The sequence below is a fragment of the Sphaeramia orbicularis genome, chromosome 7, assembly GCF_902148855.1.
Source record: "Sphaeramia orbicularis chromosome 7, fSphaOr1.1, whole genome shotgun sequence".
Lineage (NCBI taxonomy): Eukaryota > Metazoa > Chordata > Actinopteri > Kurtiformes > Apogonidae > Sphaeramia > Sphaeramia orbicularis.
In genome coordinates, this window is record NC_043963.1 from 42,138,678 (window position 1) to 42,210,766 (window position 72,089).

The 72,089-nt window shown below is 40.1% G+C and overlaps 1 protein-coding gene across 1 annotated transcript; it reads right to left on the reverse strand.

The window, feature by feature from the left end:
* Positions 1 to 2,761: 2,761 nt before the first annotated feature.
* Positions 2,762 to 30,316, reverse strand: LOC115423200 (carbohydrate sulfotransferase 11-like). Its single transcript, XM_030139952.1, has 4 exons — positions 29,803 to 30,316; positions 6,578 to 6,654; positions 3,893 to 4,054; positions 2,762 to 3,717 (listed from the first exon to the last, which is right to left on the reverse strand). Exons 1-4 carry the CDS (start codon positions 29,894 to 29,896, stop codon positions 3,031 to 3,033), a joined length of 1,020 nt encoding a protein of 339 aa, XP_029995812.1. The 5' UTR covers positions 29,897 to 30,316; the 3' UTR covers positions 2,762 to 3,030.
* Between the last annotated feature and the right edge of the window lie 41,773 nt (positions 30,317 to 72,089).

Consider the following 72,089-nt stretch of genomic DNA (forward strand, 5'->3'; position numbering starts at 1 on the left):
CATTTTTGTTGATTATATTTTTGGCTGTATCACCCAGAACTAGACAAACCATTAATGGCTTTAGTCTTTTTCTGGACTTTGCTGATAATAAAAAAAAACACACTTCTAAAATGCCGTACAGCACTAACTGTAAATCACTGCAGTGTTGAGGGTTTGGAAATATGACATCTAAAGCTGTGAGAAGACACATGTTGCGAATGTTGTCTCCAGTGGAGATTCTAATTATTAACCATAAATTATCAACATACATTCCCTTCCTTCTGCTGAACAAGGCTCTGCAGTGGTGGCGACTTTAGCTGAATTGACCGTTGATGTGACTGTGTTCACCCTAACAAGGGCAGCTCTGACCGGGGTTCGTCCTGAGCTGGATCCAGTCTTGACCACAGCTATGTGGTTGTTTGTTCAGCCTACCTGCCCAGAGCTAAATGCAGACAGTGATAGAGCAGAGATGGCAAAGTTTTACTGGAATTACAAGTAGCTGCATGTACTGAAAGATGTGATTTGCAGGTATACGTGTAAGAAAATGTGTGTGGGTGTTGTCGCATGTTGGAAAACAACAGCCAAGGGAAAGAACACAGAAACTGTTATTGTCCTGAATATTTCTTTTTGGCATCAGTTCATGTGCAAAACCCAAGAAGAAGACAGCAAATACATGTAAGTTTCTGTGTGGGTTAATATACACTTTATAAAAGAGACACACCTCATTCTTTCATCAAATTCACTTTCCTCTCTACCATGCATTTCCATAAAAATAAATACTTTGCCACAAGACGACATACATAAATAAAAGGTTTTCCAGAGATATTACAGGTGCTTTGAAAAATTGTCTGTATTCATTTTCACAGTCAGCACATTCATCTGTACGACTACACAAGAGAAGAACCTGCTCCTCTGAAGGGTCAACACTTTGATTTAAGGCATTCAAGTTCTCTAAAAAAAAACAGAACCTGCTCAGGAGTGAAGTTTTTACTGTGGGGGGAGTAGAACGGGAACGCTGGTGAGCCCTATTTAACTAAGTCAGGCACATTAAAAAGACAACAATGTAGAAAACCAACAGAAAGGAGTGAACTGGAGAGAAATGGGATCAGATCCATCAAAAATAAATACCAAAGTCTAACTGAACCACAAACGATCAAAGGAATGATGTGGTTGTAAAGATACTTAATCCCTTTTCACACACGATGATGCAACCACACTCAGCCTCCTGTCATATTAAAGGTTCAATATGTGAGATCTGTTCATGCTCGTGTGCTCATGTTTTCTACTGTGAACTGAACTATTCATTTGTTGGCGATAACAGGCCTCATTTCTAAGTTAATGGTAACTAATATTGCACTGCAAAAACCAAAATCTTACCAAGTGTATTTTTCTCATTTCTAGTCAAAATATCTCATCACACTTTCAGTGGCTTGCAAAAAAGCAATTACAAGGAACTGAGGAACGACAGAACCACCAACAAAGGACAAATGGATCCCAATTATTGATGGAATATATACAATTAAAAAAATAACTCAGAAATTGTGACTACAAGAAGCACAAATGGACAAAAAAGGGAATAAATAGACTGAATACAGAACTTGGAATGGTGGAAGGACTGAATAAATCGGAATGTAATGTCATGTAAAGTACCCAAGCAAGGTTTGTTCGTTCGGGTTTTCTGTTGTTTTTTTGCTGATTATGTGTTTGTTAAATTTCCATAAAAACTTAAGTGGGGGAAAAAAAAAAAAAAAAAGAAATATATATATATATATATATATATATATATATATATATATATATATATATATACATATACATATACATATATATATATATATGTGTGTGTGTGTGTATGTGTGTATATATATATATATATACACACACACATACATATACATATATATATACACACACACACATACACATATATATATATATGTATATATATATATATATATATATATATATATATATATATATATATATTTATATATATATTTATAGACAGATTTTTAGGCAGGTTTTTTTTGCTTGAATTAAGTAAAAAAAAAAAAAAATCTTGAATTTAGTAAAAAAAAAATCTGCCAATGGAACAAGTGAAAATTATCTTGGTAAGATTTCTTGAAATAAGATTTTAAAAATCTGTTGTCTATAAATAAGTTCTTATATCTCACTGAAAAGTTACTCTTTAGGTGATTATGTCTTATTTTAAGTGTGATGAGATATTATAATTAGAAATGAGAAAAATACACTTGATAAGATTTACATTTTTTTCCAGTGTACACACTGCAGAGGTTGAGAGACTTTTGGAGTGAACATAAGACTTTTGGTGGAATAAAAACAAGAAGATATCTGCAGACAAATCATATAAATATTCTAAATCTCCTTTGAGGAAAATCCACTGGATGTGAACTTTTCCACTGATTAACATGGAGGGAGAGATGAAGATGTTTGGGCTTCACTTTTGGGCAGCCATCACTATGTTCATCGTTCTATACAGATTCCAAAAGGAATTAAGTTTACATTCTGTAGCTAACCATTAGCTTAGAAATAGAGTTTGCTAATATTAACAAATGCCGTCCCAGTTGGCCTTCCTATGTGAAGTCTCCATGTTCTCTACCTGCTGTGCAGGTTTCATCCCAGTCCCTTTTTTTGCATTGCTATCAAAAATATGTATGCTAGGTTAATTCTCCTGTGCTGTCATGGATCTGGAGCTGGTCCTGGAGTCCCCTCAGTTGCAGAGATGGGTTTAATGCAGGTGTTGGATTTTTCTACGGGGACAATAAAAGTGAACTAAGCACAAGAGCATGTAGAAATCTCACATGAACACTTTTTCCACCAACACTGTGATATAACATCCTTTCACCTCAGTTGACAGACTCTTGATAAATTCTCGCACATCTTCTCAGAAAATGTGGTTTCATTTGTTCAGGTCCCACTGACTGAACCAGAAACTCACATCATCCTCGCACAACCAAATAGTGCAAAATTATTCCTAACAGTCTTGAGAGGATGTGTTCAAAACCCCTGATAAATTTCAATGGCTTTTTGTCAACCTCGAGTCCTGAGGTATTCAGGCGTTGAGTAATTGAAGAGCAGGAAGTCCATGCGGTAGAGGTTGAACAGTTTTTTCTGGTAGAAGGGGCTGACATGTTTGAAGAAGCGTGCTGCCATGTTGCCGTCAGTCCGGGTGCTTTTACCAGACGTTGGGAATTGCAGCATCTCCTCCACTCCAGCAAGTCTGAGCACAGCCTGAGCATCGGGCTCCAGAGTCTCGTACTTTCCCACCACGTCATAGTGAATCAGACAGGGATGGCAGAGGGAGTGGACCCGCTCCCAGTGCTCATTGAAAGGTTCATCCCGCTGAGTACGCGGGTCCACAAGATACTGGACAAATTCCAGAAAAGACACATCATTCCCTTTTTCCAGAGCTTCGGGTTGTGGGTTGGGCCGGTGCCGACGGATGATCTTGGTTCCGTAACGCTTGTGGAAGGCGGTGTTGTAGCTACGGGTGAACTTGTTGCGATATGCTGACACAAGGCGCTCAAAGGGCTCTCGAACAAAAATGAATTTGAGGTAGCTGCGAAGGCGCCGGTTGATCTCGGAGACGGAAAACTCCGAAAGTGTGCGGAGGTTTCCTGCCACATGGGCCTCGTTGGCAGGGATGGCGAGGGGGTCAGTGTAGTGGCCTTCACTTTTAAGGACCATAAGGACACGCTTCCAATTGGTGCAGGCTACCTGGAAGTCATGAAGAAACAACAATACACACTTAAAAGTACAGATAAGTACAGCTCACACTGACAATATAGTTTTTCTATATTTTTTACATTTTCTTCCCCACATAAATCAGAGTATGAACTAGTTGTGGCTGAATTTTTATGTAGGTAAAAACCTTAACATCATGTTCACTGACCTTGGGTACATAGCAGTAAATGAGGCTGTGTTTATCGTCCACTATGAGGTGTTTGAGATCCTCAGGTGAAAGCACTCGGCGTTTCTTGGTGTGGCTGAGACAGGCCTGTTCCAACAGCTCCCTCCGGCCCTGGAGGGACCGCTGAGCCACCGACAGATCCAGCTGCATGGACCAGGACGGACAGAGGATGGGACCAGGATGGACAGAGAATAGACACAGGATGGACAGAGGACAGACAGAGGATGGAACCAGGATGGACAGAGGACAGACAGATGATGGACAAAGGACGGACAGATGACAGACAGAGGATGGACAGAGGCCCAGGGAAGGAAAACAAAAAAGACAAACTTCAATCAGAAACAGTCACTGTTACAGATGAAGACTGATGACTGTTCTGTGTTTCCTCCTAATTCTATAAACTGCAGCTGCCACAGTTTAATGTGATCTACCAGTTTCATAACAAAACACAACTATTGTGATTCTGCGACAAAGTTTGTGAATCCAACATTGAAGTAAAACAGAACATGTTAAAGGAGCTAAATGTGGACTTTGTACTTTAAAATATTTTTAAAATTATTGAAAAATTATGAGTATTTAGAATAACAGTGTCAGTGTATTGTACTGAACACATATTAAATAGATAAACTGATTTTATTCAGTCGTGGGCCAACGCGTCACTGTGAATCAACCACTAGAAGGTGTAGACTGAACCAAAGCAGCAGGATGTGAGGAGTTAAAGATGAAAACTAGTAAGACATTCAGAGAACTAAATAAAGTGATTCAGCGATTAAAAAAAGAGACATTGGACACAGATCTAAAATTTGTTCTCCATTGGTGAGTTTCAATATGAAATTTATGAACACACAAAGTTATTATGGGATGTTCTTGTCTTTGCTACTTTGGTATTTGTTGATCCATGGTTCAGACTTAACTGTGACAGTTCTGATCTTATTTATTCGACGCCAAATAAATCTTTAGTCCAGTTACTGACAACACAAACCTACAGAAAATGGAGGAGATTTGTGGTTTTAGTGTAGCTGTATTCTGTCTAAAAACAGAACTAAGCTAACAGAGCTACAATGTAAACTATCAACCGATACAGCAGGTGAACATTATGAGATACTTTTATTATTATTTGAAGACTTGATGCGATCATAATACACCCCTGACTGTGAGCTATGAATACATTCTTGTATATGACTTCCTCCTGCTATTGATACTTTGGAAAATATGCTACATATGCTTTGGAACGAGAACTGTAACCTACTTTAGAATTTTGAGTCAGATTTAACTGTTTAATAAAAATGTTTGACTATTTGTTCTTTTTTCTATGGTCATTTATTCATCTTTTTACAAATGCAGTGATAAAACCAACAGGATTCTTTTCACATGCACAGTTGAGGTTGACTTTTTGTTGACTTTATGTAAATTGATGCCAAAATTTTGGAAAAGGACTAAAATTCTGTTTATTGATTGTTGTGTGGAAACATCCCTATGGTTGGCATCTGCAAAGAACTTTAATGAGTCACAGGATTGAGTAAAACCACTCAGCGAATCTCACACACAGAGAAAATACTCATCAGGCCAAAAGAAACAAGGCATCCATCCATACAGGCATGGAAGGCAAAATGAAGAAAAAGATGGCACCGAGGGTCTGATTTTACTGAATTATATGACAAAAGTTTTCATTTTTATCAAGAGTTCAGGATAAAACAGGTTTCAATCCAAGTGTAATGGAATGTAATATTCATACCAAGTAATGCTAGGCACAACAAACTCCGCCCCTCGCAGGTATTGTAGCTAATTTTGACATCGATCCAGCTGATGTCATCATGTCTATGCATGTGCTGATGTCAGCATATCAATTGCCTCTATTATATGTGTCAAGTTTCAAGTAAATTGAAACAAAATTGATGTTTTCATAGACATTTGAAATATCTCCCATTATAAGTAAATAGGAGAAGAAAAATGATTTTAAAAATTCATAAAAAATTTGAACTTGGACCTACTTTTCCTAAAAAGTAAGTACATCTACACTGGTTCACTGGCAATCTATGAAATCAATTTGGTATGAATTCAACAAATAGTCTGGCTGCTACAGACATGTGCAGTTTCGCCCATTATAAGTAAGTGGGGGGAAAAAAAAAGATTTTAAAAATTCATAAGAAATTTGAACTTTGACCTACTTTTCCCAAAATGTAATCAGATCTATTCTGGGTCACTGGCAATCTATAAACTCAGTTTGGTATGAATTCAACCAATTGTTTTGCTGCTAGAGTGTTAACAAACAAACAAACAAACTGAACCAAAAACAATACCCCTTGCTTCCCCTTCAGGGGGCAAGAGGTAATTATGTTTCCATTAGTGCTCCTGAAAATAATAACCAAGTTTACCTTAGAATAATCTTAGAATGCTGACAGGAATAGATATATACTGCACCATGTTAGTGTCACCTACTGTATCTGAGTGTGGACCAGAGCTGATTTTACACAACATATGACACAAACCCGAGCTTGAACAACAGATTTTCACAGTTTTAGTGGCCACTACAGGGATGGGGGGTGGGGGGTGGGTATTTAATTGGTCATAATCTCCAACTGCACCAGTAGTTACCTCAATTACACACAGAACTGTGGACCATCAGGCAGGTTTGAGCTGTTCTATGTTCTAAGTTTCTGTTCTAACCTGGTCTCCGTTGTAGAGCGTCTGCAGTGGACTCCTCCGGCTTTTCCCTCGTGTGCTCTGGGTTTTTGCACCAGGTTCTACAGTGAAAAAACACAAATCTAAATCAGTCATGATGTGACAGCCTGTGAAGTGCGGAAAAGACCATTTTAAGTATATAGAGCATTCATGTCTTTAAAACCTCATGTTCTGGTCAATTTCTCACAGGGTTTAAGAACAGTAGATATGGCACATTTAGTGTTTTAAATATAAACAGTATGTAAATGTATGTCTGATCTATTCCATGTGGGTTCTTTGTGGACGATGTCACTCAGTTTAAACTTCACCACATTATTGTACTTTTTTCATAAACATATAGGCTACAAAGGTCAGAAATGAAAAACACGTTTTACAATGTGTCTGTATTTGCACACAGGGTTAAATTACACTGTAAAGATGACCATACAGAGTTATGGGGATGTTCGGTCAGAGCCAACTTTCCATGTGTCCTGCCTCTGTGGTGACGTGAGCCCTGTTTCAGCCTCCCTCCTCTCATTACTGATTCCATAGGAACAGTGTGTTCCTTCTTAACGCCCTCTATAACTCCTCAGAAATGTTCCCCTTTCCCCTCTCTGTTGAACCGTCTTCTGCTTTGTGCTTTAAGATCTAACTTGTAGACTAAGTTTTTATTAAATAATTTCTTTGTCAACAGTAAATTAATCAGCGCACAAAAGGAGGAAAGAACATCCACTCTTTCCATCATTACACAACCGATATGCATCAGTGATTGGCTGTGGGTTTCAGCAATGCTTGGCTGATGTCTAATGCAATGGAGGATGTTTTTTTTGTTTTTTGTTTTTTTTTTTGTGTGTGTGTGTGGGGGGGGGGGGTAGCTAGGTTGGAAGAGTTAAGAGTATCTGGACTTTGTTGTTGTCTCCTCCCTCCTCATGCCTCTGTAAACACATCTGTCTTCTCCATCCACCCCCCACCTTAAAATCCCCTTCTTCTCTTCAGTTCCCATTCAGGCTTGATTGCAGTCAAGTGAAGAGGTTTGCAACTAATGGTCAAACGGAGGAAGGTTTGGTTGGCCTCTTTATGTCTAACAGAGCAAAGGATGTGGAGGGAGATGAAAGGAAGTCTAGAGAACGATGAGAACACACACAGCATCATATGGAAAGCATATAAGTAAGCTGGCAATAGAAAAAATAGGGGAAAGGGTATAGGATGTAAAAATGCAATCCAGAAGGAGATATTTTTTCCCTTTTTTGGTGCAAAGAATCTAGACGTGTCATGGTTTTGGATTAGCTGCAAAGTGGACAAATCTCATGTTGGCTTCTCAATACAGAGTATATAAACAACTATTGTCTACAAGGTCTAGGTCAACCTTTAAATCAAGCTCTAAATCATGACTGTTTCCTGTAATTTTGAGGAAGCTGAACGGTTACAGCGGTGGTGACTAAGCACTTTGAACACTAGTATTTGACACAGTAAGAGGCCAGTGAATCACAGAGACTGATGAAGCTCCTCCTCCTTCTCCCTCCTTGCTGCGTGAGCTCACATGAATCATCAAAATCCTCAGCTTCCTCAGGGTGAAGCTGTGCCACATCATCTGAACACACTTAGATACATATCATATTCATTTTGGATCATGCTCAAAGCTTTGGTAGATCTGTATCAAAGTCACATCTTAGGCCTGAGGATGTCGGGATAGAGGATGTCATATCGTATGTCTAACAGACTGGTGGAAAGTAATAATACAGTACATGTCATGCTTTTTATACGTACACTACAATGTACACAGGGTGAGAAAAAGTTAGGGAAAGTGCAATGGACAGCAAAAAAAGTACAAACATCTCCCATTAATAACAAATCAACAGACTTTGAAAGTGCAATGGATTGTGTTTAATGGGGAATCGAAGCCCTCAGTAAACAGTGGTGTCATTAATGTGTCGAGTAGCGAAGCATCGTACAAACTCTGGGAACTTCCTTAAGATGATGGAAAGTAGGTCATGAGACGCCGGTGGGGGCTCGGCCCATATTAATGGGTTATTGTATGTTTTCAAGTACAACAACTGGAAGAATGAAGGGAAACATTTAGTGCTTTATTCAGACTGATGAGGGGAGGAGGCAGAAAACAGAAAATATAGGTTCCTTCCGTTCGAACAGGTAGCAAAGGCTGCAGCTCTGATGTAAAGTCACTGTTGAAGCGATATTGGCTCCAAACAGGCCTCGTTCTCTTGGACTTGTATTGAACTTCTTTCTGAAGCTACTAAGTCAGTAATTGCTGTGGTGTAATTTGCTTTATGTAGACCCTCTAATGTAGCATACAGGTTATCTATGTTTAAGTGATTCCTCTGTTGGTAAAGTTTTTGGACTAAAGGAAGGCTTTTATGTCAGGTTGTGACTGGTTGGACTTTCAGAACTTCTGGTTATTGAATAAAGTGTCAAATGACTTAAAGAAAATGTCTGATGTACTTATATACCAGTCAGTAAGGTAGTGTTAACCATTACCTCACCCATTACTCCTCACACTTTCCACCTACCCAACCTTTGGCCCCATGGCAGATTCCAAACTTATGTATTCAAACAAATGTAATCAATCCTGACATTAAGGCTATGTCTACACGAAACAGCATCTTTTCCTATCCAATCTTTTTCTTTGTCATTTTCAAAAAAGTGCTCCGTACATAGCCATTTCAGGAAATATCTGCATCCACACAAAACCACTGAAAATGACTGAAAACGATGTAGTACTGATGCCAGGCCTGTATGTGGCGGTGTAATGCTCTCGCAAAAAATGGAGAAGACGTGGACCATGCACATAAAGGTTGCTTGGGTCTACCAGGTCTGATCCAATATTTCCTCCTGGCTGACCCTCTCTGCGGTAGATCCAAGAGTATGTAGTGAATATTGTTAGCTATGGTTGTTTGTTGCTCATTGTAATGAAAGAGTAGCCGAAGATTTTGATTCAATATTTCCAATAAGCTCAATAGCTGTTGTAGCACGAGAACTACTCTGTAGTCCGCCATTATTGTTGTTGTTGTTGTTGTTGTTGTTGTTGTTGTTGTGAAGTGACATCTTGCTTCCGGGGTGAAAGGTTAGAGAGGTGGGGCTATGGCATCATCATTTTAGAAAAGTTGCAGTTTGGTCTTATAGATGAAGACATGTTTTCAAATTCATCCACTCTGGGACCTGGTTTCAAAAAGTTGCGGTTTCAGTGACTGAAAACGCCGCTTTTGTGTGGACAAAAGGCCTATCCGATACAAAACTTTTGCAGATATGACCAAAACTGTCTTCGTACGGACAGGGCCTAAAATTCCAGATGGCTGCCCAAGCATTCACAGTTGGTGCTGTTGTAAAACATGGGTGATTAGCAGTTTAGTCTTACTCATGTCTCATTACATCAAGTGTACATGTAGTACTGTCTACCTTCAGCCATGTACTATCTGTAAAACACTAAGTATAGTAGTATTATCCAGAGGTATTCTTGACAGTGTCTTATAGTAGCTGTTAATTTCCAGATAGCTGTACTGAAAAAACTTTTGACTATGGATGTAAATAGAAAAAAACATACATGTCCAATCCATAAATAAACTGTACTACTAACATCAGGGACTTTGCTCCCATTTTGAGTTCTGACTGAAGTGTGCGGGCTAAAGTCTGCACTAAACAAAAGCTGATAAATGCAGCCACATTTATTGTAGTTTGTGTTCTGTCTGCTTTGCTGGTAGACTCATTTGGAACGTGACTTCCCAAATGTATAACAGTAATGATTGATGAGGTTAGTGTGAAACAGACTCACATCTCTAAATGGAAGCCAAGCCTGACCGTCCTTCCCTCTAGTCTGTATATTTTTCTGAAGAAAAATGAAGTCACAAAAGGTGGACGTTCCAGCAGTTTCACAGAATTCCCATCACCTCATGACCCGAGTCAAGTATGACCAGTGGCTTCAAAATTCCAAAATAAACAAGACCAGTAGGCTCTGGTGTGGAAAATCTGCACACAGTTACAGCATAGTTGTGATAACAATGGTATGTAACATGTATATACAGTACAACAGTGGGCAACAAGCACTGGTTAAGTGTCTGAGAAAGTGTAAAACCACCGATGGCCATTCATTTATTCATTCTAGTATCATCTGGTTTTATTTTTACATTCTAATAAGTGTATTAGTGGTCCATCTTTAAATTACTGCTGATTATGTAGTGAAGGTTTTACACTGAACAGAAGGCTCTGATGTTTGTGGTTCCTGGCTTTCACTTAGCTGATGAGTCAGATCAATAAACTTCTGTTTGTTTAACCCATAAAGATCCAAATATCCACCGTGGACCAAAACCATCTACTAACGTAAAACTTTTAATACCTGTTGAACCACTAATCCTATCAAAACATGTCAATAATTGTTGTAAAATGCAGTTTCTCATCTTTTCATGTTCATCAGATATGACCCATTTGGACGTTCAGAGGCTCCGTAGTGAACGTGGAAACACCGTCATCTTCTACAACATTGATTCACCAGTAAAACTCATGGAGTTGGATCAATGAGAGTGGATGGAGACACTTGTTCTTATGTTCAGTTAATGATAGATTTTGCTGTCTTTCTTGTGTTTCTGATATAATAAACTTTAAAATTACTGTACCCTTTTATGAGTATCTACATGATCAGTTAATTAAATACAAGAAAATACATGATTTACACTGAAAAATGCAAAATACAGAAGATAATATCATTAAAAATGGTGAGAACAGCACTTAAAAAAGATTAAATATAGAAAAAAAAAATTGGGGAAATGGCATAAAAGTAGCAATGAGTCTTTTTGGGTTAATAAAAGATAGAGACCTCAATTATAGTTCAACTAAAATGACCATTAAATGACTTTGTAACATGTAGTCAAGGGAGCGATCATATACACAACCCCACACAACAGACATTAAACTCACTTTCTTATTTTTGGAGAGAAGTCAGTGATCTTACACTGTTGAATTTATTCAAATGTAACTGATATTTTTTAAAGTTAATTATTCTTATTAAAAAATGATTTGTTGGTGTTTAACTTAACATATTTTACTTCACAGTGTGGTATGTTTTTTCATTTTAGCAGAGGCATTAGCTGGGTGAGCTTCTCCTCTACCAAATATGGTCACATCTGCCAAAAAACAAAAAACAAAAAAAAGTTTTTGTGGCTGTGAGGGTAAAATACTCAAGACTTCAAAACTTCAGTTCATAAACCACTGATTGACACCATAGTGACTATATCCATTTCTCTGTTGCTGTTCATTATATACATAGTCAATTTTCTTTTTTTTTTGCAGTTCAACTATTTAAACCCACCTAGAGGCTGTAATACAGAAGACTGTAAGCACCTACACATGTAGAGTCAACACTCCATCAGTTGGATGTAAAGGTACTTTTCAGATGCTGCTAATACACCACAGCTTTGTGTTGGTCATGTGTTCCATCACACGTACCAGAAAACCACCAGTTCCGACCCAGGAAGTGACACAACTCAGACAGTTGTTGAAGCAGAGGAGGCCTGTTATTACTACACAGATAAACTGCCTTAACCAAGGGCCTCTGGGCAGTGGAAGGATCTGTTCATGTTGTACTCTCATCCAAACAAGAGTCCATTTAGCCTGGATCTTTATAAACACACAGCTAACTTATAATAACTAATCAGACTGAAGGCAGCTGAAGAAGTAACACTTTCACTTTGTGTGTTTGCCACAATGTGCTCTCATTTGTTCTCAAACACACTTCCCTTTTAACAACACTCTTCCCCTACATGAGGTGATTCTGTGCTCATCATTGTAAATACAGCCATAAAGAAGTGAAATTACACCGAAGTACATTTGAAGTGAATTTAAGTCATTATGAGACCCACATGACTGAAGTCTCTAACAGCAGATCAAGGTCTATAAAAGTCTGTATTACTAACAAATAGAAAATGACTGAAAGAGAAAGGAAGGTGACATGTAAACAGCTGAAGATGGGAAAGATAAAGGGGTCAAGGGTCAACAGACACATGATCATGTTGGGCATATACAAAGAGATGCAAATTAGAAACAAACTGAGGAAACTTTACAATCAGTGATGTCCTTTTAAACTTACACATGCTGAAGGGTTCCTAATATTTACACTTCATCCTCCTCAAGCTGCAAAATGTGACAAAAATACTGCAAAGCCAAACTATCTGGAAAACAATCCAGAGAGCCAAAACTTTAACAGAAACACCACAGACAATACACTAACTCAGGTTAAACACAATAATAAAGACACTTCCCCTAAAGGCATTTTTTAAATTTAATCTGATCAGATAAACTGGAAGGGATTTGATACCAACATATTAACACGCACCATAAAAACACCCTGATATTTGACTCCTGCAGAATACTCAGATGTGGGAAACAAACAGATGGTGAGGAAGTTGAATGGCAAATTAGTATGAATGTCATGCTTTTGTTACAAATACGTCATCGGAGAAACGAATACTGGCAATTTCAATATGTGTGGTTTTCAGAATACTTTTAACGCGTTTATCTGTGTAGTTAATAGACTGGTCTGGACTAGGGCTGGTTGGTTGATACTGATTTATTTATGGGGGGGATTGTCAGCTGCTGGTCTCAAGTCCTGGTTTAGTTTTGGAGAACCGTTATATATTACCCCCCCCCCCCCCCCCCCCCCCCCGAAGGGAAGCCAAGGGGTATTGTTTTTGGTTCGGTTTGATTGTTTGTTTGTTTGTTAACACTCTAGCAGCAAAACAATTGGTTAAATTAATACCAAATTGGGTTTTCTAGATTGCCAGTGATCAAGAATACATGTCATTTCATTATGGGAAAAGTAGGTCACAGTTAAAATTTTTTATGAATATTTTTAAATCTTTTTTTTTTTTCCCTTTTACTTATAATGGGTGAAAATTCACATGTCTGTAGCAGCAAAACTATTGGTTGAATTCATACCAAATTGGGTTTATAGATTGCCAGTGACCCAAAACAGATGTCATTACATTCTGGGAAAAGTTGGTCAAAATTAAAAAAAAATGTATGCATTTTTAAACTCTTTTTCTTCTCCCATTTACTTATAATGGGTGAAATTTTAAATGTCTATAAAAGCATCAATTTTGTTTCAAATTACTTCAAACTTGCCACATACATAGAGGCAACTGATAAGCTGACATCACCACACCACACATAGACATGATGACATCAGCTGGATCCATGCCAAAATAAGCTACAATATATGCGAGGGGCGGGCTTTGTTGTGCCTAACACCACTTGTTTACTTGTATTTGGAGGTTGGTCTTAAAATTTATTAGGGCAATCATTCCACCATACCAACTGGCATAATCATAATCAGAAAACAGGATAGGAGTGTCATTGACTTGTTAAATCATGTCTCCTCTGCTACAATAGGTGGTCTGACTGGTCTGCAGGAGTAGATCCACTTTGGTCACAGTATCTGGGTATGTTAGTCTGACTATATAAACATCGATTTCAGTCGAGCTAACACACTTACATCTACTCTTATAGTTTAGTTTTAGTCACTTTCTAGCAGTAATATGTTTCTTTAAGTGTCATGTAAACCCACTGACTGTGACAGATTTACTGACTGGGCCACGTTCAGGTGCACAGCCTGAACTGAACAGAAGTATTCTCAGACATAGGTCAACAGAAACAAGCATAAAATTTAATCAGTTATGTCTGAGATGACACAGAAGATTCAAGGCACAAAGTAAAACACATGTATCACAGGTTGTCTGCAACAAGCGATCACTGTTACTGTTCCTGGTTTCCATCAGACAAATAAGCCCAGAGCATGGACCGAAAGACTAGAACATCTGCAGGTTCTGCACAAACACACATCTAACGCTCATAAAGTGATCACTTCTACAATAGTGTGTGTCAGAAATAATAACAAATAAATGTTTGATGGACCACACAGAGCAAAGCACAACAAATATGTAACAGGTGTAACATGTGGTGTCCCATACAGACATCACAGCTGTCAGCGTCATGTCCATGTCACACTGTCGTAACAGAGTACATGACACATAAAGTAGATCTGATGTGAGCAATTATCAGATCACACTCTGTATGGATCAAAACAAATGCAGAAGCATATGTGTGTTTATGGTTAAATGCTAAATCAGCATTATGTTTAGTATGTGTATGTGTGTCGGTTTTAGGTGAAAGATGGTGGTCCAGATGCTGCCGTGAGTCTGTGTGTGGTTCAGGACATCAGAACAGCCTCTGTTTGGAGTTTAATCCATCACTGTCACAACCACCAGCAGAGCGGGTGGAGCTGTTGTTAACATCACTGAGCCTGTTTACATCCACACCAATACTCCCATCATGATCTGATTTCTGGGTTGTTATTTTATTCAAGTGACCATGTAATCAGGATAATCTGATATGTTTTATCAAATAACAGCAGTAATCTGATGAGAGATCACATTAACACACATGGATTTCTCCCCACAGGGTTCGTACACATTTTTCAAGGTCAAATTCAAGAACTTTTCAACCACTTTAAGGGTAATTTTCAAATTTTTCAAGCACAGCACCTCATTGTTGGGGTTTGTTGTGCCTGGCACCACTTGTTCATATTTTTTTCACTTTTTATCACAATAATGTACATTGTATTATGCTAGAAACATCGGAAATTATGTTTCATAATAGCAAAAAGTTTAGAAATTAAAGGAGAACACAAAGTTTTATCAAAAAAAAAAAGGGAAGCCACTTGGTACACACATATACAGATACTCAACCAAAGAAGTAGAAGGGTTGGAAGAGATGAAAGCGGAGCAAACAGACAATAATGTGACTCTACCAGGAGCAGAAGTGTTACCATATGTGACAAATATGTACAATGTTTTGTCAGCCTGGTTTTGCTGATTCACTTGATTAGATAAAACATGATTTCCTGTGTCAAACAGCAGCTCTGAGAACCCACATCAGCCACCAATGTACCTTTCACTTATCTATACTTATCTACATTTAGCAAATGCTAATGAGTTCACTCCACCTTCGACTAAATCACAAATAGCACAACAGCCTGAGCTGAGCTGGAGATGGTACACACATGTATAAGCAAGCATCTACTCCAAGTACACCAGTGGTTCCCAACCTCTTTTGGCTCGTGACCCCATTTTAACATAAATTTCTGGTGACCCCAGACATCCTAAACAGAGCCTTTTTTTTTTTTTTTTTTTTGCTACAACTACCTTGTTTCTGCTCATGTAATAGTTTGCTACTATGTTGCAAATAAACGTTAATTTTAGACAACATTTAGTCTATATAATGTATATTATTATGGACGGAGGCAGAAAAGCCAGGTGTAGATTACTGCACAAAGTGAGAATTTTATTTTCCTTGGTCAGGATATCTACAGTCAGTCCAGGTTGTATTTACAACGCTGCAAAATAATACTGAACAAACAATAACTAAAACTATGAATTATGAAAGAGCTGCAGCATCTGAAACCGACCACAATGAACATTTGAAAGATAAATAGTACCACAGTGCTTCAGTTTTAGTTTCAGAGTTTGTCATGTCTTTTATGTATTATGATTGTCTCTATCAACTCAACATATATTTTATATTAGTAAGTTTATATATATATATATATATATATATATATATATATATATATATATATATATATATATATATATATATATATATATATATGAGTGATTGTTTGTCTCTATATGTTCAGCCCTGCGATTAACTGCCGAAATGTCCAGGGTGTACCCCACCTTCGCCCATAAGTAGCTGGGATAGGCTCCAAGCGACCCCCGTGACCCTAGTGAGGATAAAGCGGGTTCAGATAATGAATGAATGAATGAAGTTTCTATTTTTATTTTTTATCAATTACTAGAAATCTCAGGTGACCCCATTTGAATTCCAGGCGTCCCAACCCCAAGGTTAAAAAACACTTTAGTACACGCACCATGACTCTGTTCTACTGTCAGCTACATGAAAGAGAGTCCGACACCACTGACAAACCAAGTGTTCGGCGCTGGTTTAATTTAACTGATGACAGAAGAAAAGTGGAATAGCAAATGTCAAAAACAAACCAAAATGTGGACTGTGGACCTTGCAATTTCCTCAAGCCACAAGCCTCACTAACAGCAGCTCAAGTAGTCGAACTACGATTAAAGGCTCAAAATGAGGCGATTTATCTGTATAAGTTGATAGGGCAATAAATCAGACGTCCACTTCACTAATGGGTTCATAATAGCGCAGGACAGGATTTGTATTTCTTTCCTGAGAGCCAGATTCAGGGTGTTGGCACAGGAAGTTAGAGAATAGAAGACCAACAATAATAACACAGAGCTTCCTGTCTGTAAAACAGTAGGTTTAATTAGAACACGTCGGCTTTGGAGGAAAAGAGGAGGGATGAAGTGAGAGTGCAACCACATCTATATCCACTCCCCACCTTCACTAAAGCTTCATTTCTTCAACGCTTTGTCTGAATATGATTTTTTTTAACACACTTGAAATACTTGTCAGTGAAGCTGGTTTTGGAAATACTGGATCCAACCCCCTAACTGTTATCCACTGGACTAATATGAAGACGTGTGTTTCTAGGAAAAAGGGACACAGATGAAACATGTGATCGTCTAATTCAAAGGAGAAATAAATATATATCGTTGTATACAGAATGGGATTGGACAGTAACATATCTCATGTAACAACAATAAACAAACAACAATAAACTCCAAACTCACATTCTAGTGTATTTTCTCTGTACTTTCAGCCAAATTTCCTCCTGTTACCCAACAATCCAACCCATACGTCACTGCTCAATATGTCATTATTGAAATACATTTGGAAAATTCAGCTTCAAGCTTTTCATGTTATAGCAAAGACACATAATATTCACAGTAACTACAAAGAAAAAGAAAACCTTGACTGAGATTTTCTACAAATCTAGCAACTAAAGAAACCTCACTAGCACTAATAGAAAGTGGAAATAGGTTTTTAAAGGGATTATTACACATGTGTTGACTTCATTTGCAAAATACTGTAGAATAGGTACAAAATTTGAAAAAAAAGCATTATTTTAAAGGAGTATATTTTGCTTTTTTTTTAAATAGAATTATGCATTTTAAAACATTTCCCTGTGGTCTACATAAACTGTAAATGCTCTGCTTGGGTCTGAAATCTTCATTAATTCAACTCCACAGGTCCATCTTCAACCCTATTTCTGAGTAATGACACCAGAAAGGTTGTTTTGAGCGCTGGCCCTTTAAATGCAAAGGAGCCACTTCAGGCCCCGCCCCCCTCCAGGTTGCTGGCTATGCTGCTCTGTCCCGTTCAATCAACAACTGAACATTTTAGGTAATTGGCTCAAAGTTTGGACTTATTTTCAGTATGGACGACAACCGCTGCTGCTGACAAACAATTATGTCATACTCGGAGAAATGTTCGTCAGAAGTCTTGACCTTATATGTGCAAATGTCGTGACATAACTAGTTATAGACGTAACAAATTAAGCAGGAATTAAAACAGGTTGTAGAAATCCACTCGACTTTGAATGAATATAAAGAGAGCTTCGCAGCACCTGGAAGGTTCAAATTCAAACTTTATGAACTATTAGGGTCCAAATACACAAATAAATGAACCAAAGATTAATAAAAGTGGGTTTAATAATAATAATAATAATCTTTATTTATATAGCACTTTTCATACATTAAAAACTGTAGCACAAAGTGCTTTACATATCAGTTTAAAAATCAGTACCGCCCCCCCACCCACACCCACCCACTCACCCGCACACACACACACACACACACACACACACACACACACACACACACACACACATATACATGCAAACCCACAAGCTCACACATACTTAAGAAGACTGACTGAGCACGGGTAGACCAGAACAAAAATGTACAAGTAAAGGTAAAAGATCAATTTAGGAGGCGCTGTCTCAGGGAGCCATCCGCACCAGGAGGCAGCCGCCGACCCCGGCGACCAGGCACCAGCAACACAGCCCCGCATCCCAACTAGCGGGAGAGGGCCAACTGGGACCCCCACCCACCAGAAAGGAGCGGACCCCAGTGAGAGAAGGCGCCACAGCCCCCGGAGTCCACAGCCGCCCCCCGGCATGGAGGGCTCCCTCTGATGGAACACCGGAGAATAAGAAACATTAAAAAGATATAAAAGAACTGATTAAAAGAAGCTAAATTTAAGACATATATGAAAATAATAAAAATATTAAACATTAAAATGATAAAACAGAAGCACTGGTTAAAAGAATCTTAAGATATATATATTAAATATAACTATAAAACCTTTGCGTAGATAAAACAGAAGCATCAGTTAAAAGCCAAATTAAAAAGGTGGGTCTTGAGCCTGGTTTTAAAAATTTCTACATTCTCTGCGGCCCTGAGGTTCCCTGGCAGGCTGTTCCAGAGGCGAGGAGCATAATGCTGAAAAGCTGCCTCTCCATGGGTTTTTGTATTGGCTTTTGGAACTGTTAAAAGGCCAGTGCCAGAGGACCTCAGGGTCCGCGAGGGTTCATAGGGTAAAAGCAAGTCTAAAAGATAAGAAGGCGCAAGACCATTAAGACATTTAAAGACTATTAAAAGGACCTTAAAATCAATCCTGAAACACACGGGGAGCCAATGCAGTGATTTTAAAACCGGTGTAATGTGAGCCCGCCTTCTGGTCTTCGTCAGCACTCGAGCGGCTGAATTTTGGAGAAGTTGGAGTTGTGAGATTCTGTCTTTGGGAAGACCAGAAAGCAGGGCATTACAGTAGTCAATCCTACTGGAAATAAAAGCATGCATCAGCATCTCCGTGTTGGCTCGAGAGAGAACTGGACGAACTCTGGCTATGTTCTTAAGATGGTAAAAACCTGTTTTTACAATAGATTTAATGTGTGGGATGAAAGTGAGCTCAGAGTCAAAGATAACGCCCAGGTTTTTTACTTGTACCGATGGGTTGAAAGAGTATGCTTGTAATTTTGGTAAGTATTTCTCTCTCGTAGCCTCAGGACCGATAACTAAAACTTCAGTTTTGCCCTGGTTGAGCTGTAAGAAGTTTTCTGCCATCCAGGTTTTAATATTTAAAATACAGTTAAAAAGGGCATCAACTGGCCGAGTGTCTTCAGGAGACATGGCAATATACAGCTGTGTGTCATCAGCATAGCTGTGAAAGTTGATGCCATGTCTCCTGATGATATCCCCAAGTGGGAGCATATATAAATTAAAAAGTATGGGGCCTAAGATTGATCCTTGGGGCACACCACATCTAATTTCATGGATCGCTGAAGAGCATGTATCCATACTTACCAAAAATTTCCTGTCTGTGAGATAGGATTGAAACCAGTTAAAAACAGTACCAGAGAGGCCCACCAGGTGTCTCAGTCTATTTAAAAGAATTGGGTGATCTACTGTGTCAAAAGCAGCGCTCAGATCCAGTAGCACCAGGACTGAGATCTTGTGTGAGTCCAAGTTGCACCTGAGATCATTGACTATCTTTAAAAGAGCTGTCTCCGTACTGTGATTAATCCTAAAACCAGACTGATATTTTTCTAAAATGGTATTTTTATTTAAAAAGTCATTCAATTGATTGAAAACAACTTTCTCTATAATTTTGCTTAAAAAAGGTAAGTTGGATATGGGTCTGTAGTTATTAAAATTGTCTGGGTCCAGGTTGCTCTTCTTCAGAAGGGGCCTCACCACCGCCGTTTTAAAGGCAGCAGGAAAGGTGCCCGTCTGAAGAGAGCAATTAACAATGTTTAAAAGCTCGCTTTCAAAGGATCCATAAAATAACTTAAAAAGCGATGTGGGAATTGGGTCTAAAAGGCAGTTGGTTGGGTTTACTTGGGAGAAAACTCTACCAAGTGTCTGAGCATCAATCAGGGCAAAACTGTCCAGTGTTTCATCAGGTAAAAGTAGACCATCAGTCTTATTAAAAATGGTTTCCTGGACAGGTAAAATACTAGATCTGATAAAATCAATTTTGCTCCTGAAGTGGTCTGCAAAACTATCACACAAGGAGTCAGTTGTGGCAGAGTGTCTGGTGATATCTGGATTAATTAAATGATCAATGGTGGAGAAAAGGAGTTTGGAATTATTTTTGTGTGAGGAAATTATATTGGCGAAGTATGTGTTTCTTGCCTGTCTGACTGCCTTGTTGTATATTTGAAGTTGTTCCAAGAATAACTGATGGTTTATTGTTATTTTGTTCTTCCTCCATTTTCTTTCCGCCATCCTGCATTTTCTTTTCAACGTTCGTGTTTCCTCATTTCTCCATGGAGGTGCAGGCTTTATTTTCACCTTTTTTGTAATCAGTGGAGCTACAGAATTGAGGCTTGACTTAAGTTTGTTATTAAAATTTTCAACAATAAAATCACAGGATGCAGATAAAGGAACTGGAGGGTATTTTTGTAAAACTTCAATAAAATTTGCAGCCACTTCAGGAGTCAGACAGCGCCTCCTCACAGTCCTCACCGAGGTCTCCCTTTTGTTAAAACCGGTGATGCTAAAAAACACACAGTAGTGGTCAGATACAGCCAAATCAACAACAGAGGACACACTCGTGGACAGACCATGGCTAATGACAAGGTCCAGAGTGTGTCCCCTGTTGTGAGTCGGCTGCATGACGTGTTGGGTAAAGTCCATGGAATTCAGTAAGTTCATAAAATCTTTGGATAACTTATCGGACTCATTATCAATGTGCAAATTAAAATCACCGGAAATTAAAATCATATTGTAAGAGGTGTGGATTATTGATAAAAACTCTGAAAACTCATCAATAAAAGCTGCACACTGTTTTGGTGGTCTGTAAACAGTGACGCAGATAATTGCAGGGTTATTAAAAACAAAGGCATGGTGCTCAAAGGTGGGGTACTGATCAAACGAAATTTGCTTGGTAAAAAGGGCATCAGATGTGATTGAGGCAGTACCACCACCTTTCTTGCCCTTTCTAATAGAAAATACAAAGTTAAAATTTGGTGGGGAGGCCTCGGTGAGAACTGCTGGTGCATCCGTGCTCAGCCATGTCTCTGTTAAGAATAAACAATCAATCCGATGATCTAAAATCAAGTCATTAACAATAAAAGCCTTATTTGAAAGAGAGCGGACATTTAGAAGTGCCATACTGAAGGCTGCAGATGAGTTGTTGGTTGGGGGTGTGGTTGCTTTGGAGTTATTGACTGTGAGAGTGATGAGGTTGTCTGGGTCCATTGAGCGGGGTACTTTTGGTGGGTGTCTGAGGAGTCTGTGTGTTGTCCAAACCGGGATGTGACTGGCGGGGTGTGGTTTTGCAGGGAGTGTGCTGTGTGACCAAAGGGGGGAGCTGTGAGCTGTTTTAGTGGGTGAGGGGGGAAACACAGGTGTAGGGGTGTGTGGTGTAAACAGTCAGTCACGTGGGGCAGAGTGTAAAGTGTACTGAATGTTTCCAGCTAGTGTAGAGCTGCCCAGTTTGTTTGGGTGGACGCCATCGGCCCTGTAAAAGGAGGGGCGGTTCCAGAAGAGGTTAAAATTGTCGATAAAACCAAAGTCATAAGTGCGGCAGGTCAGCTGGAGCCAGGTGTTCAGGCTGAGGAGTCTACTGAAACGCTCCGCGCTGCGAGACAGTGTTGGTATTGGACCACTGATAAAAACTGACCTGCCACAGCTCTGCAGGAAACTAAAAAGCGTCTTAAATCAGTTTTTGTCAGCTCGGACTGCCGACGAGCTGTGTCATTGCAGCCAATGTGAACTATAATGCGTTTTACGGAGGATGGAAGTGACGGTAACAGGTCCGGTAGTTTGTCCAGTATGTGTGCGGCTGTGGCTCCAGGAAAACAGCGTGTGATGGAGTTGGCGAAACGAATGTGTCTGATGATACTGTCACCCACGATCAGAGTGGAGGGCTCAAACAGAGGACGAGGGGACATGGAGTAGTGGTACTCACAGTTTGTGGGTGAGCCGGCTGGACTATGTGGTCCGGCAGGGGAGTGAGGCAGACTCACGGCATCAGGACAGGGAGGGTTCCCGGTCTTATCCGAACGAGGAAGCCCACCGGAGTGTCGGAGCACGGCCTCCTTCAGGATCCTGCGCCGGGTGGAGGAGGTCGAGGTCCGGGGGGGAGGACGTTGGGCCGGGCTGGCTGGAATACCGGACTTGTCCGGACGAGGAAGCCCACCGGAGCGTCGGAGCTCAGGCTCCTCCAGGGTCCTGTGCCGGATGGAGGAGGTTGTGGACCGTTTGGAAGAACGTTGGGTTGGCCTGTCAGTGGGACCCTCTGCCGATCGGCCACCACAGGCGGTATCCACCACCGGCAGTGTGGATGTATTGGCGTGAGCCGGCGGCGGAGAAGTGTCCCGGTCTGTGGATGGGAGAGGAACGGGAGGATCAGCTGGGTGAGCCGGGTTGTCATCATCCAGGACAGCAAAGCGGTTGGAGAGGCTTAGCTGAGGGGGAACGGCGGCACCATCAGCGCTCCGGTTGCGGCCGCGGACCACCACCTCAGCCCAGGATGACCCACGGTTTGGGGTTGAACAGGAGGGCTGCCGGGAAGTCAGAGGGTCCCAAGGGATTGTATCCTGAAGGCTTGCACTCAATGTTGTTGCGAACTTTTTAGAGTGCTCTGCAACCATGAAGCCGGACAGCCGAGGAAAACGAGCTGTGAAGCTGGACAGGAGGGACTCCTTCCTTCGCAGTTCCTCCAACAGACGATGGATATCTTCCTTCAGGTCTGCTATTTTCTTATTCGCTCTTTTTAGAGGCTCACTGTCATCGTGAGGTGTTGTTGGCATTGTAGCTCTGGTAGTGGAAGACCAGGCTCTCCAGATGTGAATTTGGCGCCAATGTGTACCCGGTTTCTTATTCGGCGATCGTAAAATACAGACGCTCGATTACTAAAAACACTTGAATTATAAAAGCCCAGGGATATACAGTTAAAATTCATGCGGTAAAAAGGTAAGAGATGTCCGTAAAAACAGGTTAAAAATTGGTAAAAGTGATCCTTCAAGGCAGAGCTATCGTATGACAGGTACTGACCGGTTTAGCAAAATATGACCCCTTTAAGCCAAAAATCAATAACAAAAAGCGCCGTACCTAAACCCTCTAAAAACACTGGGGAAACTCCTGATTAAGAGTCTCTCACTGACTAAATAAACAGTGCATTTTCCTCAGGTTTCTTTTATTTTCCGCCTTCAGTGTGACTCAAATCCACACCATGTTATCATATTTAAGTCCACCCTACTGCTGAGGAACTCCTTTTATTAATCTTTAACACTATTACACACCAGGCCTCAAATGTAAAAGGTTTCAAACATCAGTCTAAGATTTTTATGGTTTATTACTTAAGTTTGAGTGAAGACGTGCTGGATCATCACTAGGAAAAGTACTTAGTATTGGGTATCCTGGCTCTTCATCACACTGACAGTGTCTGACTGCGACCAACGGAGCTGTCATTCATTTTAGTACTAACACCTGTGATTTTTCCTTCTGTGAACTCAGAGTCTGCTGCCGTACTCAACACAACTGCAGAATTACTCACCTTGGATATGGTGATAAATGTATGGCAGACCACACTTTAGATACTTTGTCCCATCATTGGCCCGATATGTGGAAACTAACACTTATAGTCATGTGACGTATGTGAGAGTAAAATAGACACTGGTGACAGTTTCATTACGTTGGGAGGTTTCACTCACATCTCACAGGCTGAACCAATCACTAGTGGGTGTGGAATCGCTGTGCAGATCTACAGCATCAGTATACAGCTCCACCTCTGATATTATTCACATTTTGGCCTGTTAATCCCTAAAATGCAGCCATGGCCCTAAAAAGCCATGGCCTTCAGTCCACACATGCCAGGGTTTCCTTATCATTGACTATCTGCTGCCACCCCCTTGGTTGAGAACCACAGGTGCATGACCAAAGTTTTTGCACATACGGATGGACAGACGGATGACAAACTGATGACAATACCCTTCAGCTAGAGTTGAAGGTAAAAACTAGACCTGATAAAATGTACATTGTGGAAAAGGTCCATTAAATCATTAATTAGCCATGAAAAGGTAAACAAGGTTCTTATTGTGGTCTTAACTCTGCTCACAACCATGCACCACAACCTACCCACGACGGTCAGTGTGGTTTTATATGATGGGTGGGATTAAGTTAAAATGACTCATCTGAAATACGTGGGCATTTAACAGAAGGGAGAAGTGACAAACTAGACACATAAAGATACAAAAATGATCTGTAACATATGTGCCAAACAAGAAACAGATAAATAAAACACCTAAGGTTACACAGAAAGTGACATTTTCAGTTCACTGTGAGTTTAAGGGCTCTGCTCTTTCACTTTCACATTTGAACAAAGTCGGAAAGAACAAAGAGAGAGGTCTAAAGAAAAGATCAGGGCACAGACCATGAGATTTACTGTGCTGGTTTTCCAAACCTCATGGACTAGATACACAGTAATTACTGAAGCCTTGTGCTTTGTTGACATCCTGTGAATTAGCCGTCTTTAATGCGGCCCCGGCACACTTTAATGTGGCCTGAGCGGCTGCTGGTGGGGCTGAAACTTCGACAACTCAGGCAAGACAAGACAGGCAGGAAGGCTATACAGCCAGTAAATGGGAGGGGGTGGCATTGGTTGGAAGGGTGTGTGTGTGTGTGTGTGTGTATGTGTGTGTGTGTGTGTGGGTGTGTGTGTGTGTGTGTGTGTGTGGGGGGCGGGGGGGTCAAAGGCAGTTCCAACGTGTGCTGCTTGTAGGTTTAGTAACATGTGGTTTGTGTGTCTGCGACTGACAGCTCTGCAGATTCGCAGCGTGATGGTCTGTAAAAGTTGATTTACTGTGGCGGTTCTGAACTTTTCCATGGCTGTGTGTTTGTGGAGGATTCAGGTGTGTCTATGTTTCAAATGAGACCCCAGTTAATGCCAGCAAATAATTATACTGGAATTAAGATTGTAATTCAGGTTTCTGCAACATAGTTAGTATTAATTTATAATAATATAATCATCCTCACAGTTTATGGTTTAGATCAAAGTAATGACTTTTGACCTGGGGTAGGAACAGTCTACATAGTTTCCTCCAGAAGAAGTAAAGATATTTGTATTAAAATGAATTGATTTAAGTTCTTGTTTACTGCGGTAAAAGTGGAAAAGTACTAGAGATGTAAAGGAAGTATAAAAGTAGATCTTCGAAGGAAATTTCTACTATGTCATATTCAGCTACTAAACTAAATGTTGGATGCATTAATGTTGAGGACACAGGTTTCTGGTTTCATTGTTTATTTCACTCCATTTATAGTCATATTTGGTGTCTGTGTGTTCAAGTGTTCAAGTTTAGTCACATTAGTTTCTGTAATGTGTTGTTTAATACTGCTGAAGAGTGACTTTTTATTTATGGGTCTGCTTTAAACAAAGGATTTGGAGTTATGTCAGAGTGTAAAAACATTCTGATTTATCACAAAACTCCACTGAGACAAATTTAGCCTCCACTGTCTGGGCTCAATGGGACCAATGCAGCTGTACGTACAAGAAAATGGGGACTCTTATTTACTTCATCTGGATATTTTCAAAGTATTGTAACGATGCCAATCTAAAATGATTTAAAAATGCAACAGTTAATAGTTGGATCACAACAACAGCCATCACACACCTACAGAAACCAGACAAAACTAGAGCAAAACTCACTGTAATTTGGTTATAACTGCTGTACATTTTATAAAGCTTCAGAAAAATATACTTCAGATTGTAAATTGTGGTTCAATCTCAAAACACAGATGATCTTTTGGCCTGATCACCCAGATATATTTTCATCTTGTCGGCTCTTGGACATTATTTGCATCTTTTTACTAATTTTACATAGATTTACTAGTTACACTCTTTTCATCTGGCTCAATATGTCTTCAGATCACATCGACACATTAACAAAATCAAACGCAAAATGTGCTTTCATTATTGTTACGTATCACTTCATCGATGTTATATGTTGTTATCGTCTTGTTACATTTGGTAATATGAGTTATTGTCCCAAATCATTTATGCTGAATTCAGTCTTGATGTTAGGATGGCAATGACATGAAGCCTGTTCTGAAAAAAGTAATTAGAAAGGGTAACAATGCCTGAAAATGATCCTCAACAGTAACAACATATTTGTACATCATTACTTCCCTCTGCTGATATGAATTTCTACAAATGTACGAAACCCCCTGAGTGATGGAGTTGCTCAACATCGCATTCAAACCCACTACGCCCTCAATTCTCTATGTTCCAAACAGAAAACAGCTCGTGTGCATCAACACTCTTCCTCCTCCCCTTCTGTGGCCGTAAACCAGATCTTCAGTACATATTACGAGGAAACCTGTTATCTCTACCCTGCTGTTTCTTGCTTTTTTTCTGTCTTTCTTTCTTTGCGATGTGATTCCTCCCCCTCTCCCTCTCCCTCTCCCTGAGTCTGTCGTTCCCTGGGGGACAATCTGTTATTCAGTGTCCAGAAGGAGCTCGGCCCCAAAAAACAAAAGGAGAGGAGTGGATAGAAGAGGGAGAGGTGAGGAGAGGAGGAGAGGAGAGGGGAAACCAGAGGAATGCAGGGGGTCTTTGGGAGAGAGGGAGGGGGGGGCTTTCAAAACATTCCAGTGTTCACAGTGGGCTTATTCATACTTCATCTCATTCACCTTTCATTATGTTTCTGCAAATGTCCTCCGTCTCACAAAGGCACACCAACATTTACAGGTGTTTAAGTCCATCCTTAAATGCACATTTTAAGACTAAACCCTTATTTTATTTTATTTTATTTCAAGCATAATATTTATAGGCAACTGCATTATTTTATGAAAGTTGAATGTAATACTGAGCTTATAAAAAAGGTGCACAAATAAGTCACTATTTTTGAGTAATTAGGATGTATATTTATTATTCACAAGGTCAAAAACACATTCTAGTTCAATAAAAGATGTGTATAAGATTGATATAATGTTGATTTATCATTTCTACATTAGCCCCCTGAGGGCTAACGCAAATATCATCACAAGCTACATGTTAGTTTTACTTAGTGATGGGACTTTTGGCTCTTTGAAGGGAGCTGTCCACTGAAAAGAGTCGTTCAAAAGACTGGCTCTTTTATGTTTTTTGCATCATTTTGAAACACCAATGTTTTAATGACTAAATAGGCTGCATGTGATGATTGACATTACATTTTAAAGGTGTTTAATTGGCGTGGCAGTAAATATTATCTTAAAAAAAGGTTAGTTCAAATGTGTGGGCTAAATACATGACATGAGAGGTGACATTAGGCAAATGCTGGAATTTGACAAAAAAAAAAACATCACGGTACATTATGTGGACTAGTCTGTAGCCTAAAAATGAAGAAGAAAATAAGAGTTTCTAATGAAATAACATTTCATTCTCCTCAAAACAAGAACAATAAATGTGTGTAAACATACAGAAAAAATTGCACAAAACTCAACAGTGACTGATCACTGCAATTACAGTACTTAACCCTTTCATGCACGAATTATGAGGACCTCAGTCAAGACTTTTTTCTTGAGTGTTTTTATTCCTCTATAGGCATGAAAAAAAAAAAAACAATGTGACTGTATATTTTTTAATGAACCTATTTTTCATGGAATTATAAAAATGTCCACTCAGCTGGACATCATGCATTTAATTTTAGAAGCAAAGAAACATGTATTTACTGATATACTATGAGGTAAAAACATTTTTAATGCTGCTAATTTGATGTTTTCTCACATTTTAGCAATACCTGCATGGAGATAATATGCAACAAAACAAAACTGTTAATTACAGTTTAATAACAATTAGCTTTTTTTTTTTTTTTTTTTTTTAACAGTCAAACATGTTACTGCAGATCAGATTTATCTAGAACAGCAAATTTACAGTAATGGTATGAATTACAGTGTATGGGACGATACATAAGCGTCCACTGTGTTGGCTGATATGGAAATAAAACAACAAAATCCATAAGTATATAAGAGAACCCCTTTGAACAGCTGTCCACTGTAGTGACCACTATGCATGAAAGGGTTAAATGCCTAAAAAAAAACTGTAGAGCAAATAAAATACTTAAAGTAACATTGCAAAATACCTGTTATCTCTAATGTAAATATCAAAATGATACCACATCAGTTCTCTCACTTCTACTCTGTATATAAAGCCAATGCCTCCCCAGCGACGCTAAATTGACAGGCAATCAGATACTCCCTCCTTAAAAAAAAAAAATTTTTTTAAATGAACGGCTCTTTACAAAGACTTGGTTCCCATCGTTCATTTCAAAGAGCCGTTCAAAAGATTCGATTCGTTCGTGAACGTCACATTACTAGTTTTACTTCTGATGTAAATGGAGCTCAAGTGTCAGTTGTATATATAATAAAAGTGTCAGCTATATATATAATAAAAGTGTCAGTTGTATATATAATAAAAGTGTCAGTTGTGTACATAAGTGTCAGTTGTATATATAATAAAAGTGTCAGTTATATATATAATAAAAGTGTCAGTTGTATATATAATAAAAGTGTCAGTTGTGTACATAAGTGTCAGTTGTATATATATAATAAAAGTGTCAGTTGTATATATAATGCAAGTGTCAGTTGTATATATACTACAAGTGTCCATGGTATATATAAGTGTCAGTTGTATATATAATAAAAGTGTCAGTTGTATATATACTAAAAGTGTCAGTTGTACATATAATATAAGTGTCAGCTGTATGTATATAATAAAAGTGTCGGTTGTATATATAATAAAAGTGTAAGTTGTATATATAATAAGTGTCAGTTGTATATATAATAAAAGTGTCAGTTGTGTATATACTAAAAGTCTCAGTTGTATATATAATAAAAGTGTCAGTTGTATATAAAATAAAAGTGTCAGTTGTATATGTATAATAAAAGTGTCAGTTGTATATAAAATAAAAGTGTCAGTTGTATATATACGTGTCAGTTGTTTATATAATAAAAGTGTCATTGTACATATAAGTGTCAGTTGAATATAAAAGTGTCAGTTGTATATATATAATAAAAGTGTCAGTTGTATATATAAGTGTCAGTCGTATATATAAGTGTCAGTTGTATATATAATGAAAGTGTCAGTTGTATATATAGTAAAAGTCAGTTGTATATATAGTAAAAGTGTCAGTTGTATATATAATAAAAGTGTCAGTTGTATATATAGTAAAAGTGTCAGTTGTATATAAAATAAAAGTGTCAGTTGTATATATAATAAAAGTGTGTTTCCAGCTGTATTTTTTTGTTTGTTTGTTTTTTTACCTGGTTTGGTGATGCTCTGGAAGTAAAGCACAAGTACGAAGAGTGAGCCGAGGCACGTCGCCAGGAACAGGCGTCCTCCCCGGGGCATCTTCATCCTGAAGACCGACACTGCTGGCGGAGCCCCCGGCCCCGCACCGCCGCCGCTCCGCTCCGGTTCATACGACACCTGGCAAGGGGATGCGACCCCCGCGGACAGGGTCAGGAAAGCCTAGTCAGCCTTAATCATGTCCGGGGGAACGACGAACATCCGCAGCCCCATTTAAGAGCCGAACACCGGAGAAGTGACGAAAATAAAAGAAGGTAGATTTAAGCGAACCGTTAAGTCTGTATGTGCTGTTGTTTAAAGATAATTTAACTTAACACCGGTGAAAGCATTTAGTAAGTGAATGTCAGAACTCAACTAAAGCAGAATAAAGAGTTGTGGGTGGCTAGTTGTGTGTGAAAGGTGTCGTTGTTGAGTTGTGTTCAGTTCCAGTCGAAGCTTCACTAACTTCTCTAAACATGGACGGGGCACCGTGCCATGACGTCACGCCCACCCCCTCTCATCCTATGCAATGCTGCCTTCAAGGATCGCCGGTAATATCGGCACAACGCCTTGAATGTCGAAATCGATTCACGCCCTGGTGCTCATTCAGCACTTTTAAGAAGGCGGTTAGTTTGTAGGGCACATGCTATGTGTCACCGCGTTGTGGCTGCAAAAAATAAGAACACAGTTAACATTTTGTGCGTATGATAGATCTTTTCAGAAGAAACGGGAAGTGGTCACACAGAGATTTCAACATGACCGAGGAACGGCAGTGGAAGTGAAGTATTCAGATTGAGAGGGTTAAAGAGTCAGTTCCACAGTTTGAACCAGTGGTGTGGACTGCTGTGGAAGATGGGTCTGATGTTGTCAAACTGTGAAAATGAAGCATTTGACGAAAAAAAAAACAAAAAAAAAAACATACACTGTAAAAAAAAAAAAAAAAAAAAAAAAAAAACCCTGTTGTTTTTACGGAAAAAAAACTGGCAGCTGTGGTTTCCAGAACAATATTGTAAAAAGCACATCCAACTGTAAACATATTTACCGAGTAACATGTAAATTTAACATTTTAAACATATAGATTTCACACTGGATTTAAATGGTAAATGGACTGCACTTATTTAGCACATTTTCTACACCTTCATGGTGTCCAAAGCACTTTCCAAAACCATCAGGTCCAACTGGGAGCAATTCAGGGTTCAGCGTCTTCCATGGACACTTTGACATATGGACAGTCAGAACCAGGATTCAGACTACCAACCCTTTGGTTACTGGACGAGCTGCTCTACCAACTCTCCCAACCCATGAATTTACAAGTTAAAAAATGTTACATTGTTAAAAGTTTACTTTGTTATAACTTTTGTATTAAAAAAAAAAAAAAAAAAGCAAATAGGCCATTATTTCAACATTATGGTCATGCAGCACCACTTTGTTTTTCAATTTACAGTTTTATTTTCTAAAAACAATAGAAATACATAATTTCTACATACAAATCTGGTTTTGTTAACATTCTTTTCCTGTAAAAACTACAGCTATATTTGATTTAATCGTTAACACAAAAATATTTTCAAACAAACAATTTTGCATTGTATTGTCACTTACAGTTTTTTTTATGTTGCAATTTTGCAACTTTTTGGTGTTAATTCTACAGTCATTTCTTACAGTGTATTATTTGGAATTCGATGGGAGCAACACGTCTCCAAATAGTTATGACTGGTCCATGTTTACCACTGAGAAGTATCCCCTGTCCTGGGGGGGGGGGGGGGGGGGGGGGGGGCGCCTACCCCATTCTCATCTGATGTTTAATGCTACAGGTACTAATGTAATAATATAATAATAATATAATCAAATAAATTCCCATGACTATACATTACTATTGCTACACCGTAACTTCAATTTGTTCCCGCTGCAATTCGAAACACTAGTCGCTTTTTCATTGACCCTCAAATTATATATATATATATATATATATATATATATATATATATATACACAACGTGAAGTGTATGTAAAAATGTAAAAAAGTGAAGAAGAAGAGTTTTAAAAGAACCATGGTGCGGTATGTGTGGACACACCAGGAAACTGAATCATTTTTTAATTTAGTACAGTATAGAGGGGTAATAGGCTATATAATAATAATGAATATATCTGTAAATCAACATGATATTTATCATGCTTGTCTCCAGGCTTATGGAATGACTTCTCGTGTCATCTCCCGATAATAAACAAACAAATTATCGTATTTGTGATTTAATGGAGAAACTAACATTATACACTTTTGTTTTTTCAACATTTAGTAAATATTGGTAAAGTTTTTCACAGATGTCCAGTGGAAAAGCCACTATTGTCAGTCAGCTGTTCTCTGTCTCTCTGTCCATCCTGTGTCTCTCCATTGAGCTGTTCCACTGAGAGCGCCCCCTGCAGGTTTGGAGCACTTCCATTGTAGTGACTGCAGCATTTTTCATCTGCTGATGTTTTCTTGGTTTGCATTGTTTTGTGCTTTGCATCATTTTTCAATTTGCAGCGCATTTGATGATTATGTATTTGTTTTTGTTTCTTGCAGCACAATTTTTCATTTGCACCACGTTCCTCTTTTTTTCCCCCGTTTAGACTGGTGTTTGAGTTTGTGAATTTGCATCATTTCTGTACTTGCAGCTGTTTTCTGTAACTGAGACGCATTAGGCCATTGCTGTGTGTTTGGCCCTTGTTGGCCACCATACTAATGCACCTCCATACCATCAGAGATGCAGACTGGAGTATTCTCCAGATTATGTTTACTGTAGATGATGATATATTCAAAGTCATCACTTGTGGTGATGGGAAACTTTACTTTTTACTGATTGAAGTTTGTATAGTCAGTGAGTCGGTCATCCAGTAAGTACGGAGATTCATATGTGCACAGGCTCCGCCCACTCCCAGTCCACACTTACTCATTCCACTAAAACTACTGATGACCTTTGTGAGACAAACATGAAATGTATAGTAACAAATGTGTTTCTACACCGTCTCTCAGAGTGGCAGACCTTTAACTCAGGTTAGGGAACAGCTCCCCCAGTGGTCAGAGTGTGTAAATGTACCGCTGCTGGGATAGAAGTGAGCGCATGAGTGAATCATTCGTTCATAGCTCAGGGAAGGAAAGGCGGAGTTGAGTTGAAACTATAAACCAGAAGTGATTAACTTCATATATTTATTCAAATGCAGCAAGAACAGCAGTCACATTATAGTGACATAATGTCAAGACTTGAGTTTAACAATTGGTTTTTGACTCGTGTCACTAACTTATAGACAGTTTTTCAGATTAGTGAACCTCTGCCTCTTTAATGCTCTGTTCATACTAATGCAAATATTTGAAAAACAGATTTTTTTTTTCTCTGTGTTTGGGTCTCTGATCCCCACAAAAACAACATTTGAGATTTAAAAAAAAAAAAAAAATCCTAAAGAAAAGATGTTATAATGACCTGTTGATAATGCTGATGTTTTTATACTAAGTCATGTCACTGACCTGTTGTTCATTAATCTAATAAACTGCAGAATATTCCTCCACCTATTTTGTGTTGCGACCATATTCCAGGGAGGTATTCACATGAGCCTTCTATCCTCTCCTGCGCAATGATGTTACTTGTTTGAATGCTGGGTTTTTTTTGGTTTTTTTTGTTGTTTTTTCTTTTTTAATTTTTCTTTTGCTGTTTATGATGTACAAATAAATAAATAAATTCAAAATGGTCCTTTTTTTCTTAAAATGGTATATTTTTTCAGTCTAAACCTTTGATGTGGCTTCTATGTTCTATTATGAATTAAAACATAGGTATATTAGATTATTGCATTCTGCTTTTAATTACACTTTACATAACAATTTTAATAAACAGACCTAGCTATAAATCATAATCTACAATATCCTTATTGCTTTTTGTGTCATTGTCCTGTCAGAGCCATATGTCAGAAAAACAAGCCTGTTTTCAGTTTGGTGATATATGCATTTACCACCAAGTCAAACTCAAATATGCTGAGTACATGAGTAGAAGTATTTATGTTTCACTACTGCTGAAGAAACAACATATCTCCAACAACTGATGACAATATTTAATGTAAATGATGCTGGTAGAAAAATGATCAATTGAAGATTTACATATGCATCAACTCTCCAAAGACTTATCATTTTAGTTTGTAGGTGGTATTTCTTTGGTTTAAGATTAACAAATATTATATTAATAACCCTTCATACCTGCAGTGTTTAGAAATACTCTACATTTACAAAAAAAAATTTAAATTCAAGTGCCACATCTTCAAATACCACTTTGTTGGAATTTCAACATGTCTATAAAGTGAAGTTTTTCCAGTCTTTTTCATACCAGAACCCAAATGTCATCAGATTGAGAACACTGTGTACTCAAGGTTGCACAGAAGAATTATTATGCAGCTGTGAATTAAGACAAGGCATCACACATCAGGTAAAAAAAATGTGACACATAACTAATGAAGGACGATGGTAAATACATTACATAAAGTTAGAACTGCTCTTATCCACATTCAGTCTGTCTGAGCTGTTACTAGACCTTTTTGGCTCTTAAACAATGAGCTGCCGGAGAAATTTATTCTACAAAATAACATTTAATGGTGCACTTGAGTCTCTAAATATGCTTTAATATGCTCCTGACTGAGGAGTTGAAACAGTGCCCGTAATTGTATCTCAAATCTGTTTACAATTCCAAGATGCTGATGAAGGAAATCTAGACGCTGAATGGAAATGTCAGAGCAGTTCTTTTAGAAACAGATATGAAAATGCTCAATGTCATGGTTTTTCTTGAAACAGTGGCTTTATTTTATTTTATTTTATTTTTTTTAATTTTTTTTTTTTTTTTTTTACTTGTCTTGTCAAGCATCATAACAGCAGAACGGTGGTTTGGCTGCCTTCTGGTGCTGAACACATTTGCTTTGCCAAGGGAAACTTTATAAAGTATATGAGGCTCCCCTTGACATTCTACTGTCTTTATTGTGAGTTTTGTTAAACCACATTTCGATACCTGACCTTACATGGAGAAACAGGAGAAGAAAGGGGGGGAAGAGAAGGAAAGAGTGAAAGGGAGGAGAGAAAGGAAGAAGAAGGTGGCAAACACCCTCACAAGAGAATATCAACAACAATAATAATAACAACCAACCATGAAACAGTGGCTTTAACCCTTTCATGCATACTGGTCACTACAGTAGACAGCTATTCTATGGCTGTTCTCTTGTACAGTCTACTCTCGTTATACCGCCAACTTCCGTTCACGGCCAAATTGGCGGTATAGCGAAAATGGCGTTACAACGGGTTGCGTCCATAATGTGCATGTCTTTACTATATGATGTCTATGTTGCCTCCATTAACCCGTTCTAATTGCGTTTCTAAATAAATCTTGATTCTGTTATGTTGTAAGGGATCATTTAAAGTGGGGAAACATTTTAAGCATTATTATACCGTGTCGGGAAATGACACCCCATCATCTTGAGGCTTTGGCTTAATCCCACGTCCTCTTCCCGACATCCTGACCTACTGAGTGTTCTGCGATAAATGAACGGTGGCCGTTCCGTAGACCTACTCGTAGCTTGTCGCGATCAGCATCTGGCACGTTTGTTTCAGTGCATTGTTAAAATTTATGTGTACTCGATGGTAATCACGCTGGCGGTATAATGGTTGGGAAATCAATGGTATAAGTGTTGTTTGTGCATGGAACTGGGCTGGCGGATGGCGATAGGCGGAAATGGCGGTAGCTAATGGAATAATGCATTGGGGATTTTTGTGCAATGGTTTTGGTTGGCGGTGAGCGAAAATGGCGGTATAACGGCGGGCGGTTTAACGAGAGTAAACTGTATATTCACAGGTTTTGTTGTTTTAGTTCCATATCAGCTGACACAGTGCACACTTATGCATCATCCCATACACTGACATTCATACTGTTACTGTAGCTTTGCTGTTTTTGATAAACCTGATCTGCACAAATATGTTTGATTGTAAATCAATTGCTTGTTTTTAATGTATGAACTATGTGCCAGTATTGATTTTTTCTATTTATTGTCTTTTACTCCTATCCTGTTTCATGGTTATGTACAGCACTTTGGGACAGTAGTGTCTGTTTTTAAGTGTGTTATATAAATAAACCTTGGCCTTGTTATTGTTATTAGACTGTAATTAACAGGGGGTTTTTAAACCAGAAAGTTTTTTTTTTTTTTTTTTTGCATATTATCTCCATGAAGTGAGTAATGACTAGTATTAGAGTATGTTAAAATGTAAGAAAACATCAGATTAGCAGCATTAAAAATGTTTTTATTTCATAGATTTCACACAGTATATCAGTAAATGCATGTTTCTTTGCTTCAAAAATGAAACACATGGCATGGTGTCGTGCCAAGTGGACATTTTTGCGACTCCATGATGAATAGATTCATAAAAAAAATTTCAATCACTTTTTTTTTGCTTGTCTTTTTTCATGCCTAAAGAGGAAAAAAAACAGTTGGGGAACAAAAAATCTTACTTAAGGCACTCACAATTCATGCATGAAAGGGTTAAATGTGATGTGCATACTCAGATATAATTGAAACATTATATAATTGTACAATTCGACACTAAATGAATAAAAATAAAAACACACATGCATGACTGTGAATAAGGCGTGGCTGGACCTGGCCCAAATTCAGCAGACGTGGCAGAGTCTCAGCGGGAGCAGACGTGAGCATCATTACAGTATGTACTGTATCTATGAATGGTGTAATTATGCACATGCCCATCATTAGACCTACAACACGCAGCGCCTCCTGGGTTTCTTGGAAACACTTAACAGAGAATGAGAGAGAGTGTTGGTTAGGGATGACTTAGCAAATGATGTGGTTGTTTGGACCGATGTTAACTTTGACCACACAACTCTCACCAGCAGATGGTATTTGGACCACCCACAGATCCTGATGGGGTTGAGAACACCCTGCTCATCCCTGATCAGTTCTTCATATCATAAAAAAGAAAGAACTGTACAGTCGCCAGCTCCCATCATGGGTACAGGCTGTAGGTGTCTTAGTTGGTTAGTTTCAGTTTATTTTGAATATGAAATAAAACAAAATAATCCTACTTTAGTCCTTAGAAAAAAAACAGATAGTATGAAAAACTTATCGAAGTGACAGTACTGTGGCACGAAATATCAGTTTGTCTATTACCACAGAGCCAATCAGCGCCTTTGTTATATCATGTCTACACTAGTAACTTACATTCCGAAAAAGTACCAAGGCAATCATATAGCGAATAGGTCAACTAGAGACACTCAGTAATGTATCAAACGGCAATGCAGAAGACTCAGGTTCAATTCTTCATTTTATTTTTTTCTAACGATTTTCAAACGGGGGTGGGGGTTGGCACCGGTAGGTAAATCCAACATTGATATAATGATATAAATCAGCCACTGGGACAACGTTCAGAGTGCAGAATTTGGAGCATGGCACTCAATACACTGAATTGACACAGAACTGAGAAGTCACACAGGCCAGTACTGTATTTAACATGTAGCTCCGCCCTCCTTCTCCAGCCTATAGCGCAAAGAACACCATGAAACAACATATAGAGTTTTTAGAACAAGAATTCCTGTTCTATACTATATACTATCACTAATCTGTTGTTTCTTCCATCAGTTGCCACAGTACTGTGGTCGCAAAATGCACAAAAGAATGCACTGAAGTATATGTGATACATACATGCTCACTCAATTTTTGCTGTCTCTAGTTGACCTATTTGCTACATGATTGCCTTGGCACTTTTTTGGGATGCAAGTTAGTAGTGTAGACATGATATAACAAAGGCGCTGATTGGCTCTGTGGTAACAGACAAACCGATATTGTGTGCCACAGTACTGTCACTTCGATAAGTTTTTCATACAATCTGTTTTATTTCTAAGGGCTAAAGTAGGATGATTTTGTTTTATTGCATATTCAAAATAAACTGAAACTAACCAACTAAGACACTTACAGCCTGTACCCATGATGGGAGCTGGCGATTATACAGTTCTTACTTTTTTATGATATGAAGAAGCACATGTACTGTGGCAACAAGAGGATAATGAGTTCATGTAACAGTATCCATGATTAGCTCTAGTACAAATGCTAACACTTGATCGGTCTGTGGCAATAGACAAACCCATATTTTGTGCCATAGTACTGTGGCAGTAGCCATTGCCTAATGTTAATCATACTTGAATAACTATCACCAGATGTGACACTTGGTGAATACTTGTTAAGGCACATTCATTAATCACATTACTTAATAACTAAGATTACTAAACTATTGTCTGTGTTTAATTTATTGTTATCACTGATCTTTTACCCTGTTTTCCATCATGGTGTCTTGGACAGGTCATCCTTGTAAAAGAGATCTTGAGCCGAATGGGACTTTATCTGATTAAATGAAGGTTAAATAAAATAAAATAAAATAAAATAAATTAACTATCAGTTCAGTTCCAATATCACAGTTCTGAACTGAAATGACTGACAAAAAAAAAAAGTAACTGAAACTATAAAAATCACACCAAAATTCTATCTGTTAGTCTTACGTTGGGTTCCAGATTTACTGATTTATTGAGTTGGACATTCAGTGAAACAGATGTATTTATTTAGTGATGTGTTAATTTAGGTATTTGTTACTTTGACTTAGACATTCAGTTCAACACTTATCCAGTTTCTAAAAACTCAAAGTAGGTCATTTTCAATATGCACAATGTGTCAGCCTTTAAAAATCCACTTCTACTACTGTCAGCGTTTTAATAACACACAGTGGATGAACTAGGGGAAGTTAAATATTACATGAATCTTAAGTCAACTCAACCCTTTTCACAGCAGATATAATAACTAAAGGGATCAATAGTTAATAGAGCATTGTTTCATAACAGTGAAATAATGAATGTAATAAATTCAACCTGAGTTCTTCCTGCGATGACATAATGAGGCCTTTTGTTGTTTCACACCAAGGAGAAGTTTTAAAAAAGAGGCTCTGACAAAAACATGATGCTAACGTCCACTGTTCAACTCATTATAACATTTCCATTTCCTCATCACATGCACCTACACAGGACTGCTACACCATGACCTCTGTGCATTATTGCCATGAGGCTTTGTCTCACTGTTTTTTTGGACTGTGCAATATTTTACAATATATTTAGATATTTATCCTTATTTATCTTTTATTCAAGTTTTTCTATTTTTATTTTTAATATGTATATCTATCCTTTTAAATAAAGACTGTCATTGTTCCTGTTGTGCACTGAGCCAGTGCATCGTAAGTTCATTTTGATGCAAATCTTAATGAAAAATAAAGTATCTAAGTCTAAGTTACCCCTCAGATATCACCCAGGAATGAGGAGAAAAGGACTCATATGATCTGTCTGAGTCCACTAAGGGAGGATTCACAGCCCAATGCTTTATCATTTGGAGCTGATGCAGTGGAGCACAAGGGACGCACAGTCTTGCAGTTTCCCTTCTAGCATGTGCTATAAACCTGCAGTTAGCGGTTAGCTTCATTCCACTTCTTTGATCTCATATGGTTTTGTGCTTGTGGTGCTGGGATGGGCCGGGACGACTGGCCTCGTGTGGAGACACCCCCCGGAAAACTCAAAGACAATAATAGGCCTTTAAAACACACTCAACAACATGCAGCAACATTTTCCTGCACAGACGTTTTCAGCCAGTCTTTGAAAAGGTTTAATCATAAGCCTGTGAAGCTATCCTGTAATACACCAAGTGTGTGATATTTCATTCCCTCAGACAACCGCGTCCACTTTGAATGTTTGATTTGTCAACATACTATGCATCATCTGTTTGTCTTTGTCTCCTAAAACTTGAGGGTTTTCTGAAAAAACTTTACAAGAGCAGTGATTACTATGGAATACTGCAGGTAAAACATGTCAAAATGTCACCTTCGACCTTAAAGGAATAAATATGAAATGTCAAAGCTGCTTGTAAAGGTTTGAACATTCACAAGCAGGGCCGGCTCTAGCCATTTTGGCGCCCTAGGTGAGATATGGATTTGGTGCCCCCCCTTCGTTTCAGTTCAGTCTTAGGGTGTATTCAGATCTACTTCATTTGGTCTAATTAAAATGGACCAGAGTTCGTTTCCTCAGAAAATCCGGACTTTTTTTTTTTAGGTGTGAATACAAACATGCGAACTCTGATCCGAATCAAACAAACGGACTCTGGGCCAGTTCACTTCTGGTGTGAATATAACCAGCATCCAGCTGAAACAAACCAATGAACCATGCGCCTTTATGTGCTTGATGAGTAAATGTAGTCGCTAGGAGTGGTCGAGCTGCACGGTTAGTCAGAGCCATGAGCCTTGGACAGATGTGGAGCGATGAGGGGACTGAATGTCTCATTGACATTTGGTCAGATGCCCTTATTACAGAACTGACTCTGAATGAGCTGTTCTTGACAGTTAACATTATTTTTGTACATTTGTGTCTGTAAAAATAGAACACATATTCTGAAAACGATAACTGCACGTAAGACCTCCATGTTTGTTTTCATCATCACCTGCCGTCTCTGATCCACCCCACCCCCGACTTTTCTGTCCAATGCCAGCGCAGTTCGTCACATACATGCTTCTGTTTACACATTTTGGTCCACTAGCAAAAAGTGCAATGAAAATGTCATCTGACCCAAAAAAATTAAGTCTGCATTTGATCCAATTCAAATAAGCGGACCAAAGGACTTTCCAGGTGTGAGAACACCCTTAGACACTGTGTCTGATCTAAAGGTAAAGTCACACCAAGATTTCACATTGTCCTAAAACACATGATTGTGGAGGTAAAAATGTGTAAATGTCTTACAGTCTTAAATATAAAAACACACTGAACATCAAATTTGATCTTAAAAACTTTGCATTGAGTCTTAAACATACTCAGACACATGTTTCATCCAGTCTTACTGGGTTAATCCAGTTGTCCAAAAACTATTTTAAGTCTGTTTCCAACCATCACAGCCTTAAAGGTATAAAAACAGTAACTGTGGAGGACCCCCACCCACCCTCAAACCTCTGCCCTAAAGTGAGAACAAGAAAAAAACTGCCACATAAACCTCATCACCATCACAACCTGACTCATACTTTAATGTTCTCTCTATAATAATTATATGCCTTTTAGCTGCATGTGCAGCCCACTAATCTAAGGAACATCAATGCAACCAAAGACTGAGCCTATGTAAACATGTAACATGCAGATCTGCCTCCTGACCCAGGTTCAAACCAACCATACAGACACCGCCTTCCAATCTGGATGTACTTCCATCTGTCACATAACAGTTACATATGACCTAAACCACCCAAAATAACTCTGTAATTCATTCAATATTTCACTCACTATTGGGCTCCACTTGTCATCAAACCTTTGTCAACTGTCAATTTAAAACCATCTTGCAGAAATCACTTTTAGCTGTGGAAAACTCTAACAGGCATTTAACTTTGTATAATGATAAATTAATGAATTTATTGCACTAATAATGAATTGACCATTTTTTTCCCCAGTTTTTCAAGAAAATGTACAAGTTTCAAAGCTTCAGTGCACAATAATGTTTCTACATCCTGGACAAAACTTCCATAGTAAAACTTTCAGTACACAGTTACTGAAGTGGTCCGAAGTTCTGCACTTCCTCTTGTCTTGGTTTTTACGCTGCAGAGAATCTACTCCGATGCATTTTGGCCAATCATAGATGTTTTTTAGGTAAGAAGGTTAAATTTGTGACTGACAGCTTTACATGAAGACTGCTGTTAAGATTCTCTCCTTCAATACTTGGCTCATCAGATAAACCAGTGGTTCCCAACTGGCCTGGCTTCAGGACCCACTATTATAATAAGGAATAATACATTTTATTTATAGGCGCCTTTCTTGGCACTCAAGGACACCAAACAGTAAAACAGGAGAATATAAAACAAGCAATAAAACAGAGTAATAAAATAAAATCAAGTAAAAAATTGGACAGTGCAATTGTGTTCACAAAGAGAAAGCGGTCCTAAACAGATGTGTTTGAGTTTGGATTTGAAGAGAAGGAGTGAAGTGATATTTCTGAGCTACGGTGGAAAGGAGTTCCAGAGTTAAGGAGCAGAGCGGCTGAATGCTCTGCTCCCCATGGTGGTGAGACGGGCAGAGGGAACAGTGGGGTGGATGGAGGAGGAAGATCTGAGGGTGTGAGAGGGAGTGGCAACATGAAGGAGAAACGGAACTTAACCGGGAGCCAGTAGAGCTGTTGGAGGACAGGAGTGATATAATGAGTGGAGAGGGTCCTGGTGATGATGCAAGCAGCTGAATTCTGAACCAATTGAAGTTTATGGAGGGATTTGTGTGTGAGACCAAAGAGGAGAGAGTTACAGTAATCCAGACGAGAGGAGACAAGGCTGTGAACGAGGATAGCAATGGTATGGGGGGTGAGGGAGGGGCGGAGGCGATTAATGTTACGTAGGTGGAAGTATGCAGACTGAGTGATGTTACTGATGTGGGATTGAAAACATAGAATACTGTCAAGGATGACATCCTGACTCTTAACCTGTGGGGAAGGGGAGACAGTGGAGTCGTCGATGGAGAGGGAAAAACTGTCAGTTTTGGATAAAGTTGATTTTGAACCAATGAGGAGAACCTCAGTTTTGTCACTATCACCCTAAATGACAAGCCATGACCCAAACTGATAACAGTTAAACTTCTCAACTTTACTTAAAGGAGTCGTATGTAGGATTGTGGCCAAAACTGGTACTGCAATTACATTCAAAATACCGGAGAGCATGGTATCCCCTCCTCGGTCGTCTCCATGTTTTAAAATCATCTCCTATACATATCTTTGTTTCGTTTTTCACTTTGTCACGACGTATTATGGGAATAATAAGAGGTATTTTAGGTTTAGTGATATCAGACATTTGTGATCAGAAATGTTCCAGCTGCAGCTCAATGGGGACTGGCAACCTGGATGCTGAAACGCTACTGACTCTGTGATTGGCAGATAGGTGATTTGTGGAGCATCAGACCAAAACACATAATGACAACATAAACACCATTTAGGGGCTGACACTGAGCTTTTCAAATGCAAATATTCTGGCTGGACTACTACTGTCAGTGATATCAGTATTTGAAATGAACATGATTCCTTAATGTCTGGTGACATTCAGGGCCATTTTATGATTACTTGGAACATAATTCTTACATACAACACCTTTAAAAAAAAAAAGATTGTGTGTTTTTAACCTGAGATAATACACAATATCACAGTACGAAAACACAGATGACAAGTTTAATGATAAAGCAAACTGACCAGCAAGTGGAGATGCTAAAGAGGGAAATAAAAATTTGGTACATTTTAACCAAAACCAAAAATGTGCATTCAGTTAAAAATTAAAAGTGTATTCAGTTACTTATTCAAGAATCAAACATACTGAGGTTTTTGTCCTAATAGTAGCTAAAACCATATCTGATGTAGTCGTTGTCATACCTGAGTTTCTCCATGATATGAATAGAAACTTTTGGGTCTTCTTTTATGCTGTGAAATGTCTGGTGTTAATTAGCATTACAGCACATTACCGCCACCTACTGTTGGGGAGTGTGAATGGACGATACTCAGCTCCATAAAAAATGAAGCACAGTATTGGTTTCTTAACATTATTTTTTTGCCCAGACACGAGCCTGCGACCCACTGAAAACAGGCTTGCGACCCAGTTTTGTGTCACAACCCACCAGTTGAGAATCGCTGATATAAACAACATGGCCGCTCCCATAGCTGGGATTTTGGCTTCACTTTTCTACAGAGGCATAAAACCACATCAGGTCATCTATCCTGATATTTCTATTCTTTCAGTTTGTTTCAGGAGGAGACAGGAGGACAGTTTGCATGTTCAGAGTCTGGCTTGTTTTCCATTGATTCGTGGCCTCTGTTTGGGGTCCCAGGCCTTAGGTTGGACGCCACGGCTGTGAAACCTGATCCATTGTCCTCCTCTCTGTTCTTTGTGATGAGGTAGTTAAGTCAACCTATAGAAGATTATTAGACTGTGAAAGCACTTTTACTGAACCATTACCAACACCACGGAAAGCATGAATCATCCTGTGTGTGTTCAGCGATTACGAGAGTAATGGTACATATTAAACACTGGAGCAAAAGAAATTAAGCAAAAACCTCTGTGGATGTTGTTACTGGGAATGTGTACGACTGTTTCTAAAGCTGTGTAAATTCTGCTGTTTACAGCCGCCCAAATAAAAACGGATTACACGTCTTAATAGAGCGCTGTAACATCCAAAGATGCCAGAACACCTTCAGCGTAAGTCTGAAACGGTTTCTGGAAGCGTCTGAAACGCAGCAGTGACATCATCCAATGTTTCGTTGATGACGCTCACCAGTACAGCGGCCTCTGAAGTGTTCAGCTAAGATCTAAGGTATGAGGTTCATGTGTTCCCTGGTTCTGTTTTCATAGGCATCGACCCATTTGGTGACCATTTGTGGCCCCTGAAGATTAAGGCTGAAAGTTGACTCCCGTTCAGACTCAGGGACAACACTGACTTTGTGTTTCCTCGCCCTTTGAACAACTGAGGTTGTGCATGTACGGGGGGTTTAAGGAAGGGTGGGGTGAGGGCGGGGGGGGGGGGGGGGGGGGGGGGCAGCAGGAATTTAGGTAAAATACTTAACCTCTAGGTCAGAATGCAGGGACTTCTGTGACTGAAAAACAGTCAGATGCAAAAAATTAGTGTATTTCATGCACGATTTGACATGTTTTCCATCCTCATTAAAGAAAGAACTTGTTCTTTTTCTGCAGCGTAGAGCTCACATTGTAACTTTCAACATGGCTTTGGTCTTATATCTTATGTCTCCAGTATAAGAAGTAGGTTAAAGTACAGTACGTATTCTCCCTTTGTTTCAGCCTCTCATCCTCTGTTTTAGCAGAGACAAAGGTGGATCAACTTGTTGCTCTCGCCTCTTGATTTCTGTTATCTAATGTTCTAGTTTTCATTGTTCAACTCAAACAAAACGTAGTTGTTTTCATCAACATTATTTAGAACAGCGGTTCCCAACCTTTTTTGGCTAGTGACCCCATTTTAACATCACAAATTTCTGGCGACCCCAGACATTAAAAAAGGAGACATGTTTTTGCTAAAATTCATTTGTTTTTGATCATGTAATACTTTACTTTACTATGTTGCAAACAGTGCTGATTCCTCATAGACTGCAAGGGAAGCTTGGCTTCCCTTGCAACTGGAACAGTTTTTTTCATTGCCTAAAAACTGGACGGTAACTGGATAAATGCCACGATGTTGTCCCTCCTCCACCCCCAGAGACGCCGGGCGTCTCTGGGGGTGAATGGAGCTGTGGGCAGACCTCGGCCGGGCTGGACGCCGGGCTTCCATGTGCTGATTGGAGGATCAGTCAAAAGGCTGAATCCCGTTTGATTGACAGCTATTTTGAGATCTGCTCCTTCACTGACACAGTTCAGTTTAATACCGTCGCGCATTCTGCTGTGAAATCGAGAGAGAAACCACTACGAAATTACTTGTTCATGTCTTGCACTGTAAATAAAACACACTCATTGTACTTCCTTGTTTCAATTTAACATAATTTCAGTGTTTTCTTGTTTAGTTGGTACGATAAGGTCACTGACCATTTTCTTAAAAAGGAACGGAGGGCCGAATTTATGTTTAAATAACTTGACATTTTTTTGATGTAAGCCGACAATGAGCTTCCCCTCTCTGAAAGATGAGTAGCCCCCACTGGTTGCAAATAAACGTTAATTTTAGATGACATTTACTCTATATAATGTATATTATTATGGACGGAGGCAGAAAAGCCAGGTGTAGATTACTGCACAAAGTGAGAATTTGATTTTCCTTGGTCAGGATATGTACAGTCAGTCCAGCTTGGGGCCATCACAATGGCTGACAATTAATACTGAACAAACAATAACTCAAACTATGAATTATGAAAGAGCTGCAGCATCTGAAACCGACCACAATGAACATTTGAAAGATAAACAGTACCACAGTGCTTCAGTTTCAGCTTCACAGTTTGTCATGTCTTTTATGTATTTTGATTGTCTCTGTCAACTCACCATATAATTTATATTAGTAAGTTGTTTTTTGTTTTTATTTTTGTCAATTACTAGAACTTTCAGGTGACCCCATTTGAATTCCAAGTGACCCCACGTGGGGTCCCGACCCCAAGGTTGAAAAACACTGATTTAGAAACTACTACACTAGAAACTACTGAAAATTTTTCTTCAGGATTTCAAACACAAATATTGTTACTTTGAGCGTTTATGAGCAGATACTGGCAAAATGAGAACCTAACTCCAGCCACATGGTTCCGCTTACATTCTTCTGTATTGATCTGAAGATGGAGACACCGATATATGAATGCATCTAAAATAAGTCTTTTCATACCTAAAACAGTGCAAAAAAATACAAAAAAATTGTACAATAGTGATATCTAACTTAGAATTCAGGAATCAGAACAGTAGTTGGTGGTAAACCTTTCATGTCTTAACATTCTGTCGCCTAATCTTTCACATTTCTACAGGTCATGTGATGTCACTCTGATGTCTTCAAGGCAAACGTCTCTTTGTTCAATGGCCGACCACTTATTGACCACATCTAGTGCTTTTCAATGGGGTTCAGGTCTGGACATTTGTCTATTCATTCATCCCAGAGGTAGATTTTTTTAAAGGACACAAAGTGTTTGCTTCTATTAAATCATGAAGGGCAAAAGTAAGTATACATTCAGACAAGTGGAGCTTTAACTGACCTACATTTAAAGTGTGGAACATGTCCAATATGTCAGTGAATGTCTACATGTGTTTGACGGAGCTAAATAAAATGCAGATTCATCTTCCAGTGTGATTACACAGAGCCATGACTATGCATGGTTGATGATAGACCTAATTGGTTATTTAGCCCAGAGCTTCAGGGAACACCCTGAAATCTCGCAATGCAATCTTACTGTCACAGTAACCAGGACGCTGGATCAACATGACAATCCAAACATTTAATTTCCTGTCTCAGCTCAGCATTATGCATGGTGTGGTATGGTACACTGACGACACAACCACATGGAACCACGTACTGCACTTATTCACCACTATGGGCTCCCTTCTGCTAAAGGAAATGAGGTAAATGCATGAAAAAAAGGTTTAATTTGACCAATGATGCATTTTTTTACTGGCATTTCTAAAACTGCTTCTTTCAGTCTGTTATTTGCTGCTGCCACTGAGTTCCATTTGGCTCCGGTTTCTGCAGCCGTGTATGAGACGATCAAGGCCCGTCATCATTGTGTGAATGCCTCATTCTTCTGCTCCATCTGAAGAACATCTGCTGAGGTGATTATGTTTACCAGGTGGCAACAAGCACAGCTTTAAACTGAAGCCAATGCACGAGTGTCTTAACATTTAATACTGCTGACGGCTGGCAGATTCTGGCTCCTTCACATCCCAGGGAATCAACCCCAGTTGGTCCCCATCCTAAAAATGTCCATTTCCCTGTAGAAATATGAATCCAGGACATTTTTACAGTAGTCATTATGCTCTCATTTGCTTTATTTTGACCTTCTGATAGTTGTAGCCATTGTTGTGCTCATTGTCATTTTGTACATTATTACGTTTCTCAGGTTAATAGAGGGCCCTCCTAATGCAGTGGTGGCTGCTTGTCCTTCAGACAGGGGAAGCTCACTGTCAGCTTACATAAAAAAAAAAAAAAATTGTCAAGTTACTTAAACATACATTCGGCCCTCTGTTCCTTTTTAAGAAAAAGGTCAGTGCCCTTATCGTACCAAGTAGGCGTCTTTTCCAGGGACTGGACCAGTGTCCTCTCAATGGCCAGCAGAGCTAAGTTGCTTAGAGTGCCTCGGCCCATTGTGTTGCGGGTGTAAGACTTCAGCCTTTTTAAACAAGAGATGCTCCTTTTACTCCGACCTAGCTGACAGTTTAATTGATTTAACTATCTACAAAACGATATTAAACTCGAACAAGAAATGATTAAATTATGTAACTGAAATAAGAAAATGCTGAAATTATGTTAAATTGAAACAAGGAAGTCCAATGAGTGTGTTTTATTTACAGTGCAAGAAATGAACAAGGGTCAAGTCACGCGGTTATGTAGGGAGTGCTCGACTACATTTTATCATGTCATGCAGAGCATCATGTACTTCTGCTTAAAGTGCATGGTAGCTCCATCACTGAAGATCTCACTCTCCTCAATGGGGACTGATGACTAGGACTGGGCAGACTCCACAAGGTGATCCACAAACACAGCTGGAGCATACTGGTCATGGTCTGGGTAGTCAGAGATGATGCCATAGGACTCTGTCCCCTCTAAGGTCCAGATAACTGCAGTGCAGAGGGCTGCCTGGCCATGGCACCAGTGACCCCTTTGGACCTCATCCTGCCACAGAATGCTGGCATTCTCACTGAAGTCAGTCTGGATGGTGCAGCAGCTAGGATCCTGGAAGGACTGCTTCACCTTGAAGTAGGCTGCTTGCTTGTTCTTGATGAGGCTGTGGGTCTCAAAGTAAGGGATGCTGGTGGCTAAAGCTGAGAGAAGCTCTGAGACTGTTCCAGTCTTGAGGAACTTAGCTGTGGCTCCATTCATACCAGCTGACAGACTGTTCAAGTTGAGTCCCACCAATATCCTGTGATAACTACCCTTTGATCTCAATTAAGAGGAAATATTTTCCAGAGAATGTAATATTCATGTATACCAAATCCATATGAAGACAATAGAATACCATAGTTATTGATTTGAAAAGTTAAATCTATAGAAAGTGAAAGAAAAAATTCCTTCACAAGCTAGCTATTTCATGTCGAGACCTATTTTTGGTTATGTAGGGAAAAAAAATAAATCTTTTTTTTAGATTAGTGACAAAATAATCTCAAATTCCAATGAAGCCATGCTTAAGCAGAGGGTTAAATGCTTTCTTTCAGAAATTTTCATTGGTTCAGCTCATTTGATTAATGAGCAATTTAAAAAAAACATGTTTTTTGAGAAAAGTGAAATTCCCTACATAGCCGGCACCATCTGATATTAAAATGCTTAAAAAAGCAATTCACACCAATTTTTCAGACAAAAATGATTTTTATAATGATAAAAGGGTGTGTAAAAGGTCATAAAACTATATTGAAAACAGAAATATATGATTGAGATTTCAAATTATAGCAGTGATAAGTTCTGTTATTATTCATTCTTGGAGAACTTTCCGAGGGACTGAATTTAGTTTGTATAAAAAGTTCCGTAATTTTCTTGAAAATCCTTTTTTGGCAAAAATTGTAATGAATTTAGAAACTTAAGATGTTATACTATTGAACTGCAAAAAGTTTGAAATCATTATCTCAATTCTAATTTTTTGATTCAAAGTCAACAGGCGCGTGACTTGACCCACAAGTAATTCCGTAGTGGTTTCTCTCTCGACTTCACAGCAGAATGTGTGACGGTATTAAACTGAACTCTGTCAAGTGAAGGAGTAGATCTCAAAATAGCTGTCAATCAAACGGGATTCAGCCTTTCGACTGATCCTCCAATCAGCACGTGGGATTCTGGCGTCCAGCCCGGCCGAGCTCCGCCCACAGCTCCATTCACCCCCAGAGACACCCGGCGTCCGGGGGAGGGGCAACATCGAGGCATTTATCCAATTACCGTCCACTTTTGAGGCAATGAAAAAAACTGTTCCACTCAGTCCCATTGAAGTGCATGGACGCTGAGCGTCTACGGACAAATGCACTGAGCAGAGATCAAATGAGAAAACAGCCCAACGGGAATGTATGAGAAGTGAACAACATCGAGTCTGTTGATTTGTGATAAAGCTGATTCTGAACGAACTCATCTCTGAGATTAACGTGTTCTAACACATTTGTAGTTTATGAAATGTCAACACAACCGTACATATTTGACCATTTAATTTTCGTAATTTTAGGGGAAGGCGGGCTTCCCTTGCAGTCTATGAGAAATCGCCTCTGTCCTAATGTCTGCTGTGTGGATTTTTTCTTTTTATCATATTTTCTTGTATTTTTTTTCCCAAACACAAGATAAGTACATTAAATTATTTTTCTAATACAAATGATTCATGAAGTTGCCATTAAAAATCAGACTGTTAGCATAACTTAGATGCATACTTAATTTTAGCATTCGTTACATAATATATTGCATCATATTATCTGTCATCTATCCCAGTGTGAGTGTGTATGCATTAGTTAAAGTTGTATTTGTTAAAATGATGAAATTATTTGGTCTTGTTTAATATAACATTGACTAGTTAGCATTGTGATCATTGTTTTTAGAAGTCAGCAGTAGCAGTTAGTGTTGCCACTTGTCCTGCCACAACAAGATTGTCCTTTTTTGTAGCCTGTCCCGGAAAATGTCTAAATTCTCCCGGGACACAGAATGTCCCAGTTTTTAATGTACTATGTCAGTTATTATCATTATTATTATTATTATTATTTTTATTATCATTATTATTATTATTATTATTATAACTGTTATTTAACCTGGAAAATAAGTTCAATGAGATTAAAAATCTCTTTTTCAAGAGTGTCTTGGCCAAGACAGCAGCAGCAGCAGAAGTTCCACAAAATGGAAATTACCGCCATACGTCCATACTAATATACATAAACACAATAAAAATCAGGACGAAAAACAAACTTAAAACTGATTAGAACATACATATAAAATATTATTTTAAAAGGTATTAAAAGTATAACAGCAATGTTCCATAAAACCATCTCAAAGCCGAACCCAAGTTATTATCAATTAGAAAAACATCTACACCCACATTTGGCCTTTTCCCATTCATCTAAAATGACTTGGAATGTATTAAAAAAGACCAGTTCCTTCAGTTTAATGTCCTTCTGTAGGTTGTTCCAGGCAGTGGGAGCAGAATATTTAAAAGCTTTCTTTCCCAGTTCTGTTCTGACTTTTGGAACCCGTAAAGATAACAGATCCTGGGACCGGAAACTGTAATTATTAAAGTCATTCCAACAGATGTAGACTACCAGAAAGGATAGAAGCATGACCTAGAATACATTTATAGATAAAAGAATGCCAGTGTTTCAGTCTGCGTGTAAAAAGATCTGTACATCCAACTCGAGTGTATAAAGACAATGATGATCAATGTCGTTACAAATAAACTGAGGGTTAGCAACATGTAGCAAGCTGGTTTAAGTCCATGCCTGTAGCAGAACCACTCCGTTGTGTGTGTGTGTGTGTGTATGTGTCATCATGCGCTTGTAAACACACAGATGTTAAACAACAGGCAAAAACCAACACGGATGCACTGGCAAAAGGAAGGAATGATGGCTGTAAAAAATTGTAGATTTTGTAATTACTTAGATCAATAAATCAACTTACCAACAGCGAGTGCCATTCCACGTAAAATCGAACAAGTAATTTCCTGGAATACTGTTAACATCTTTTTACCTTTCAAGAGTATTCCACGACACTCCACATCAAAGGTGAATGGCTCGATATGCTCAAGTGTGAATACACCACTCCCTAAAATGAAAAGAATGTAAACATGAAGCTATTCCACTGATTTAGCCCCTTTGTTTTACAGTTAATCTCCTCATGGCTTACTTTGAAAAAAGTTAGATATAAAATTCCATGTAGTAACACAGGGAGATAATGATATTGATAATGAATAATGATATTAGTAGGTAGTCGGAGTAACAGACAGGACTATGATTACAGTCATAGGACATAGGAGGTAGAATGTGTCTGTCCAGTAGGTGCAGCAGGAGGCAGTAGCACAGTGAGCAGTAAATAGTTAAAAAGACAACCCTATTTGATGTAGTACATGTTACAGTGGAATCTGAATTTGACATTTCTGTTGAATAATAAATTATGAAAAGAGGGCTGAGGTCACCCTGTATTGGCAAGGAACATTAGATGGGTAAGCTAATGACAACAAATAAAATGTTAAAAGAAGAAGTTTAAAAGGCCTCAGCCACTATATATTTAACTTGAAGTCTGTCCTGTGATCTTGGAGTAATGCCTGCAACAATCAAGAAAAAACTACAGAAAAACAACAAATACAAGCTAATTTCTCTGGAAAAAACATTAGCTGGCTAACTAAAATATAAACACTGCTGAGAAATTCATTATGATTGGTACAAGTGTCTAAAATGATAAATGTTTCACCCTGGGGTGAAATGAGAGAATGTGAAGACCCCTAATTCCAAACATGACATACCTTTAAATGCATTGACTGTTCATTGCTCAGTGAAGGCTTTGTCTGTGCCTGACAGTATGTGGTCTTTGGCATCCTGCTCAGGTTTTCTTTTTCTTCCTTCTCTCCATCTTGACAAAAAAATAGAGCATAATGAGTATACAGTGCTTAAATGTTGATTACACCAGATTGTATCAGTACATTACTGCCCAGCTACTTACATGCTTATACCAGGAATACAGAGTCCCATGCCGTTATTTATGATCTGTGAAGCAAAATCATCTGCACACAGAACATCTAAGTGTGTGTCCCCTCTGTCATCTGTCAGTCCAGCTGCTGACCGCTCTGTGGGGACGCATGACGTTCACATCAGGGACAGAGGTAGGTAGAGTAGCCAATAAATGTATTCTGTTAAAGCTATACCTACCGATGTGGCATTTCTCACAGCACTTAGTAAAAGTTAGAACATGAACATATCTCTATCGCTCTCTCTTTTCTCCTCCTTTACTCTCTCTCTCTCTCTTTAACCCCAACTGGTCAAGGCAGACAGCCATCCTTCAGGAGTCTGGGTCTGCTCGAGGTTTCTTTCCCGTTAAAGGGAAGTTTTTCCTCGCCACTGTCACCAATCACAAGTGTTTGCCCCTGAAGGATTCTGTTGGGTCTCTGTAAACTTAATTTGATTCTGATTTGAATTGATAAAGCACTTTGTGACTCTGTCTGTGAAAAGTGCTCTATAAATAAAATTTACTTTACTTTACTTTTACTTTACAACCCGCCTCCCTCCAAAGCCCCGCCCCCTTCCCGCTGCCTGAGCACTGAGGCTCCTCCTCCTCTCTTCTGATGCGCGATGGAAACGGAGGAGGAAGCAGAGGCAGAGGTCCGGTCCGTTTTGGCGTGTCCGCGGACCCCTCCCTCAGTAATCAGATGCATCATTCACCTGCCGCGGGCCCGCGGCTCCTGTTCCATCAGTAGACCTGGTCTGTACAGTACTGGGTCAGTATTTTTACTGCAGTGCCCAGGGAATGGGCGCGTGCACTGTGAACGCGCGGCCTCCGCGAATTTTCCATGGACATTTGAAGTTTCATAGTCCATACAATTATCATCCTACATCATCATACATTGTGTGACACCATGTACATGTACCTGTATGAGTCCCACCGTCATAAAAGCTGAGCTTTATGCAGACCTGTTCAGTCCAGTACAGCTGACTTCCGGACTTTTATCTCCATCCTTCATTCATCAGACTCCTGTTTGTGCCCCTCAGTTGTCGTTTCTGTTCATAAATCCGTTTTTTCCCTTCCACATGTGCATGTCAGTTCTATCCAAACACATCCTAGACAGTAGACTGTGGTCAGTGACAGGAGAAGCAGCGCCAGTGAACCATCAGATTCAGAGGGACACATATCGGATGTGAGACGGCGATAATGGATCAGATGCTGGACGGCCGTAATGGATGATTGACAGGAGGCTCAGTCAGGTTCGGCCAATTATTTTATTCGGACCGACTAAAATGATTGGTCAGACTTTTATTAGAAATATATGAGAATTAAACAATTTTGAGTTTCAATACCTGGTGGATTTCTTTTACATTTTAGTTTGACACACACTTATTAGGAGCATTTTAAGATGACAAAAGAAAAGTGTAAAAATGCCACATCATACGGTATAGCTTTAAAACTAGTGTTACTGAACAGTGAACAGTAACTTCAGTAGAAGAAAAGTAAGTAATTTAAAAGAACTAGTTGAGTAAGAGTGCAAATGCATTAGGTGAAGTGAACACACACCTGGGTTCCTTTATAACAAAACATTGTCCTCTGAAGATATTCTTCCACATATATCATACAGATATTCCCAGTCTGTGCCTGCCCAGTAGGATCACAAAATATTATGTTACTCTATTTTATTAAAAATAAAATCTCATCCAGCTACATATACAGGGTGGGGAAGCAAAATTTACAATGAACATTTAGTTGTTTTTTCTCAGCAGGCACTACGTCAATTGTTTTGAAACCAAACATATATTGATGTCATAATCATACCTAACACTATTATCCATACCTTTTCAGAAACTTTTGCCCATATGAGTAATCAGGAAAGCAAACGTCAAAGAGTGTGTGATTTGCTGAATGCACTCGTCACACCAAAGGAGATTTCAAAAATAGTTGGAGTGTCCATAAAGACTGTTTATAATGGAAAGAAGAGAATGACTATGAGCAAAACTATTACGAGAAAGTCTGGAAGATACTATTAAAGAAGAATGGGAGAAGTTGTCACCTGAATATTTGAGGAACACTTGAGCAAGTTTCAGGAAGCGTGTGAAGGCAGTTATTGAGAAAGAAGGAGGACACATAGAATAAAAACATTTTCTATTATGTCAATTTTCTTGTGGCAAATAAATTCTCATGACTTTCAATAAACTAATTGGTCATACACTGTCTTTCAATCCCTGCCTCAAAATATTGTAAATTTTGCTTCCCCACCCTGTACATATACATGTAGCTGGGATAGGCTCCAAGCGACCCCTGTGACCCTAGTGAGGATAAAGCGGGTTTAGAAAATGAATGAATGAATGAAAATCTCATCCTTTGGTAGTTATCCTGTAATTCTTACTATGCTTTGGGAAATAAACAAGCAAATCTTACATGTAAGACTTCTGTTGTTCAAAAAGTAAATTTCAGGCGTTTGCACATGTTTATATGCTCTTTAAGTTCAGTCATCCCAGTACAGATTTCTACAGAAGTGATTTAAAGACTTAATTTGCTTAACTGGGAGATGATGCTGTGATGTTTCATCATCATATATTGAAATAATGTGTACTTCCTGTTTTACCTCAAACTAAGGACCATCTGAGGTTCAAACATCATATCAGGTATGAGCACTAAAATAGTAGTTTGTCTTATTTCAAGTAAATAGTTTGGTCTGTGCTTTTCTCCCTCTCCTCATCAGGCTGATGACCCACCTTCAGCTTGAATGTTTACATGAGCAGACAGCAGCAGCTCTGAAGCCTGACACACACCAACAGACACACCTGCACTTTGCTGAGGTTATAGATTTATACAGCTGCAGCGTGCACTGTTAACTGTTTGTTCTTCTGTAGATATTAGCTCTTATGGCAATTTGAAAGTGATACTGCTGCTGCTCTGTGCAGAGTTATTGAATGGTGTGGCTGCACCAGCAGACCTGGGACCAGCTGATATCCTACGTCCTACCCATGTACATGATTGCATTAAATAACTACAAAAGCACTCGGAGAGCGCAGACCTCCACCAAGGCAGATCAGCCCCCCCACCTATAGGCAATTTAGATTAACCAATTAACCTATCAGTGCATGTCTTTGGATGGTGGGAGGAAGCCGGAGTACCCGGAGAGAACCCATGCAGACACAGGGAGAAGATGCAAACTCCACACAGAAAGGTCCCACCGTCCGTCGACTGGTGTTGGAATCGAACCCAGGACCTTCTTGCTGAGAGGCACGAGTGCTAACCACTGCACCACCGTGTCACCCAGTATCAACATTTCCTGAAATTTTCATCCAAATTGGTCCATAACTTTTTGAGTTACCTTGCACACGAACACACGAACACGAACAGACAGACAAACAAACCAACGCCAGCAAAAACATAACCTCCTTGGTGGAGGTAATACTAGATCTGGGAACAGCTGACAACCTGCCTCTTAAGAGAATGCAAAGACATTTATAAAGCAATAAATAAAAGTAGCAGCATTAGTAACACCATTTATTATTGATGTAACAAAGTAAAGATTTTTCTTGAAAAATCTGTCCAAGTGAGATTGAAAGTATACTGAAGCTACTTCAAAAAGTAAAATTGACCCCAAAAGGTTACTCAAGTAGATGTAGATCATTACTAACCATCTCTGCTGTTAAATGACTGTTGGAACACAACAAATGTATTGGTTTTGCAATTATATATGTATGTCAATTAAATGTGCATATTTTTAAAACATTCTTTTCTACAGGTGACTTGAAAATGACTCTGGATGTGAATGCAGCAGACATAAGTGAAGGTGATGAAGACTCTGATCCTGACCTTAGAGAAAAGTGGATGTATTACATATTATTCTCTTACACCTTCATTTTCACTTTATTTGATTGGAATGTAGATCACATAGAATAAACCAGTGTGTATTGTATCTTTTGGTCAGTTGGCATGAAAATTTTGTCAAATCTTTGCTGGCTCAAGACGGTTGTTTCTACACATTTTCATGTACATGTGATCTCAAAAGTTAGAAGGAAAATAAGGAAAAAGTTCAATATTCTTTGACTGTTATTTCAGGCATTGAAAACAGTATATTTCAGACTCATTACATATAAACTAAAAGGTTTCAAGCATTTAAAAAAAAAAAATTAATTAAGATAATTACAACCTACAGCTAAAAAAAGAAAAAGAAATGCACCTCCTGGCATTAATGGGTCGTGTCATGGAGGTGATCAGCCTGTGGCACTGCTCAGGTGGAATGGAAGCCCTAGGTTGGTTTGATAGTGTCTTTCAGGTCATCTGCATTTGTTGGATCTGGTATCTCTGATCTTCCTCTGGACAATATTCCATAGATTCTCTATGGGGTTCATATCAGGTGAGTTTGCTGGTCCATTAAGCACAGTAACACCATGGTCACTGAACTAGCTTTTGGTACATTTGGCGGTGTGGGCAGGTACCATGTCCTGCTGGAAAATGAAATTAGCATCAAGTATTCTAAAATGTCCACAAAACACAGTGGACCAACACCAGCAGATGCCATGGCAGACCAAATCAGCACTGACTGTGGAAAGTCCAAAGTCCTCTTTACAGATGAAAGTCAATTTTGCATGTCATTTGGAAGTGAAGGTCCCAGAACAGAATCCACGTTGCTTGAGGTCCAGTGTGAAGTTTCCACAGTCTGTGATGATTTGGACTTCCATGGGTCCACTGTCCGTCCGTCCGTCCATCCATCCATCCATCCATCCATCCATCCATCCACACACACTACTGGTCCAAAGTTTTAGAACACCCTGATTTTTCCAGTTTCATATTGAAATTCAAGCACTTCAAGTCCAACAAACAGCTTAAATGGTACAAAGGTAAGCAGTGAACTGCCAGAGGTGAAAAAAAAAAAAAAAAGGTAAGGTTCAACAAAACTCAAAAACAATGTACATTTCAGAATTATATAAAAGGCGAACAAGAAATGGGTTAACAACTTAAAGCAGTTCTGCAGCAATGGAGGTTGATCAAGCCTCGAAAGTTGGTGCTACCAATTCCTACAGGTGTCCCAACGTTTCTTAATTCCTTCCAACCCCCTCTGTCTGCATAAAAGTAGTATTGGAACACACTTTGGTACCATACCGTTGTGAGCATTATTTGAACAGTACTGTACTGCAGAAAGTAGTGTGTTACTATAAAAATGGAAAAGAGGAAAAGGCAATTAACGATAGAAGAGAGACAGACCATCATAACACTTAAAAATGTAGGTCTTTCCTACAGAGAAATTGCCAAGAAAGTCAAGGTGTGAGTAAGTCCAGTTTCCTTCACCATCCAAAGGCACTCAGAAACTGGGGGAAATGCTAACAGGAAGAGGTCCCAAGGTGCTCAAAATAACACCACAAGCATAGTTGAAGGTGCAAAAAAATGGTGGTAATTTATTTGCTGTCAGCCTCCCAAAAAGTGCAGTAACCTGATGTCCATTGATGGTAACAGTTTTGTGCCTGGCCTTCACCCCCAGTTCATCCTTCAGCCCTACTTCAAAACGAGGTGGGTAGCATGCACCTGAAACCTTAGCTTTGCGTACAGGACACACAGAAGCTTTATGGCCTGGCTGCTGACAATAAAAACAAACAAAGTGCTTACCAGAAGCTCGTTGGTTTGGGGCAGTACTGGTGTCACCTGATGGCCCTGGGTTGGTCTCTCCCCTCCCCAGCCCCGCCTGGGGTCACTGGAACACAGGTCGGTGTGATGTGTTGATGCTGCGTGGAGCTGGTCCTCCTCTGCGTGCGTTCAGGTGTTGTAGGGCCAGCTTGGAGGCTGCATGACCCTCTTCTGGCTCATGTTCTTTTACCCAGGTCCTCACATCCACCGGAAGCACTCGGAGCAGCTGCTCCAGGATGATGGCCTCCCCAATCTCCTCCTTGGTGTGCTGCTCAGGTCGGATCCAGCGTCAGTAGAGTCCTTTCAAATGACGGTAGGTCTCAGAGGGATTCTCACCAGGTGGGACAGTGGTGGCTCGGAACTGCTGTCAGTATATCTCCTCATCCTCTGATGATGATGATGTCTGCTCCATCACAGCCATGCCGGGCGACGTCACGGCCCTTTGTTCTTGATTCTTCATAGGGGCTTTTGAACTGCTCTTAGTCTGGCCCATCACCCAGGCCCTGTTTGCCATGGGAGACCCTACCAGGGGCATAAAGCCCCCGACAACATAGCTCCTGGGATCATTTGGGCGCTCAAACTCCCCCACCACGGTAAGGTGGCAGTTCAAGGGGGAGGTTTTTTTTGTTTTGTTTTTATGTTTGTTTGTTTTTTACTTTTTAAATAAAAAACAGAAAAAGCTTGTGCTTTGCTGACATTTCCTGGGAGGTTAAAGGTGTGGGAGACTTTCGTCACCAATTTTTCATCAGATCTGTCAAACCCCATTCATATCCTCAGTATCATGAATCCGTAAGTCTTTCTGTGATTACTGACCTGAATCTTTTGCATCACGGTGAACACTTTCGAAGTGCCATCCACCATAAACAAACCATTTGTTTACAATTACAGCCAGGAGGTAACTCGGGAATCTTTGGAATTTTGTCGTGATGTGCATTGTGGGCAGCGAAGGTTCGCGCAGCCACCTGGCAGCGGCAGTGCAACTGCTGAAACGCGTAAATGGCTGGAGGGAAGCAGAGCTGTGGAGCAAGTGGAGCTCCGCCTGACTGTGGCAGCTGCAACAAACACAACAAACAGCTGGATCTCTGCCTCCCTCCAGCCGTTTCCATGTTTCAGCGGTGGCACTGCTGCTGCCAGGTGGCTGCGCGAACCTTCGCTTCCCGCCATGCATGTCACGAAAAAAATTCTGAACATGCTCGAGTTACCTCCTGGCTCTGACTGTAAACAAATGGTTTGTTTATGGTGGATGGCACTTCAAAACTGTTCACTGTAATGCAAGGGATTCAGGTGAGTAATCACAGAAAGACTTACAGATTTGTGATACTGAGGATATGAATGGGGTTTGACAGATTTGATGAAAAACTGGTGACGAAAGTCTCCCGCAGATTTAAGCCAAATAAATTCAGATCAAATCAAATCCAATCACTTTCCAATTTGAGCTGGTCTAAACCAGACTCTTAAGCAAAATCAATTCAAACCCAATCAGATCAAATCAAATCACTTTAAATTTTGAGCAGGTCTAAACCAGACTCTTAAGCCAATTTACAGAAACCCAACAGAGTCCTCCTGGAGCAAACACTTCATGTGACTGTGGCGAGATAAAAAAACTCCCTTTTAAGTGGAAGAAAAACCTCGAGCAGACCCAGACTCCTGGAGGATGGTCGTCTGCCATGACCAGTTGGGGGGGGGGGGGGGGGGGGGGGGAAAGAGAGAAGAGGGAGAAAAGGAGAGAGGGAGAGAGAGAAAGAGTGAGGGGGTGAGAAAGAGAGACGGGTGGAGAGAGAGAAAGAGAGACAGATGAGAGAGATAGAGAGAGAGGGAGGGAGAGAGAGAAAGAGGGAGAGAGGAGAGACAGTGAGAGGGAGAAAGACAAGAAGGAGAGAGAGAGAAGCAGAGAGAGGGAGAGAGAGAAGGAGAGGGAGGAGTCAGAGAGAGGGGGAGGGAGGGAGGGAGGGAGGGAGAGGAAGAGAGAGAGGGAGAGAGTCAGAGAGGGGGAAAGAGAGAAAGAGAGAGATGGAGGGAGCGAGAGAGAGAGATGCCCTCGGACCAGAGGCAGAGAGAGAAGGACAAGGAAAAAGGGAGAGAAAAAGAGAGAGAGAGATGCCCTTCAGACTGGAGGCAGAGAGGGAGAGAGAGAGAGAGGGAGAGAGAGAGAGGGAGAGAGTAAGATCTCTCTCTTCCTCTATCTCTCTCTCTCATCGGAGGAAAAGAGGGAAAGAGAGGGGGAGGAAGGAAAGAGAGAGGTGAGAGAGAGGGAGAGACAAGGAGAGAGTAGAGCGCGAGAGGGCATGAGAAGGAGAGGAGAGAGGGAGACAGCATCCCCTGCATCCTTGCTGCCCACAGGTACCACCTGACAGCAAGAGTGTGAGGGCAGGTCAGGGGTCTTCGGGTAGCCGGAGGCACAGGGTGTGGGGGTAGCCCTCCACTACGGCGGGTCGGGGGTCCTCCTACAGCCAGAGGCAGAGGATGGAGGGGTGGCCCTCCGCTCTGGCTGGTCGGGGTCTCCCAAACGCCGGAGGCGGAGGGCCAAAAGTTGGAGGCGGTGGGTGGAGGGGTGGGCCTCCGCTCCAGCCGGTCGGGGGTCACCAAACAGCCGGGAGCGGAGGGCCGAAAGCCGGAGACGGATGGCGGAGGGGTGGCCCTCCGATCCGACCGGTCGGTGGTCACCAAACAGCCGGAGGCAGAGGGCCGAAAGCTGGAGGCGGATGGTGGAGGGGTGGCCCTCCGTTCCGGCTAGTCGGTGGTCACCAAACAGCCGGAGTCGGAGAGCCGAAAGCTGGAGGGCAGAGGGGTGGCCCTCTGCTCCGGCAAGTCGAGGGGCCCTGAACAGCCGGAGGCGGAGGGCCGAAAGCCAGAGGCGGAGGGCGGCGGGATTGCCCTCCGCTCCGGCAAGGCGGGGGTCCCCGAACAGCCGGAGGATACGGGCCAAAAGCTGGAGGCGGAGGGCAGAGGGGTGGCCCTCCTCTCCGTCCTGTTGGGGCTCGCCGAAAAGCCGGAGGATACGGGCCAAAGGCTGGAGGCGCAGGGCAGAGGGGTGGCCCTCCTCTCCGTCCACTTGGGGCTCGCCGAACAGCCGGAGGATGAGGGCCGAAAGCCGGAGTCGGAGGGTGGAGGGGTGGCCCTCTGTTCCAGCCAGTCGGGGGTCACTAAAAACCCGGAGGCGGGGGGCCGAAGGCTGGAGGGCGGAGGAGTGGCCCTCCGTTCCAGCAAGTTGGGGGTCACCAAAAACCCGGGGGCGGGGGACCAAAGGCTGGAGGGCGGAGGAGTGGCCCTCCGTTCCAGCAAGTTGGGGGTCACCAAAAACCCGGGGGCGGGGGGCCGAAGGCTGGAGAGCAGAGCGGTGGCCCACTGTTCCAGCAAGTTGGGGGTCCCCGAACAGCCAGAGGCGGAGGGCTGAAAACCAGAGGCGGAGGGCGGAGGGATGGTGCTCCGCTCCGGTCAGTCGGCGGTCCCTGAATAGTCTGAGGATGAGGGCCGAAAGCCGGAGGCGGAGGGCGGAGGGGTGGTCTTCCGCTCCAGCCAGTCGGGGGTCACCGAACGGCCGGAGACGGAGGGCCGAAAGCCGGGGAAGAAGGGAAGAGGGGTGGCCCTCTGCTCCGGCCAGTCGGGGGTCACCGAACAGCCGGAGTCGGAGGGTTGAAGGTCGGAGTGTGGAAGTGTGGCCCTCCGTTCCGGCCGGTCGGGGGTCACCGAATACCCGGAGGCGGTGGGCCGAAAGCTGGAGGGTGGAGGGGTGGTCCTCCGCTCCGGCAAGTTGGGGGGCCCCAAACAGCCGGAGGCGGAGGGCCAAAAGCCGGAGGCGGAGGGCCAAAAGCTGGAGGCGGAGGGCCGAAAGCCAGAGACGGAGGGCGGAAGGATGGCCCTCTGCTCCGGCCAGTCGGGGGGACTCGAAAAGCCGGAGGAGAAGGGCCAAAAGCCGGAGGCGGATGGGTGGCCCTCTTCTCCAGCCAGCCAGGGGTCCCTGGGCAGCTGGAGGGAGGGGGGCTGCATCTCTGGCCTCAGGAATATGGAAGGAAGGTGGGAGAGGGAGAAAGAAAGAGTAGAAGACACCAAGAGAGATAGAAAAAGGGAAAGAGGGAGAGAGAGAGGCAATGAGAGAGAAGACAAGAGAGGGAGAGAAAGACAGAGTGAAAGAGAGACAGAGGGAGAAAGAGAGGGTCAAAGGGAGGGGAGCGAGAGGGAGAGACAAGGAGAGAGTGAGAGCGCGAGAGGGTATGACAGAGAGAGGAGAGAGGGAGACAGAGAGAGGGACAGAGAGAGAGAGTGAAACAGGGAGGGGGAGGGAGAGAGGGAGAGAGAAAAAAGAAGGAGAGAAAAAGAGGGAGACAGAGAAAGCAGGGCAACGGGGTGGTCTTGGGCTGCAGCTCCAGCCCGGGCGGACAGGGGCCACTAGAGAGCCGGAGGAAGACGGCAGGGGGCTGCTGCTCCGGTCTGGGCAGTCAGAGGCCACCTGAAAGCCAGACGCAGAGGGCAGGGGGCTGCCGCTCTGGTCTCCGTCTGCATCTCCATCGGTCCAGGGCCACCAGAAAGCCAGAGGCAGAGGGCAGGGAGCTGCATACTTGGAGGTGGAAGGCAGAGGGCTGCCGCTCCAGTCCGGGCAGTCACGGGCCACCTGAGAGCCGGAGTTGGAGGGGAGGGCTCTGTGTCTCCGGCCCTGGTGGTCAGGGGCCACCTGAGAGCCGGAGACAGTGGGAAGGGGACTGCTGCTGCGGACTGTGCAGTCAGGGGCCACCTGAGAGCCAGAAGTCAAGGGCAGGGGGCTGCCGCTCAAATCCGGGCAGTCACGGGCCACCTGAGAGCCGTAGTTGGAGGGCAGGGCTCTGGGTCTCCGGCCCTGGTGGTCAGGGGCCACCAGAGAGCCGAAGAGGCGGTGCAGGGGTCTGCGTCTCTGGCTTGAACGGTCAAGGACCACCTGAGCGCCAGAGGCAGAGGACAGGGAGCTGCCTCCCTGCTCCCCATCAGGTACCACCTCGCAGTTGGAGATGAAGGGAAGAGGTCTGCTGCTGTGGCCCGGGTGGTAGGGGGCCTCCTGAGAGCCGGAGGAAACACAGCAACAAACAGAAGATAAAAATGCTCTCCACCTCGACCGTGCCGAGGGCATGCGCTCCGGGGCCTCTTGAGGGTAAGAGACAGAGGACAGGGGTCTGCGTCTCCAGGCCCAGCTGGTTTTGGGGGCCACCTCACAGCTGAAGGCAGAGGGCAGGGGGCTGCTGCTCTGGCCCTGGCGGTCAGGGGCCACCTGAAAGCCAAAGGCAGAGGACATGGGGCTGCATCTCCGTCGGTTACGGGCCACCAAAGAGCCGAAGATGGACAGCGTGGGTCTGGGTCTCTGGCCCAGACGGTCAGGGGCAACCTGAGAGCCGGAGGCAGAGGGCAGGGCACTGCGTTCCTGCTCCGGGCAGTCAGGGGCCACCTGAGAGCCAGCAATGGGGGGCTGGCGGTTGTGGACCCACTCCGGAGGGTCAGGGGTCACCTGACATCCAGCAGTGGGGGGCTGGAAGCGGTTTCCTCGCTGCAAAGAAAGAAAAGAAAGAAGTATTGATTATTATTATTATTATTATTATTATTATTATTATTATTATTATTATTATTATTATTATAAGTCCTGATAAAAAAATAACAATGATAAGTAGCATGCATGCTATCTATCTATCTATCTATCTATCTATCTATCTATCTATCTATCTATCAAGACAAAGTTTACGTGAGTTTTTCATCATTTTTAGTCCTACTTTAGCCCATAAAGACCCAAACACCCTCTGGCGACCAACATCATTTACTGATATAAAAACATAAATAACAGTTGATCCACTAATTTAATCAATACATGTAAACAATCAGTGTAAAATACAGTTTTTCTCCTTTTCATGGTCATCAGATATGACCCATTTGGACGTTCAGTCTCCATAGTTACCATGGAAACACCTTCATCTTCCACAACACTGATTCACCAGTAAAACCCATGGAGTTAGATCAACAACAGTGGATGGACACACTTGTTTTTACGTTCAGTTGAGGATAGATTTTACTGAAAAAGTCACTTTTTCCTCAATTTTCTCTCTTTTTCATATAATACCCCTCAATTTCATTTTGAGCTTTAATGGACATCAATCATGATCAGTGAATTAAATGTAGAAAAAAATCTGATTTTCACTCAAGAATGCAAAATAGTGGATATATTCAAATAAATGGAGAGAAATCACTTAAAGGAGTGATATTTTGCTTTTTTTAAAAAAATATTTTATTTACTTAAAATTAAATTAATTTTGCATGTGTGGCTACAGTAACTGTGTGTGGACAGTAACTATGTGTGTAAAGTAACTGTGTTAGTACAGTAACTATGTGTGTAAAGTAACTGTGTTAGTCCAGTAACTGTGTGTAAATTAACTGTGAGAGTACACTAATTGTAAAGGAAGTGTGTGTGTACATTAACTATGTGTGTAAAGTAACTGTGGGTGTATAGTAACTGTGTGTGTACAGTAACTGTATGAGTACAGTAACTATGTGTGTAAAGTAACTGTGGGTGCATAGTAACTGTGTGTGTACAGTAACTGTATGAGTACAGTAACTATGTGTGTAAAGTAACTGTGTGAGTATAGTAAATGTTTGTGTACAGTAACTGTGTGAGTAAAATAAATGCATGTGTACAGTAACTTTGTGTTTACAGTAACTGGGTGAGTAAAATATATGTGTGTGTACAGTACTGTGTGAGAACAGTAACTGTGTGAGTAGAGTAAATGTGTGACTAAAGTAACTGAGTAGAGTAACTGGGTATTATGACTGTATGAGTACAGTAACTGTGAGTAAAATAAATGTGTGTGTACAGTAATTGTGTGAATAAAGTAACTGTGAGTACAGTAACTGTGTGAGTAGAGTAAATGTGGGTGTAAAGTAACTGTATGAGTACAGTAACTTTGTGAGAACAGTCACTTTGTGAGTACAGTAACTGTGTGAGTACAGTAAAAGTGTAAGCACAGTAACTACGTGTGTCCAGTAAATGCTTGAGTACAGTAATTGTGTGAATAAAGTAACTGTGTGAGTACAGTAACTGTGAGAGTAGAGTAAATGTGGGACTACAATAACTGAGTAGAGTAACTGTGTGTACAGAAACTGTGTGAGTAAAATAAATGTGTGTACAGTAACTGTGTTTGTACAGTAACTGTGTGAGTACAGCAACTGTGTGTGTACAGTAACTGTGTGTGTAAAGTAACTGTGTGAATAAAGTAACTGTGAGTACAGTAACTGAGTGAGTACAGTAACTCTGTGAGTACAATAACTGTGTGAGTAAAGTAACTGTGTAAAATAACTGAGTACAGTAAAAGTGTGTGTACAGTAACTGTGTGAGTACAGTTACTGAGTGAGTGCAGTAACTTAGTGAATACAGTAAATGTGGGTATAAAGTAACTGCGAGTACAGTAACTTTGAGGACAGAAACTATGTGAGTACAGTAACTGTGTATACAGTAACATGTGTGTACAGTAAATAAATGAGTACAGTCACTTTGTGAGTACAGTAACTGTGTGAGTACAGTAAAAGTGTGAGCACAGTACTACGTGTGTAATGCAAATGTGTGAGTACAGTAATTGTGTGAATACAGTAACTGTGTGAGTAAAGTAACTGTGTGTGTACAGTAACTGTGTGAACACAGTAACTGTGTGAGTAGAGTAACTGCGGTAATACAGTAACTGTGTGAGTACAATAACTGTATGAGTAGAGTAACTGTGTAAGTACAGTAAATGTGTGTGTATAGTAACTGTGTGAGTACAGTAACTATGTGTAAAGTAACTGTGTGTGTAAAGTAACTGTGTGAGTACAGTAACTGTGGGTGTACAATAACTGTGTGTGTACAGTAACTGTGTGAGTAGAGTAAATGTGTGAGTACAGTAACTATGTGAATAAAGTAACTGTGAGAAAAGTAACTGTTTATACAGAAACTGTGAGTAGAATAACTGTGTGAGGAGAGTAACTGTGTGTATACAATAACTGTGGGTGTACAGTAATTGTGTAAATAAAGACACTGTGTGAGTACAGTAACTGTGTGTGTACAGTAACTGTGTTAATACAGTAACTATTTGAGTACAGTAATTGTGTGAATAAAGTAACTGTGTAAGTAAAGTAACTGTGAGTACTGTAACTGTGGGTGTACAGTAACTGTGTTTATACAGTAACTGTGAGTACAGTAATTGTGTGAATAAAGTAACTGTGTGTGTGCAGTAACTGTGTGAGTACAGTAACTGAGTGAGTGCAGTAACTTTGTGAATACAGTAAATGTGGGTGTAAAGTAACTGTATGAGTACAGTAACTTTGTGAGGACAGAAACTATGTGAGTAAAGTAACTGTGTGTACAGTAACATGTGAGTAAAGTAAAAGTGTGAGCACAGTAACTGTGTGAGTACAGTAACTATGCTTAAAGCAACTGTGTGTGTAAAATAACTGTGTGAGTACAGTAATTGTGTGAATACGGTAACTGTGAGTACAGTAACTGTGTGAGTAGAGTAACTGTGGTCATACAGTAACTGTGTGAGTACAATATCTGTGTGAGTAGAGTAACTGTGTGAGTACAGTAAATGTGTGAGAACAGTAACTGTGTGAGTACAATATCTGTGTGAGTAGAGTAACTGTGTGAGTACACTACATGTGTGAGTACAGTAACTGTGTGTGTACAGTAACTGTGTGAGTAGAGTAAATGTGTGAGTACAATAATTGTGTGAATAAAGTAACTGTGTGAGTACAATAACTGTGTGAGTATAGTAAATGTGTAAAGTAACTGTGTGAGTACAGTAACTGTGAGAGTAGAGTAAATGTGTGACTACAGTAACTGAGTAAAGTAACTGTGTGTACAGTAACATGTGAGTAAAGTAAAAGTGTGAGCACAGTAACTGTGTGAGTACAGTAACTATGCTTAAAGCAACTGTGTGTGTAAAATAACTGTGTGAGTACAGTAATTGTGTGAATACGGTAACTGTGAGTACAGTAACTGTGTGAGTAGAGTAACTGTGGTCATACAGTAACTGTGTGAGTACAATATCTGTGTGAGTAGAGTAACTGTGTGAGTACAGTAAATGTGTGAGAACAGTAACTGTGTGAGTACAATATCTGTGTGAGTAGAGTAACTGTGTGAGTACACTACATGTGTGAGTACAGTAACTGTGTGTGTACAGTAACTGTGTGAGCAGAGTAAATGTGTGAGTACAATAATTGTGTGAATAAAGTAACTGTGTGAGTACAGTAACTGTGTGAGTATAGTAAATGTGTAAAGTAACTGTGTGAGTACAGTAACTGTGAGAGTTGAGTAAATGTGTGACTACAGTAACTGAGTAGAGTAACTGTGTGTACAGAAACTGTGTGAGTAAAATAAATGTGTGTACAGTAACTGTGTTTGTACAGTAACTGTGTGAGTAAAGCAACTGTGTGTGTACAGTAACTGTGTGTGTAAAGTAACTGTGTGAATAAAGTAACTGTGAGTACAGTAACTGAGTGAGTACAGTAACTCTGTGAGTACAATAACTGTGTGAGTAAAGTAACTGTGTAAAATAACTGAGTACAGTAAAAGTGTGTGTACAGTAACTGTGTGAGTACAGTAACTGAGTGAGTGAAGTAACTTTGTGAATACAGTAAATGTGGGTATAAAGTAACTATGAGTACAGTAACTTTGAAAACAGAAACTATGTGAGTACAGTAACTGTGTATAAAGTAACATGTGTGTACAGTAAATAAATGAGTACAGTCACTTTGTGAGTACAGTAACTGTGTGAGTAAGGTAAAAGTGTGAGCACAGTAACTACGTGTGTACAGCAAATGTGTGAGTACAGTAATTGTGTGAATACAGTAACTGTGTGAGTAAAGTAACTGTGTGTGTCCAGTAACTGTGTGAATACAGTAACTGTGTCAGTAGAGTAACTGCGGTCATACAGTAACTGTGTGAGTACAATAACTGTATGAGTAGAGTAACTGTGTAAGTACAGTAAATGTGTGTGTATAGTAACTGTGTGAGTACAGTAACTATGTGAAAAGTAACTCTGTGTGTAAAGTAACTGTGTGAGTACAGTAACTGTGGGTGTACAGTAACTGTTTGTGTACAGTAACTGTGTGAGTAGAGTAAATGTGTGAGTACAGTAACTATGTGAATAAAGTAACTGTGAGAAAAGTAACTGTTTATACAGAAACAGTAAGTAGAATAACTGTGTGAGGAGAGTAACTGTGTGTATACAATAACTGTGGGTGTACAGTAATTGTGTAAACAAAGTAACTGTGTGAGTATAGTAACTGTGTGTGTACAGTAACTGTGTTAATACAGTAACTTTTTGAGTACAGTAATTGTGTGAATAAAGTAACTGTGTAAGTAAAGTAACTGTGAGTACAGTAACTGTGGGTGTACAGTAACTGTGTTTATACAGTAACTGTGAGTACAGTAATTGTGTGAATAAAGTAACTGTGTGTGTGCAGTAACTGTGTGAGTACAGTAACTGAGTGAGTGCAGTAACTTTGTGAATACAGTAAATGTGGGTGTAAAGTAACTGTATGAGTACAGTAACTTTGTGAGGACAGAAACTATGTGAGTAAAGTAACTGTGTGTACAGTAACATGTGAGTAAAGTAAATGTGTGAGTACAGTCACTTTGTGAGTAAAGTAAAAGTGTGAGCACAGTAACTGTGTGAGTACAGTAACTATGCTTAAAGCAACTGTGTGTGTAAAATAACTGTGTGAGCACAGTAACTGTGTGAATACGGTAACTGTGAGTACAGTAACTGTGTGAGTAGAGTAACTGTGGTCATACAGTAACTGTGTGAGTACAATATCTGTGTGAGTAGAGTAACTGTGTGAGTACAGTAACTGTGGGTTGACAGTAATTGTGTAAATGAAGTAACTGTGTGTGTGTATAGTAACTGTGGGAGTACAGTGAATGTGTGAGTACAGTAACTGTGTGTAAAGTAACTGTCTGTGTAAAGTAACTGTGTGAGTACAGTAACTGTGGGTGTACAGTAACTGTGAAAAAAATAACTGTGTGTGTACAGTACATGTGTGAGTACAGTAACTGTGTGTGTACAGTAACTGTGTGAGCAGAGTAAATGTGTGAGTACAGTAATTGTGTGAATAAAGTAACTGTGTGAGTTCAGTAACTGTGATTACAGTAACTATTGATGTTCAGTAATTGTGTGAATAAAGTAACTGTGTGAGTACAGTAACTGTGTGAGTACAGTAACTGTGTGAATAAAGTAACTGTGAGTACTGTAACCGAGTGGGTACAGTAACTGTGAGTACAATAACTGTGTGAGTAAAGTAACTGTGTAAAGTAACTGAGTACAGTAAAAGTTTGTGTAATGTAACTGTGTGAGTACAGTAACTGTGTGTACAGTACAGGTATGAGTTAAGTAACTGTGTGAGTACTGTAAATTTTAATGTACATTAACAGTTTGAGTACAGTAACTGTGTGTGTAAAGGAACTGTATGAGTACAATAACTGTGTGAGTCCAGAAACTGAGTGAGTGCAGTAACTTTGTGAATACAGTAAATGTGGGTGTAAATTAGGTGTATGAGTACAGTAACTTTGTGAGGAAAGTAACTATGTGAGTAAAGTAACTGTGGGTGTACAGTAACTGTGTACAGTAACATGTGAGTAAAGTAAATGTGTGAGTACAGTAAAAGTGTGAACACAGTAACTACATGTGTACAGTAAATATGTGAGTACAGTAACTGTGGGTGTACAGTAGTTGTGTGAATGAAGTAACTTTGACTACAGTAACTGTGTGTTCAGTAAAAGTGTGAGCACAGTAACTACGTGTGTACAGTAAATATGTGAGTACAGTAACTGTGGGTGTACAGTAATTGTGTGAATCAAGTAACTGTGTGAGTACAGTAACTGTGAGTGTACAGTCCTTATGTGAATAAAGTAACTGTGAGTAAAGTAACTGTGGGTGTACAGTAGTTGTGTGAATGAAGTAACTGTGAGTACAGTAACTGTGTGAGTACAGTAACTGTGTGTGTATAGTAATTGTGTGAATAAAGTAACTGTGTGAGTACAGTAACTGTGTGTGTATAGTAATTGTGTAAATAAAGTAACTGTGTGAGTACAGTAACTGTGTGTGTACAGTAACTGTGTGAGTATAGTAAATGTGTGAGTACAGTAAATGTGAGTAAAGTAACTATGTAAGTATAGTAAATGTGTGAGTACAGTAACTATGTGAAAAAAGTAACGGTAACGGTGCTTTTAGGTAACGGTTTATACAGTAACTGTGTGAGTAGAGTAACTGTGTGTACAGTAACTGTGTGTGTACAGTAATTGTGTGAATAATGTAACTGTGTGAGTAAAGTTACTGTGTGTACAGTAACTGTGTGTGTACAGTAATTGTGTGAATAAAGTAACTGTGTGAGTAAAGTTACTGTGTGTAAAGTAACTGTGTTTACACAGTAACTGTGTGAGCAGTAACTGTGTGAGCAGTAATTAAGTAAGTAGTAATTGTGTGAATAAAATAACTGTGAGTAAAGTAACTGAGTACACCAACTGTGTGAGTACAGTAACTGTGTGAGTAGAGTAAAAGTGTGAACACAGTAACTATGTGTGTACAGTAAATATGTGAGTACAGTAACTGTGGGTGTACAGTAATTGTGTGAATAAAGTAACTGTGTGAGTACAGTAACTGTGAGAGTACAGTAACTGTGGGTGTACAGTAGTTATGTGAATAAAGTAACTGTGTGAGTACAGTAACTGTGTGAGTACAGTAACTGTGGGTGTACAGTAGTTGTGTGAATGAAGTAACTGTGAGTACAATAACTGTGTGAGTACAGTGACTGTGTGTGTACAATAATTGTATAAGTAAATGTGTGAGTACGGTAACTGTGTGAGTACAGTAAAAGTGTGAACACAGTAACTACGTGTGTACAGTAAATATGTGAGTACAGTAACTGTGTGTGTACAGTAATTGTGTGAATAAAGTAACTGTGTGAGTACAGTAGTTGTGTGAATAAAGTAACTGTGTGAGTACAGAAACTGTGGGTGTACAGTAGTTGTGTGAATGAAGTAACTGTGTACAGTAACTGTGTGAGTACAGTAACTGTGGGTGTACAGTAATTGCGTGAATAAAGTAACTGTGTGAGTACAATAACTATGGGTGTACAGTAGTTGTGTGAATTAAGTAACTGTGTGAGTACAGTAACTGTGTGAGTACAGTAACTGTGGGTGTATAGTAGTTGTGTGAATAAAGAAACTGAGTACAGCAACTGTGTGAGAACAGTAACTGTGAGTAAAGTAACTGTGTTTACACAGTAACTGTGTGAGCAGAGTAATTGTGTGAATAAAGTAACTGTGAGTACAGTAACTGTGTTTCTACAGTAACTGTGTGAGTACAGTAATTGTGTGAGTAGGGTAAACATGTGAGTTAAGTAACTATGTGAATAAAGTAACTGTGAGTAAAGTAATTGTGTCTACACAGTAATTGTGTGAGTAGAGTAACTGTGTGAATAAAGTAACTGTGTGAGTACAGTAACTGTGGGTGTACAGTAACTTTGGGTGTACAGTAATTGTGTGAATAAAGTAACTGTGTGAGTACAGTAACTGTGTTTCTGCAGTAACTGTGTGAGTAGAGTAAATGTGTGAGTACAGTAACTATGACTACAGTCGCTGTTTGTACAGTAACGTGTGAGTTGAGTAAATGTGTGAGTACAGTAACTATGTGAATATAGTAACTGTGAGAAAAATAACTATTTACAGTAACTGTGTGAGGAGAGTAACTGTGTGTGTAAAGTAAGTGTGTGAGTACAATAAGAGTGAGCACAGTAATTGTGTGAATAAAGTAACTGTGTGAGTACAGTAACTGTGTGTGCACAGTAATTGTGTGAATAAAGTAACTGTTTGAGTACAGTAACTGTGTGTGTACAGTAACTGTTTGTACAGTAACTGTGTGAGTAGAGTAAATGTGTGAGTACAGTAACTGTGTGAATAAAGTAACTGTGAGTAAAGTAACTGTGTTTACATAGTAACTGTGTGAGTAGAGTAATTGTGTGAATAAAGTAACTGTGAGTACAGTAACTGTGTTTCTACAGTAACTGTGTGAGTACAGTAACTGTGTTTCTACAGTAACTGTGTGAGTACAGTAAATGTGTGTGTACAGTAACTGTGTGAGTATAGTAAACGTGTGAGTAAAGTAACTATGTGAATAAAGTAACTGTGAGTAAAGAAATTGTGTCTACACAGTAATTGTGTGAGAAGAGTAACTGTGTGAATAAAGTAACTGTGTGAGTACAGT

Coding starts and splice junctions, on each gene's coding strand:
- LOC115423200 (XM_030139952.1), bottom strand. CDS start 29,896: ATGAAGATGCCCCGGGGAGGACGCCTGTTCCTGGCGACGTGCCTCGGC. Junction 6,655..29,802: donor CCAGAGCATCACCAAACCAG/GTAAAAAAACAA, acceptor TTTTCACTGTAG/AACCTGGTGCAAAAACCCAG. Junction 4,055..6,577: donor CGCTCTACAACGGAGACCAG/GTTAGAACAGAA, acceptor TGGTCCATGCAG/CTGGATCTGTCGGTGGCTCA.